Consider the following 67,151-nt stretch of genomic DNA (forward strand, 5'->3'; position numbering starts at 1 on the left):
TTTTCAGGCAAGTGTGCGTTTTGGCTGGTAGTTAAGCAAACTGGATGTCAGGTTTTTTCTGTTTTAACTTACCCACTGTCTTTCTGTGTGGCCTTGGAAGCTAGTCGTGACATGTTCTCTGTCTCTGTTTACTCACCTCTGAAATAAATAACACCTACTGGGCTGGGGAGTAATGAGGGATAATTAATTAATGCATGCAAGGAGTTCTGAGGTCCTTAACTAAGAGAAAGCCAAGGATCATTAGGTTAGTTAATTCTCTGCTTTGTTTTTCCTCCATTTCTTCTTGGTTTAGATCTCTCAGAATGTGAAGTTAAGTGTGTCAGGACTTTTTTCAGCCTGTTGCTTTAACTCCTGTTGATGTCACTTCTCCTTTCAAGCGGAACTTTAAAACCAATAAGGTAAATTACACATGATCCTAGAATGAGGAACTAACAAAAACATCTCTTTAATTTTTCATCCAGAAAATATTCTCGTTTTACACTCTGCTTCTCTTACTTAAAGGAACCATAAATCAGCGTGTTCCTTTGGTGTTTGCAGTCACAGGGAGAGATTTAGTGCTGCTGGCAGGCCTGGATCTGGAATGGGCAACTGTCGAGGGCAGAGAGCTGTACGGAGCCACATTCCATTCACACACACATTTGCTTTACTTGGCTGTCGTCCAGATGATTTTTGGAGTCACTCGTGAGCACAAGGGAAATTGTGTGGGCAGAGGGGAGCATTTTTCATCTCGTGGTCAGTCTGTCACCTCGACTGGCTTTTATTCACCTTTATTCTCCTGTAGGCAAAGACAAGAGAGAAACACATCTGGGCATTTCAGAGAGCAGTGGGCATTCCCAAACCCTCTTTCTCAGCAAATACGTTGGTGTGTCACAGCCAAGGACCTGCACCGCCCTGCTTGATGAGAGCAATTGTTCTGTCTCTTGACCATGCAGAGCAAAAAGGGAAAGCCAAAAAGCGTGAGTGTTGCCCAGGGTGCATGCGATTCTGTTCTTCACTCTGCTGCGGAGCGAGCTTAGCCTCTCTGCTATTTCCTCTCAAGTACGCATTCCCCAAGTCCTATGATAGCCGTGAGACGTAATTCACTGCTGTCCATGGGTGCTTTGGGGTGCACGTTGATACCCCTAGGTTGCCAAAGGGTCAGATCCCTTCTGCATACGTACACGAAGCTACTTCTGCCTCGTCCCAGTTAATACTTGCCGGCACTCCTGTCGCTGTCTCCCCAAGTCTCTTGTCACTGCACGAAGAATTCCAGCTGCAAGATAGGGTTGGGAATAGATTCACCTGCGGCCACTGAACTCTGATACCTGGCTGTTGATGCTAACAGCAGCTCTGTCCTTTGATAAGAGAAGCAGCAGGACTTGCTTGGCAAGCCTGATAGCTTTTGGGCTCTGTCAGCTGTGGTGCTGGTGTCCACCTTTCTGATTTCTGCTCATTTCAGGCAGATTCTGGACTCAAAATTGGACAGCGCCTGCAACCTAACAGGCGGTTGTTTCTTTCCTTAGCTATAGGGTATGAATTTCATCACTGGCTCTTGTACTTGAACTCTCTTGTCACCATCAGACTCCTTTGCATCAGTAGCTCCAGGTCTAGCATAGCTCTTCACCATATTTATTTATTCACGTTGGGATTCTAGTTCCTCTTGCAACTAGCTGACTCCTGCTGTTGAGTTTGCTGACTCTATTAAGGTCTGAACAGCCGCCAACACTAGTTGCTCCTTTGCTCCAGGATACCTAGTTCCTGGGAAAGGTAACGGATGGGCTGTCCTCCTGAGGAGCCCAGGCCAACCTTCGTGGGACTGCAGGGAGCCAGCTGACTGCTTGTGCATGCAGTTTGTCTGACTGCGCGGAGGCAAGCTCCAGATTGCCACTTACAGTTTGCTTTTTTTTTTTTTTTTTTATTTTCAAATGTACATGCAAAAAAACATCGGCACATCACAGCACTAGATCACAAGGAGGAAAGGGTGGGGTTCCAGTGGGTTGAAGCTGGCTCTGGTATTTGGGAGAAACATCAATTTGCACATAGTTCACTGTAACATTCTCTTAAAACTTCATCTAAACTGAGACCGTCTCTAGTGCAAGAGCCTCTAAAAGTAACATACAGCTTTAGGAGTTTTTCCGTTTCGTTTCTTAGGGGTGGATGACCGCACAACAAAGGTGGAAGTCACCCAACTGCAGCAGCTTGGTCTAGAACTTGTCTATCTGGGCAAACTTATGTCATAAATAGCTGTTTCTGCGAAAGGCTCCCCCTTCCCTCGTAAAAAGAAATGTCAAAGTGTCTGTAAACTATGTACACGACTGCCTTCTGGGGAGAGACATTGTCTGATACTGAGAGCAAAGGCAAGTCCAGCTATGGAACCTGGCACTGTAAACACAACGGGAAGTGACTGCACATCAGCACGTGTCACGTTCACACAGCTTTATTAAAGGTGAAGCAACGGTGGGTGATCTTTATAAGGGCTGGGGTTCTGTTACATGTCATTCTTTATGTCCGTTCTCTATAAGTAGTTGAGAAGGTGAAAAATTCCTGATAAAAAGCGAAATGCATCAGGACCGCATCTCCTTTCATCCCCCAAATCCAGGATTTTTTAGTTCCTGGGAATCTTCCTCCATAACTGCAGACAACAAAACCTAGCCATTTCTTTTCTTTTCTTTTTTGTTTTCTTTTTTGTTTTCATTTGAGAGGCTACACACCTTTAAAATCAGACTGATAAGCCTGTGGAGGCTTAGGAGTAAAACAGCACATACAGAAACATCAGTCAGCCAGGTTCTCGGGTTGCACTGTTAGACTCACAACTCTGGAGATCCAAGATTTAAAAATAAGTCATTATTTCCTTTTGAAGTTGTCTGCCAGTTGTTCAGTTCAAATAGATAAGGGGAGGTTAGTTCTGGAGGACCGTATTCCTTCAGCTGGCATGCTGTAAGCAGGCTCATGGGAAAACCTGACCTTCCCAGGAATACCGGCTACCCTTCACCTATATAAAGAACGAAATCCCAGACTTGGGTCCTAGGTAGGAGAATAAAGAATTTCCCTTTGGTAATAATTCAGACTTCCATTCTCTGCTCTCTCTTTCTTGCCCTTTTTGTGGGTACACACATTGGTGCCCACCTGCTTCTCCTAACTCGCCTGCCTCGTGGCATGATGATGGATGGAGAAAATGGATTATTCCTTTCGATCCACAGCAGAGACATGCTTTTCTCTTGGCCGAGTCCTGATGTCACCCCTGGGTTGCCCTCGAAGCGAAAATCAAACGTAGCTTCTTGGATTTAAGTGACTTGGCAGGGACACGTTATGGGATAATGCAATCCAGTGTCTTTCTCTCATCACTTGTTGGAGGGAAGCGAGGTGCTAGGATGCTTTGAGTGAACTGGGAGCACAGTCAGGGTGGGAAATCCCTCTGTGGACAGACCTGCAGAGGAAGGCCTTTCTAGCAGGAATATTTTTTTTTTCGCTTAGCTCTTTTAAAAAAGAAACAAACAGAAATTAGTGTGGCTGGCAGCTGTCATTTTGTGAGAATAAGTCTTTGTTCTGTCCATAAAGGGAGTAAAACTGCTCTTTTAGAGACAGGCAGCCATAAAGGCGATAGAGAACTCACTGTGTGCATGTTACACTTCTCTTGGCATCCTCGAACAAGACAGAGGATAAATATTCTGTTGTTTTTTGAAGCAGATACCCAAGTATAGCCGTTTCAAATCAGGGGCCAAACTACTGTGCATTTCTGCAATGTCAACCGTTAAAAAACTGTCCTGGGCCAACTGATCGACAACCACGTAGAAAATCTCTGAAGCAGCAATGGCATCCCTTAGAGATGCCTCAGGACCTTGGATTTTACCGTTCAAAATTAACCTTGTCCCATGAAGTCTGCATCTGGGTTGGGAAATGAGGCAAAACAGCACAGCGAGCAGCTCAGCTGCAACCAAGACTTAAATAAACTGAGTTCTTGTGGGAAGGGCACCTCCTACTTCGAGGGGCAGCTCTGGGTAGCTTGGCCAGTCTTTGTTTGCAGGACATAATGCTCAAAAGCTTAAACACTGGACAAACTGCTAAAGTTACAGCTAAACAACATCATACCATTGATCTACTCGTGGCTAGAAAAAAGGAGAGAGGCGATCCAAAGTCCTTCAGGCTGTGAAAGGTCTCCATGAATTAGTGCTTATATGTGTGGCGGACCTAGTTGCCTCCTCCGTTGTGCAGTGCTCAAGGAATGTCTCTGAAGGTCTCAGTCTTGTTTCTTCTCCCTCACCCTCATTCTAAATTTGAAGCAGCATCCATCCGAGATACTCGTGAAGAGTTGGGAGCTTTTCTATGGTCAGGATGTGAAGTAGGAGCTCTGCATGGAGTAGAGTCGGTCAATGGGGTTGCCCACGCGGGCTTGGAGGAGGTTGGCTTCAGCCGTTGACAGCAGGCAGTCTCCGAGGTGGCTGATGCTGTCACTGTCCATATCGTGAAAAACTCCTTCTGAGTCTAGAAGAGGAAGGAAAAGGAAATGAGTGTGAAGGTGGCACGAGCGTGTCTCGTGGGGAGCTGCAGCACAGAAAAAGGGTGACAGCAAGGCTGAACCCCACACACAAGACCAGCTTTAGGCGTAACTCTTTCCTCCCTCACCCAAATATTTCACATTGGATGGAGGGAAGACCCCAGCCTCGCTCCCTGGCCCCTAGCAGAGCTCACTCTGAAGCTTTGGCCTCACCAAACTTCTGAGAAAGGCTCAGCACAAAGTCCAAGTCCCGTGGAGCGCTCACTGCTGCTGCCTTCGTCAGCAGTCACAGCGGAGTTGGCTTTTCATGACTTGGACTGCTACGCGCAGCTTTGATGCAGAGACAGGACAATCTCCCCACCACTCTCCTACCGTAGGGGTGCAGATGGTCTCCTGGGAGCTGGGGCGGCGTCAGCCCTTGTCTGTACAAGTCCGTGCTGTAGCCGTTCTGATCCAGGGGCAGCAGCTGCTGCTGGGGGATCCTGGGGTAGGGGACCATGAGCCCATCCAGGCCGTGAACGCTTGCGCCGTCTAAAGACACAACCGGTGGGATGGGTTGAAGCAAAGGGTGCACAGCGCGCAGTGGGGCAGAGCACTGTCACGATAACGTTACTCGTGTTGCTGCAGCAGTATTTGGTGGGCGAACTTTGGACCAGCACCACACGGTACTAGGCTTTGTGCCTACGTGCAACAGAAAAAACCCCGTCGTCTTCTCAAAAGAGGAGACACGTGCTGCGTCACGAGTACCCACGAGTCTTGCTCGACATTACCTAGTTACTCCAGCTTGTACGTACCAATTCAGTTACAACCTGCATGCTTTTTGCTAATCCCTTCCTGCGCACATTCTCTCTCAAAGCCATCCAAGTCAATCCCCTCCAGCCCAGCCTGCAGCCCCCAGAGCTGTCACCGTGCGCAGCGGCTCCTCACCTTCGCTGTCATCGTTGCTCTGCCTGCTGTTGCGACCGGTCCCTCTCCCGGTCCCTAAGCGAGGGTTGCCCAGCTGGTCTTGCTCCTGCTGTTGCTGCTGCTGCTGTTGTTGCCTGCGAGCAATCTTCTTCATCTGCAAGGAGATGGAGACCCGGATTTGAGGTTCTGACTGAGAGAGGAGGGGAGTAAGTTGCGTTTAACACAGCCGCCTGCCTTTCACAGAGACGGAGCACTGCCGTGATATAACCCTGCTCAGACTCCTCTGGGTGACTCTGCTGCAGTCAATGTTCTCTGCAGTCGTCCCTGCGTGAGAAACGGGGCTGACAGAAGAGGCTGTATGATCTTTGTGGGAGATGCCATTTGCAGTTTAAAAAACAAAGGACTTTGTTTTACTACAAAGTGAGGTTTTCAAAGCCACATATTTTCTGTTTGCACCCTTTAAATTCTGCAAAATTAGAAATGTTTCAACTTCTAGAAGAAAGAAGTGGGAGATCCTTCTAGTCTTTCTATAGTGAGGGGGAAAAAGCAAGTAGAAAAAGAGTACTCAAAAAAACCCCCAACGTGAAAAATGTTAAGCCCTGCAAACATCTATAATTCATAGATTTTTGTATTTCTTTTTAAGCTTTTGCTACTACTAGATACATGTTGTAGGACTAGGTGGACCTGTGGTTTGGTCCTGCATAGCTGTTCTTCTATTCTTCTAACCGTTTTTTCTTTTTCTAACCTATTCGACGTTTCCTTTTAATTGAACGAGCGTGTGTGATATCCCACAGGTATGCAGAACCCAGCTCTGGCACGGGAACCGTCACTCACCTTGGCTCTTTGGTTCTGGAACCAGACCTGTACCACCCGCACAGTCAAGCCCGTCTCAGCTGCCAGGGTCTCTCTCACCTGTCCCCAAAACGCAGAGAGCTGAATCAGAACTTAAGTTGCACTTAAACGGATCCAAGCCAGCAGTTGTACTGAGCGGCCTCCTTATACCTTTCTGCAAGGTTTTGAGGAAACCTCGAACGAGGCCTTGAACGCCCGACGCTGCTGGGTGGTAAGGATGGTGCGCGGGCGCTTGGAGCGCTTGTGGTCTTTGCTCTCCTCGCTGCCTTTGCCGTGCGAGTGGCTGCCGTCTTCGTCCTCGCTTTTCACTGCAACGGAAGATCAGTAGCGGTGATTCAGCAGAAAGTGGCCTTTCTGGGCCACCTCCCAGGGCAAGGATTCAGAGAAACTTGTCAGGAGTTTTGCTCCTTCCAAGGTGCAGAAGAAAGCCAGGAAAGCTCCTGGACTGAGCTGTGGCTCAGGGGAACACTGTCAGCTCGGAGACAGCGCTGATGGGCCAGCCTGGCCCTGTATCATCCATTCTGCAACGTCTCAGATCAGCCCATCCAAACCTCTCCACATCGGCCGAGTAGATCTCGGCAGCCTGGTACCCCCTTGGCTGCCTATCACCAAGGGGAAAAGATGCTACAACCTCCACCTACCTACACCTCCTCCCTCTGAAGCCTTCCCTGTAGTTAATGAGGGACCAGGCGGTACCTGCCCTCTACAAGGTTCACCCTGGTTCCCCACCCTCGGCACCGCTCCAGCCCCGGCCCCTCACCGGACTCAGTGGGTGCCGGGCTGATAGCGCTCAGCATCTCCTTCTCCTTCTCGTAGTCGCTGCGGCACAGCAGCTGTCCCTCTTTGAGCACAAACTCGTCTCCCCGCTGCAGGCGCCGCTCACACTCGCAGCAGTAGAAGCAATGAACGTGGTAGACGTTCTCCAGCACCCGCATGATGAGCTCGGAAGGGGCGATCGCCTTCAGGCAGCTGCTGCACTTGGTCTGGAACAGCCTGCAAAGAAGGTCCCGGCGGTTAGACACTTGGGCAGGGAAGCTCAGCCCTGGGTCGAGGCTCAGGAAGCCAAGGGAAGAAGGGGGCTGGATGTTTGGAGCTGTGCTAGCACATCCCAGCAAGAAGCGGACGTCCCAGCTGGGCTTTGGGGCTTGCTGACCTTCCGTAGCCCCAGGGAGGAACACGAACTTGCCTGGCCCAACACGACAGAGCTCTGTGTCCTCTCTGCCTCTCCAGGGCTGTTCACTGCCTGGCTTTGTTAGGTTGCTCCTAGTGAGAGGGCTTTATGGACCCCTCCAGCACTGTCCCCAGGGCCTGGAGGAGCCTTACGCAGGGAGTCCCATGGGGGAGGCTGTTTGTGCCCCACACCGTGTCCAGAGAGAGAAATAAACAACTGCCGAGCGCCCCACGTACAGAGCAGATGGTTCTGATGAAGTAATTTGGGATCTAAACAAATGTGAGCGGTGGTGGCTGCCGGCTGACAGCTTCTATTTAGCCACTTGACAAGAGAAAGTAATAAAATAGGGATTAATTAGGCTGTTGTTTAAACACACAGGATCTTCCCCACCAGCAGGGAACTCATAAACTGGGATTGAGAACAAGACTGGGTTAATCCTCCTGGCAAACTCTGTGGAGCAGGATGAAGAGGCTTACAGGGGTGGGCTCATCCCTTCCAAATACCACCATGGATTTGTGCTGTGCGGTGGCTTTCGGCTGAAGTGTCTGGGACATTCCAACTGGAATGGTGTGGGATTTCTCTCTCCTTTGTGCGAGTGTGTTTGCATGCATGTTCCTCTCTCCCTCCCTGTCTCTCTTTCTCTCCCCTCTTCCTCTTTGTCTTCCTGTAATTCACACTTGAAAAATAATAATCGAATTTGAGTTGAAAAAGCTGGCAGTAAAGAGCAGCCTTTTAACCACAACCTCTCACTGTCTTAACGAAGGAGCAAACTGGGACCGTGTTCCAGGCACAATCCCAGTCCGAATCTGGGCTGAGTCCAAATCCGTCCCTTTCCTAACACCAACATCCTTCTGTTACAGCAGAAGTGAAATAGTAAAAAGAATAAAAAAGACCCAACAATAGAGCCAGTCCGCGATCACGGCTATCTGGGATCAGTCAGGAACTTGTGACATATTACATTAAGTTATTAATGTTCCTGGACTTTAGGCCCAGACGGCAGATAGCGGTGATGTAGTCTGACCCTGCGTTCATTGCAACCCAGAGAATCTCGCCCAGGGATTCCCACCTCAAGCCTGTTGGCTGGTGGTGGACGTACAGCGAAGGCCAGCCAGTCGCAGTCCAGAGGCTCCACGTGAAGGAGGATCTGTCCGTATCCATTTGGAAGAGGTTCCAGAGGCTACCTAGCTCCTCATTCCTTATTTCCAATTTGAATCTTACTTTATTCCATGCCCAGCAACTAGACTTTGTCATGTCTTTATCTTCTTGAGAACGACTTATAAGTAGTTATGCCAATTGAGGTAATCAAACTATTCTTCTTTCCAGGTTTCTGTCGCTTATCCTTCAAACAACCGGTTTAAAAGCGAGTACTGACTTTTCTTTGCATCTGGGCTGGGAGAATTGCTGTCCCCAGAGAAAGATCTGCCTGGCTTCGCTATATGCTGTCGTGTAGCTGAATCTAGTGACGCAAATATAAGTTGACTTTGAGACAAGCTAGCCCCAAGCTCCCATCTGGTCTTACCATATCTTTCAGAGACAGGTTTACTCCTCTAACACACCCAGGCCAAGCTGGTTCCGCCCCAGAGCCCCAAATCCAGGGACAGACACATTAAGAACGTAGACCTGACAAACAGAAGCTTTACTTCAATATCCCGACCTGACTCCAAGTAAGGAACGGGATAGTTTAGGAAAACACTGATGGAAAACTCCCTGTCTTGTTTCACACTTGTGTTTTCTTAATTATTTTTATCCATATAGATACTGGAGCATTCCCTGGGTCCTTTTATATTTCTAGCCTCAGTGGTATCACTGGTTGCTTGAGGAAAACGTCCAGAATATTGCTTAGCCAAGGCAGGTAGAGGAAGGCTTTGAGCGTGATGTGCTTCTAACTGCGGGCAGGCTGATAGCGAGAGGGATGGAGCAGAACAAGGAAATGCGGAAACAGATGTCAGAGCTGGGAAAGGAGACCTGTTCACCTGCAAGGCACCGAGCCGATTCCTCCCGCTGCTGTTGGGACGAGGCAGTTAGCAAGCCTTATTTAAAGATGCTGTCATGTGCCAGATTTCCATGAAAAGGGCTTTTTTGCAGCTATCAGGTGAGGGAAGCGCCGTTACTGCAGCGTAACTCAATAATGCTTTTGGCATCGCGAGGCCCGCACCCTCCCATCTCCCAGCTAAGCCCCGAAAACAAATCCGCTCTGCTTTGTACTAATTGAAGAAAACATTCAGCAAGCAGCTCATAAACACGGTGTCAGCTCGCATTACACGAAATTAAAATTCTCAGCCCCTCCAACACCAGGAATTCCTAAAGAGGCTGGTTTTAATATTGCCTGAATCCGTTTAAGTCAAGGTAATATTGTTTGGGTTGCCATAGGAACAAAATACATCTCCGTTGCTGGCAGTGGGTTACAAGGAGGCTTGGGAGGCTGTGCCGCGGATGCGGCTACACGATGTCTAGAAGCGGCTGCCTGCAGAAACTGCGCTGAGGGACAGTCCGAAAAATAAGCGGGTTCCCAGGTTCATAATGAAAAGTGCATTTAGGAACAGCAGTGACACGAGCGAGATCTCTGCATGCTCCCAGAGGAGAGAAGAGCCTCAGCGGCAGCAGGACCGCTTCTGAGTGCCTGTAACTCACGACAGCTATATCCCACGTCTTTCGGAAGGACCCTTATGTCGCCTGAGCCTCATAGTCCATGTGCCTCCACTTGTATGTTGACCAAGTCTCCCCATGTCCTTACTTAACACCCTTGGTTCCTCCAAATCCCAGCTGAGTTGGATTTCTTTTTAAGATTTCCTTATGGGAGGTGTGTGAAGGCTATCAACTTTTTTTCCTGAGAATGTTCAGAAACCATCCAGAGGCAGGTGCGTTCACGCAGGTACATATCCCACGTCCTTCTTACCAGCTTGCCTCAAATTAATTACCTTTGCAAATGACAGAGGTTGATTTTCCTGCCAGGGGAGGGCTCGCCTTGATGGAAAAAGTGTCACTAGCAGGAAGGCAGATGGGCTTGTAAGTGGGAACGTCTTTGGGAATTGCAAAGGCGGCGGCTCTGGAGCAAGCGGAATGGTTACTCACAAGTCGGCATCATGAGAGAGGCTTGGGGCTACAGGGAGAGTTTTTGGCAGCCGGTTCTTCACACTGATGGACACTCGAGGCAAGAGAACCGGCGTTGCGGGCAGAAGAGCAGCCTGGCAGCTGCCCGATAGAGGGGAAGCACATCTGTACCGTTTGCCAACTCGGAGACAGCACGTGTCACCCAAGCAAGGATGAGGATACACGGTATCTTAAGAGAGCTTTGATGCTGGGCTGGAGGCCAAATTCTCTGGCTGCCCACACTTCTCCTGCCGGGAGGGATTTGAGGCCAGCTCTGGGGCCACACGGCTGGCCCATCTGCCGAAAAGGCTGAGCGCTGCCTGCCCGCAGGAGCACGGGCAGCAATGCCCCAAAAGTCCCAACGCTATTTCTCTATTTCTTTTTTACGCCTGGACACTACGGCAATGCCCAACATCGTCTTGAAGCTTGCTGAAATCTTGGTCCCAACAGCATCCTGTAGCAAGGAGTTACATCCTCCGTGAAAAACAATTCCTTTATTTGATACCCTCACCCTACCTACAGTTTCACTGTCTCTTTTTTACCATTAACAATTCACTTTTAATAACAAAACAGTTGGGGAGGGCCCAGCATGTAATTAATTTCCCGCCGAGAAGTTCAGTAAAGTTTCAAAGCGTGGAGCAGCGGGAAGGGGAATCGCAGCAAAGCGGCCACATGCATCTGTCCGGCTTTTGCGCGCAACTGAGGAGCTCTGAGATCTTTCTACATCTTTTCAGACATTTCATGGACTTCATTGATCAGACTTTAGCCCTGGTAAAACACCCCAACGCCTAACTCTCCCTTAATCCTTGCAGAGCACCCCTGTCGCAGCTCAGGGCACCGCTCTTGCCGCCGATGGCTCTGGAGGAGAAGCGGCAGCCCAGCTCCCAGCTCTCCAGATGGGGATGAGCTGAGCAGCAAGTTATTTGAGAACCTCTCTGACCTGCCGTGGCACAGAGAAGACGCTGACCCAGGCCTGGGAAGGGTAATTTGGGGCGCATACGATTGTCTCGATGGGATTAAAAGGTGTTAATGAAGCAAGGAATAAGCTGGGAGGCCTGTGCTTCATGAAACTAGCTTATTTAGTTAGGGTTTAGTCAAAATGAAGCAGTCCAGGCTTAAGCAAGGTCTGTTTACTTAACATTGAGCTGCAAAATCCATTGTAGCCGTCTGAAATATTGAAGTGGAACTTGCAAAGCCGCTTTCCAGATTTCGGGCTGGGGGCTAGGGGCGTGATGGGGAAGGGGACACACAAGGGAAACGAGGAGGCAGCGGCAGCACAATACGCTCTTTCATTTCCTACCGCAACAGCCATTTCCCCCAATTCAGCGATACGGAGTGGCACCAGGGGATTAAGGGGAAAAAATTTCCTTCTGCTTAATTTCTGACTTCTTCCAGCAAAGTCTGGGTCAGAGAGAGAAGGAGTCATGTGGGGGCAACAGTTACCTTTCCTCTCCCTTCCCTCCAAAGCTTTTTGTGGGTTACATGAATAGATTTACCCCCAGAAAGGAACTTTGTAATTGTGCAATTATGTAATGGTGCCTCTTGTCAGAAATGGCCAAGACTCAAACGTACTCAGACCTCCTCTAATGTGAGCACGTACACCAGAAAAGAAGTCTGTGGAAGTCAAAGCTTACCAAAGCCAAACTGCCTGCTGCATGCAAAGTTCTCCCCTGAGGAGCGGAAAAAACAAATTTAAAATAACAAGTGTTAGTCATCTCACTTAAATGTTTCACTGCAAGGCAGAAGGACGGGGTAGGAGTCCCAGAGCCACCCTTGTACTATTGCCGTTGCATCTTCAGTCGCACAGAGGGAATGACCCGACCTTCTCTATCCTGGAAGATAAGGATATCACTATCTATATCGCTGGAAATATAAGGATGAGGGCAGCACCACAGTTGGGTAGAACAGAAGGATTTTGGGACAGAGCATGCAGCAGAGAGATCTCCCCAGAGTTTTGCATCGAGCACCACGAGCAGCATTTAATGTAATTGCGCTTGGTTGTAAAAAGTAACCAAAAAACCTGCATCTCCGAAGTGTGGTCCTGCTTGACTGGGCCCTGTAAATGCCCTTGGCATCCGCCCAGAAGGTACGAGGTGTTACAAGCTCTGCTCCCAGGGCTTGATTCTGTTCGTGCCAGCGATGAAAACTGATGCTGAAAAAAACCCCCAACCGCTACCGCTGCCGAAAACCTAAACCACAAGCAAAACAGAAAAGCAAAACAACACCAAAGAGGTTCCCAAAGCCAGAGAGATTCATAAATATTAAAGTGACACGAGTGAAATGCTACTGAAAGATTTAATACTGTGCCGCTGCTCTGTCCCTCAAGGGGTTAAACCCCCCACTGCGAGGATATTACTGCCAGCACGGTGGCACTGAGCCATCACCATATAATCTGATGAACTCTTTTATTAAATTTCACAGGCCTGTCTTCTTTATTAAAATCTCCCAGAATTCATAGGGCGCCTGTCATATCACTGCTGAATGCTAACAAAAAATGTGGGTTGGTTGGGGTTTTTTTTTATTTCCCCCCCCCTCCACTTTTTTTCCCCGAGTACTACCAGGGAGGGATTGTGTTGCGGTGAGTGTCTCCGTCAGGTGAAGGAGAGGTGGGAGAGACGGTGCTACTGGCTCAAGTACAGTGGGAAAAGGGGGCTGTGTGCTTTTGCAAGCACGTCCCCCTCCCCGAACCCGTCCCCCTCCCCGAACCCGTCCCCCTCCGCACCCCACAGCTATTCCCTGCAGACAGAGCTCAGTGGCGGGGAAAACGGGTCCCCAAAATGAGTTTTACCTCTCTCTGTACCCGCAGGTGCTTTCTTTTCCGCAGAGGCGGCTCGCAGCGTGCAGCCCTTCCCAAACCCTGCTGTCCCCCGGGCAGGGGGCTTCTGCAATGATGGAAAGAGCACGGCAGGACCACACTTGCCAGGTATCGTGGCTCTTGACAGGAGCCAACATTAACCGCTGCTTCCGAGGAGGAAAATGAGCAGACTCCTTCCAAACACATCCAGAACAGAGGGATGACAGCAGTACGTGTACCTTGAGCGGTTCCCTCCTGCCCTTCACTTTGAGCTGCTAACACCCCATTTAACATCCAAGCTGCCTTGCACTCGCAGCCCTGCGAGAGCTCTCCTAAGCTGAAAATACTCTCTGTCGCTGGGGCAGTGCGGTGGAGGGGAATTCAACTCCTGCAATCACCCTCACCTCTGCAGAGCAGAGGCAAAAATGTTCCTGCTCTGCTTTAATCCCACATTAGGCTGTCTCTGAGCTGTAGGAAGGTGGGATTCAGCTGTTGAATCTCTACAGACCGGCACTGGGCTGGAACTAGGCTGCAGCTTTGGTTTTATGCTCTTTAGAGTATACTCTAAATGCTTTTTTTAATATTTCCAACAGGAGGCTGTGGGAGTCCTACCCTGAGCTGAGCGGGGACGGGCACAGCAGCCTGCGGGACGCGCAGAGCTACCGTGAGCAGGTGCAGCATTTATTTCTCTGCAGCCCGTGCAAAGTTCCCGCTGTCGTTCAGAAGCTCTTGTGGGGTCCTGCACTTGGTGCTTTTTAAATTATATTCTGCAAGCTGTCAGGAACAAGAGAGCAAAGCCTCTTGCTAGTGCAGGATGGAGGAGGTGGGTCCTGCCCCAAGCCAGCCACCTTGGCCTGCCTGCCCAGAGAACGGCATTGCCCTCTTCTTTTTGAAATGATTTTCTCTTCCGAGTGCAGGGAGCTGGTGTAGTGCCTTGGCAAGCTGCCCCACTTTCGGACTCAAGCTGGCTCTTAGTCTGCACTGAGCTCTTAGGAAGCTCCAATCTCTCGTTTGAAAAAAAAATGGGAACTGCATCTCCGTGGGGATTCCACCTCTTGGGAAGAGACAAAGTTTCTGGTCCTGTATCACCGAGACAGCACCTTTCCGCTGTCCCCTGAGAAGGGAACCATCAGCTCCTTTCTCTCTCCTCTTGTTTTCCCCCTCTCCGCTCAACAAGGCGCAAACCAAAAACTCGCTCCGGGTCCACGAGTTTAAAGTTAGGAGTTATCAATTCATATTGATTTTGTCCTGCCTTATTGCAGGGCTCCGGGAAGCCTCCGCATCTCCATTAGTATGCCTGGCAGGAGAAGGGTTCCTTCGCTTAGTAGCTAGGGGTGATATTACCGATCCAGATAGTATCCAAACTCAATATCCTGTTTCTCCTTTTCTCATTTCCTGTTTGCAGGTCTGAATGCTGGCGTTGTCACAGCGAGAGGGGGGAAGGCAGGGAAAAAGAGAGACAGCAGGACAGTGTGTGCACGGGAGAGGGAGGGCTGGCGGTGGGGGTATTAATGGGGGAAGCGAGGGGGAGGGAGGTAGAAGGGCTGCAGACACTTTTATTACAGATTTAATAATGACAAAAGAACATCATTAAACATTCATTAGAATTATTTAATTAAATTTTACTTTGGAGGGGGGAAAAAAAAAAGAGATTAGATATGATGTAAAAAGCAATATTGATTGAGAAAAGAACAAGCTTGGGAGATGTGATTTAAATTAAACTCTGCGCTCTCTCCCTCTTCTCTCCGCTTTAAAACGAGGAAGGGGGCGTGTGGTGGCACAGGGGACGATTCAGCAGCACGCAGCAGTAACAGGGCACCGTGGCTGGGCAGGGCTGCCGCCTGCCACCAGGAGTGACATTTAGCTCCATCCCGTCCTAACCTGACGACTGGAGCCAACTTTCCTGGCAAAATGCCTCCGGTACCCTCCGAAGGGTTTCAGAGCTCTGCGCCCTGGGGCTGAGTTGGGCAGGTGACAAGCTGGAGAGAGACATTTGGCAATGAGAAACTGTAGTCCCTGTCCGTGCCCTGCTAGACTTTCTGGATAGCTCTGGGCACATCCTCTCTGTGCCGTGGTTCCCGTTGTGGATTAGGAATAACAGAGCATCCTCACTGCAAGGGCTGAGAGTAAGTTCTCCTTTAAAGTCCTTTAAAGCAGGACTCATTTTAGAAAGAATTAAAATGCTCGTACAAAATAGCCGTGGCGCAAGAGATGGCCAGGACAATATTTCAGCAAAAAAACTAAGCCTGTGTTAAGGATTGAGAAGAGAAAAGGTACGCTTCTGCTAACAGCGACCTTACGGAAAAAAATTGAATGTAAAGTTGCCTTAATGGGTGATCTGCTACAGAGAGCCCGCCAAGCTAACGCAGTCAGCTTCTGAATCCCTCTGTGTGGATGCTCTTAAGGCAGATACCAGTTAAACATAACCCGGATTTCAAAAACCTAAAGAGATTTTTTAAACGGCGAAAGCTGTTAAGCTGTCACTTAATGGGAACCCACCTGTTTAACTCAAGAAACTGGCTGACTTCACAGTGCGGGAGATCTCCATGTACAGACCAGCCTGACTGGTGATGGAGGAGGTGGGAATAAAGAGAAGGGAAGTTAAAAGTTGTGAGAAGAAAGAAAAGAAGGGAAGAAAAAAGCAAGCCAAAGCCTCAGGGACCAGGTCACAAACTGCAGCGTAGACTCTCCTAGTCCACAAAGCCACTGGCACGTTGTACGCCAGCGGACTGTGATCCAAAAGTAGCGTGGTAGCTTTACCGCGCTTCCCGGACTAACTGGGATTATTGGTTTAAGCCCGAGTCTAGATTAACGAGGCAGCTTCCATTTTGGCAGTGGCCTAGCAAAGGCTGCATGGTCGTGCACAAGCTCGTTAAACGGGTGCAGTGCTGCGTGGCTCCTCATTTCTCTGCTTAAACTGTGGCCCTAAATTTACCGTAGCACTGACGGTGAATTACACTGCTTTTTGGGATTAATGTAACCAATTGAAAAGCATATTGTTAATTTAACTTGTGCATCTTTTTTTTTACAGGCCGAGCTTCTTTCTAGCTTCACCTTTCTCCTGGCACCAGCAAAACCACATCCAGGAATCAGGAAGGGGATTTGGGACGCTGCTTCTCCGCGCAAGGCTGACCGGCTCCGATATTACCGTGGCTGTATCGGCAAGACCCCAATAATGGAAAAAAACTGCGTGAGCAGTCAAAGATGTGTGAAGCTGCCACCAAGATAGTTAGGATAAACTGTAATTAACCACATTTAAGCTTAATTGCATTAAGGGGGAGGGGGAAGTGAAAGCTGAAAGCAGATTATGGATCTGGCTTATAATTCAATTTGTGCAACAGCTAGGAAAGAAGGGACCGCATTCTCCAGCAGCGTGTTAGCAACGCAGGAGGCGTGGAGCTACTAGGACTCTAGAGACGATCGGTGAGCAGAAAGAGCAGAGGGAAAGAGAGGGAGGATTGGGAAGCAGAAGGTAGGAAAATACCTTGGGAGAAACAAGGGAGAAAGAGCAACTTAAGCCCTCGCAGACGACTGGGAGGACAGGTTGGAGGAGCTCATTTTCTGGGTACTGTGTGACACCAACACCGCTCGTTCGACATTGCCAGCTGTCACCCTTGTTTCTTTAGCGTCTGGTTTCACACAGAGTTCTCAAAGAAGGAAATAGAGGATGAAGAAACCGAGTGATGGATTTTAAGTGCTCCACTTGCAGTGTTAGACAAGTTTCGAAATAAAAGAAATGTGATAATACAGGGATGGTAGCACCTCTGTGTTTCATAAATCACTTTCCCTTAAATCCTTGCAATCAGTCAGTCACACCAGCCATGGGCTCTCCACGTTAGTGCAAACTCTTTGCTGAGACCGAGTGCCTGTAAATACTTTCTAGTGGATCCTCTCTAAACCACTGCTGATTCTAAGAGGGAAGAACAGGGTCTGGGCTCCCCTTGCCATGCTCCAGCAATCTCCTAGTCTGGGAGAAAACCGGCTCCTTAAAGCATTAACAGTTCAGGGCTCCCCTTTGCCTGTCAGGATGCTCGTGCTGCATGGGAACAGCTCCTGCCCACCTGCCTGCCTGCCTGCCTGCTGTTTCCAGCGCTGCAGCCCCTGGCACTGCTGGAAGCTGGCTCTCAGGAGTTTATTTCTGGCACCTTTGCCTTCGCGGCTGCCCTCTGGTGGTCCCTGGTTCTGGACTGAGAGAGATGCTGCGTCCAGAAGCAGGAGCATGGTACAGCCTCCAACCTTTCAGCGCCTTCAAAACCATAAGTCTGCGTCCCAGAGCGCTTCCTGGTGTGCTGCTTTAGATGCTGGCGCTGGGAAAGTCGACGGAGCGGCGCGTCGGCTTTCCTGCAAACGAGCTGCAGTGCTCGGTGCCTGCAGGTAACATCCAGACCCCGCTGCTGCAAGGGGCAAGCGGTACTCCAGGCACTGAGAGGGAAACGGAGGTGCTGGGATGCGAATAGCATCAGCACCCAGAGCTCTAACCCTGCTCCTTGCCTGCCAGCCCAGCCTCGCAGCAATCACTGCTCCTCGCCCAGACACCAGTTCTCTCAGGGTAGGAACCCACAAGCCCAGCTGGAGTTGTGCTGGGTCTAAACCAAATTAATCTTGGGGAAATACTGCCAGCCACGCTGTCAGAACACAGCCAGGTACTATGTCCAGTGCAAACCCTCGCCCTTACAGCCACCGCTGCCCTGAGCGAAACTTCCCTCCTCCTTCCCCAGCCCAGCGAACCGTGCCCAGCCCTAGAGCTAGCCCGGGGAGCTCTGCAAGCAAGACCGCACGGGCAGGTAGAGCTGTCGCACGTCTATCAGCGCCCCGTTAATAAGCTCAGCCCCGAAGAGCAGGCTGTCGAACCCTGTGCCGCTCTGAGACTGCTCGCCCGCCGGACCACGTCCACCTCCCCGAGCCCAGCTGCCAGGTGGGAGCATCCCCGATAGCCGCTTCGTGCCCGTAAAGTCACCTGCAGCCTGAAAGGGATAAGAAACGTCTTTCACTGGAAGCGCCGAGGATCCAAAACATTTACAACCACTCGATTGTTAAGGTACATCTGTGTCCTCTGGCTGGGGGGAGACACTACCTGGAATTACGGTGGTTTACTTCGATATCTCAGGCTTTTGGGGTTCATATTTTCCTTTTCCTCATCAGAAGAGAAAACAAATTATTTCTACAGGCAGGCGTAGCTGATATTAGACTACGGTCACAAGGCTCCAGGAGCTGGGTGGTTAAGAAAACTCTGCCCAGTAATAGTCCGAAAGTTGGTGACATGGGCTCCAGGAGAGACTCAAAGCCATGGGACACAAAACATGGAAGGAAAAAAACAGCCCAAAAGAAAAAGAGTTATCTATCAAAGTAAATTACATTTAATTAAACTAGGAAAATAATGTGCCGCGCACAAAAAAAAGTTCTTCCTCCTCCCTGTATTCCCCCCGTTAGAAAAACAATCCAACAGCGATGGGGAACAGACAGCACGTGGTGGCTGGTTTCTTAATCGCGCTCAAGGCGCATCTGCATATTTCTTTCATTTCGCAGTGATTATAGAGTTAGTGTTTAATTTCCTGGGCCCTGTGAACAAACCAATGCAAGGGAACAGTGAGAACTGGGATAGGAATAGCTTTGTGTAATTAACGTCATTAATCATCAGACGGGCTTCGCTCTCAGTGGGAGACGGGGCTCAACCGCCCACCCGACGAGGAAGGAGGAAATATTTGGGATGGAGAAAAAGGCACGAGGTTTTGCGACTGGGTTGTTCGCCGAAGCTTTGGGCAACGGGTCCTGCTCCACGGCAGCGGTCACGCCGTGTCCGACAGAGATGTAAAGCTGCAAACACACCGGGGCTGTCCTAAAAACGGGACACCGGGCTCCTGCCCAGGTTCAAGCCGCCCCAATTTCTGCGCTACTGAAGTCCCACTGGTCCTCACCAGTGGAGCAGTGATGGCTGCAGTGACCTCCCCAGTTTGGAGGAGCAAAGTATCTCAAGATACCAGCTGCGGATGCTCCTCGGAGGACCAGCAATAAGCACAACTCGCCCTGCTCATGGCTGCTATCAAAAGGCATCCGGACTCGGTCCCGTCACCCAGCCCAGAGGAGCTGGAAGGAGTTGCAGTTCCTTCCCACCTCCTTCGTCCCCTCGTCTCCCGTTGTGCTACTTGTGGAGGTACCCGCAGGGTCTGTTAGCTGGGCACGCGGGCTCCATTCATCACTGCCTTGTCAAGGGTGCTCATTATCTCATTTATTTGCTCACTTCTCAGAGCGCTGTCACTTTTCATTACCTCCCTCCAGCCTGATGGAGAGGGAGGGCCAGGAGAAGACATGACTTGGGGGGGGGAACCCCATTGCTCAGCAAACGGAGAAGCTGCCCGTGGCCGAGCGGGGCAGGAGGGACGGATCCCTGCCTGCTGCCCTCAGAGCAAGAGGACTGGGATGCCCGGCGCAGTCAGGAGCAGCGGCGCTTGGTAAAGCAAGGCTGGACGGGCAACAGAAAGCCCCCTTTTAAGAGCAGTAGCTATCATCAGCTCTTGCAATCCGTCACGTTTTGGCACTGTTTTGTCCTCGAGTCCCTGTTTTGGGGTTATAAATACATCTCGAGCACCATTTTTTAATGTCCTCATGCCTAGGAAGCGCTGTGATAATTTCTGAGCTGACTATAACTAAAAGTCCCAAGTGCAGCAAGGGGGAAGGAGAAGCTTTTATACATAAAAGCCCCCCAAAATCCCACCATGAGAAAAAAAAACCAACAAATCCTTCTGGTTTCAACACCAGTTTCATCATTTGTAGGGCCTGACTCCTGCTCCTGGAATGCAAAGGGGTTTGCACACAGCGCCTGGGCTCGCTCTTGTCCAACTCCTGTCCCGGCTTCTCCTACCCAGGAGATCTTTGCTCGGAGGGGAGCCTTCCCACATGCTTTTAAACATTAACCAGCTCGCTCAGAAGAGTTGCCAAGGTGCTCGGTCTGGGTCAGTCCCCGATATTGAGGCAGGGAGGGTCACTGCCTCGCTCCCTGCCTCTTCGGCGGGGAGGAGCAGGGCTGCTGGCTACTCCTTGGCTGCACCGCGCTGCTTCTCTGGATGCACAAGAGACTTTCGGTCCCCTCTACCCTCCCTCCACATCCCAGCCGTCGCCTGAGCCCACGTCTTTAACCTGCTTACTCCACCCGATGAAAAAAGTCAGCTCCTATTTCCCATTTCTCAGGTGACTCCGTTTGTACCACAGCGCTCGCCTCTCTGCTGGGCTTTTCCTCATCTGCACAGCCCAGAAAAATTGGCCAAAGCGGTTAAAGGCCCCAAAAGGATGACGCTGGATGTCACTCCAGGGTACCAAAATACCAATTTGGCAGCCGTGCACCAAACACTCTGGTCTCGGAGCCCAAGTTTCCCATCTCTGCTCTCTGAACATCCCTGCTCGACACGCAGGGGTAGCTGAGGTTATCTGTGGTGGGTTTCGAAAGGCAAATAAGCTGCTCTCGGTTCCGAACGATCTCCCTAAACCTTGGCCACCCTTTCAGGGGCTTTCAAAACCCTCATGGCTAGGCACATTATCTCGACTTCAAGTGCAGCGCCAGGTTCGGCACACCTCACCCGGCAAGGATGAGAATAGCTCCGAGAGGACCCCAAAATGGACGCAGGCAGAGCCGATGGCTGAGATGTGCTGGTCAACCCTTCCTCAACCCTCTCGCCTCTACAACCGGATGGAGAAACCACAGCGATTCAGGCAAAGACCGGAGGAGACCGTGAGGGCACTCGGAGGACTCGGGCTGTGCTCAGCTGTGCCGGTCACGTGCCGGCAGCCGCTCGGCAATGGAGAAGCTGCAAGTCAGGTTCGAGCCGAGTTCACCCCGTATCTCTACAGAGGACGAGCAAATCATCTCCACATGGGCAAAAGGAGAGTGTGGAGGAGAGGGGGAAGGCTGCCAGTGCAAGGCTGCGGTTCAGATCCCTCTTGACAGCTCCCCGGCAGCCCCCACATCGCCTGTCATTCCACAAAACAAACTTCAAAGTAAACAAGGCGCCCAGGACCCGGCCGTTGCAGCCACTCTATCATCGTTCAGGAGTATTTTTCCTTCCTCCCCCCGCCCCCCCTCCCCTTTCTCCTGAGCCATCGCATTTACACGAGCTGCCCGGAGCTGGATTTACAGGGCAGGTGCCTGAGCAAAGCGCAGGAGAGCTGGCTGGGCCCCAGGCAAAAGGGGAAGAGGAGAGTTTCACAAAAGCCTTCAGATTGTGGTTTTATATGATAGGGACTGCAGAACAACATCCATCTTCAGGCTTAACATTTCATCTCTAGATCAACAGTCCGTTCCTTCCCCCACGTTCAGCTGCAGCTGCTGGCTTATCTCTCCATTAAAGCATTTTCCTCTTATTGCGCAGTTTCACATGAGAAGGAATAAATGCCAGATGGGTCTCCCCTCCAGGTCACCACACTGCAAGCCCCGGTCCACGCCGCAGCCCAGGGCGACACTGGATTCTGCAGTCTGGGATTCATCGCTGGCCAAAAACAAGAACTTTGGAAAGTCAAGGCCAAGAATGAATACTCTGGGGGACGAGATTTCCAAACAGGAGGACTGAGAGTTGGCCTCCCTGGAAATTCCCATGCTGGAAGCACAAAGGTGCTGAGCGGAGACGCCTTCAAAAGTGCCTGAAGCACCAACTTTCAAAAGCATTTAAGGAGCTGGAGAGCCTAAGGGGTGTTTTTGAAACCGGCTGAGATACTTTGGAGCACAGAAGCGGGATGGAGCAGACGGTGCCAGGGGTCTGCAGCCCTGCAGCTGCAGCTGGATGCAGCACGGTGCTAGGAAAAACAGCGTGGCCACGCTATCCTGCCCAAAAATCAAGAGCAAAAAAGCCATGTTGGAGGCTGAGGTCTCTCCACGTGGAAATGCCATCACTGGCCTCGGGTCAGGGACCCAACTGCCTGGAGGAGGAGACGACGCTCCTTACAGACCCCTTTTCCAAACGCGTTTTTATCTGGTTACCCTTAACCACAGTGGTCAAACCCACTCCAGCGCCTGCCTCCTGTCTACCTGCACTGCAGCCAAAGCCAAGACCTTACGGAGGTCCAGCTCCTTCGCTTCAAAGCATCCCGGGACCCTCACCCTTTGCCGGGACAGCGTGGGTGCCGCCGTGCTCGCGTCCTTTCTTTCCACGTCAAGCTGTGGCTCTGCCTGCCCAGCTCCTTGTCCCTGCCTCTCCCAGCCACTCTGGGGAAGCGGGCAAGCCCTGGTATTTTTATTACCGTTCCCATCGCTGCCAAGCGCTTGCGTCAGTGGCCAGGAGGAGGCTGCGCTCTCCTTTATGAAGCGCAGGGAAGATAAGATTGGACCGTTAAGTCTTTAGAGGACGCTGCCAAACTTCAGGGAATTGATGGAGCGTCTTCCCGGCGTCCTTGGATGTCTGTGTGTCACCAGCTCTTCCCAGCGGCACCAGCCGCCGGAGGGCACAACCAGACACGGGCTTGGAGGTCACAACCAGACACGGGCTTGGAGGTCACAACCAGACACGGGTTTTCCAGGCAGCAGCACTGTCCGTCCCCCCCTAATATTTCAGTGGAAGTCTTGGGACGGGAGAGATGAGCTGGGAGGGAGCGTGTGGAAGCAGTTTGTGTTGCACCCACAGAAGATGCTTATTCGGCAGAGGAGGAGAACCGAGGAAGCATCACTGTCAGCACGAGCCACCAACTGAGCCCGGTCCATCTCCTCGGTGCCTGGTGCCGCGGCATTCACGGCACTGCCAGCAGCTGTGGTGACAAGGAGCGATGTCAGGGAGCTGCTGAGCTCTGAGGAGCTCCCTGTCCCAGGGAGGGAGAAGCTCACAGCGTTTTCCGATGTATCTGAAGTTTGCCGGAGTGTCACCGTGGTTATTTAGCTCTCTTGCCAGAGAGAAAAGGCAAGGCAGCAGCCTTCGAGCCATCCCCTGCCTTCGAGCCATCCCCTGCCTTCGAGCCATCCCCTGCCTTTGAGCCGTCCCCTGCCTTCGAGCCGTCCCCTGCCTTCGAGCCATCCCTGCCTTCGAGCCATCCCCTGCCTTCGAGCCATCCCCTGCCTTCGAACCATCCCCTGCCTTCGAACCATCCCCTGCCTTCGAGCCGTCCCCTGCCTTCGAACCATCCCCTGCCTTCGAGCCATCCCCTGCCCTGCTGCAAGGCGGATGGAGCCAGCAGCCAGCATGGAAGCGCCTCCGTTTTTTACAGCCATGATCAAAATGCTCCGTGATAACCTCCGGCAGGATCGACCCTGCCCTGGCTCCGTGGAGCGGTGCCCCTTGGTTGGTGCATCCAGACAGGAGGCTGCGCTGCTGGCTCATCGTTCAAAGTCCTGCTCGGAGGAGCAGATCCTGCACTCCCTTCAGGCTCTTCCAGCTTATCTCTTGTTCCGGAGATGCTGAAGGAAAGGGGGTGGCCAGCGGCCGGGCTCTCCCCGCTCCGCCTCAGAGCTGTCAGGGTCAGGGATCAGCCTTAGGGGAAACGAGTGGCTGCTTGTGCCACATCACCCCCCCCCCCCCCCCCCCCAAAAAAATGCCGTCTGGGGCTCGCGGTGGCTGCCAGGGGAAGGCAGAATTGGGGACACGAGGCTGTCCTTAGAGGGCAGCCCCTTTCCCTGTCCTCCCGGACTCATTTCCAGCGGCTGCTCTGCTGCAAAATGCTTCCAGGCTGCAAAAACGGGGGTGCACAAAGAGGCTCCCTGGGCTTCCCGCTGCCCCTTGGAAAAGGACCTCACCAGCGTTCGAAGGAAAGCAAAGGGTGAAGGCTCCAGTTTTCAACTGGAGGGGGTCAGAGTGAAGGGGAAGGGATTCGCCTGTGGCCGCAGAGCCAGCCAGTGGCAGAGGGAGGAGATTTTCCATCCCGCGTTCACCTCCCGACGGTGTGAGAAATGCTAACAGAAGCACCTGAGCTGCTTTGTTAATAAAAGTGCTTTTATGACCACTAAAGGCAAAAAAGCCTTCACTGCTTTAGTGCCGGCGCAGGGTGCGACCACGCCGGCAGCTAAGGTGCTGCCGAAATTCAGGGATGCGTCTCCAGCACTGCGGGAGATGCTGCTCTTTGAGGTTTGCAGGCAAGGCTGAGTTTGGGATAAATCTAAAAACCTGATTTTTCCGAGGATTTCACCCACAGCAACGGCTATATTTTATCAAATCACGCAGCCCAGAGCAGAGCCCAGCGACACGCAGGGCGCCTGCTTCCCCAGCTGTCCTACGGCCCCTCCAGGTACCTGCCACGCTTTCATTTTAGGGATGTCGCCTTCCATCTCGCACCACCACAACCCGGCTTTCCACTTACAAAATGCCTTCAGCCCCTCCAGCTCCGCGGCCCACTTCCCTCCGCTCAGCTCTGCCTGGATTCACTAATGCTCAAACACCTCATCCTCTGATCCACAATTAAAATTATACAGCAAGCAGAGGAGCGTGACAGCCCTGTCTTCTCCTGGAAGCCCTAGCAAGGTGTTCAAAAGCAAATGAAGTTGGACTAGATGATCATTGTAGGTCCCTTCCAACAGAAATTATTCTATTCTATTCTATTCTATTCTATTCTATTCTTTTTATATTTTTCTTTTCTATTCTATTTCTATTCTATTTTTATTCTATCCTTTTTCTATTTCTTTTCTTTTCTGTTCTGTTCTATTTCTCTTCTCTCCTCCTCTCCTCTCCTCTCCTCTCCTCTCCTCTCCTCTCCTCTCCTCTCCTCTCCTCTCCTCTCCTCTCCTCTCCTCTCCTCTCCCCTCTCCTCTCCTCTCTTCCCTTCCCTTCCCTTCCCTTCCCTTCCCTTCCTTCCCTTCCCTTCCCTTCCCTTCCTTCCCTTCCCTTCCCTTCCCTTCCCTTCCCTTCCCTTCCCTTCCCTTCTCTTCTCTTCTCTTCCCTTCCCTTCCCTTCCCTTCCCTTCCCTTCTCTCTTCTCTTCTCTTCTCTTCTCTTCTCTTCTCTTCTCTTCTCTTCTCTTCTCTTCTCTTCTCTTCTCTTCTCTTCTCTTCTCTTCTCTTCTCTTCTCTTCTCTTCTCTTCTCTTCTCTTCTCTTCTCTTCTCTTCCTTCCCTTCCCTTCCCTTCCCTTCCCTTCCCTTCCCTTCCCTTCCCTTCCCTTCCCTTCTCTCTTCTCCTCTCTTCTCTTCTCTTCTCTTCTCTTCTCTTCTCTTTCTCTTCTCTTCTCTTCTCTCTCTCTTCTCTTCTCTTCTCTTCTCTTCTCTTCTCTTCTCTTCTCTTCTCTTCTCTTCTCTTCTCTTCCCTTCCCTTCCCTTCCCTTCCCTTCCCTTCCCTTCCCTTCCTTCCCTTCCCTTCCCTTCCCTTCCCTTCCCTTCCCTTCCCTTCCCTTCCCTCCTCTCCTCTCCTCTCCTCTCCTCTCCTCTCCTCTCCTCTCCTCTCCTCTCCTCTCCTCTCCTCTCCTCTCTTCCATTCCATTCCATTCCATTCCATTCCATTCCATTCCATTCTAAATATTCGGTGGTGTCGACCCTCCCGAAGGCACAGGATTGCCACCACGAGCAGAGCAGAGCCCAGCACCCCGGCCACCGCGAAGACAGGCACAGCCACGTGGCGTAACCGCTGCGGTGGGCTCCCTCGCACCGGAGAGGGGACGCCCCGCTGCGAGAGCACGCAGGGCTTGCCAGCAGCTCCCAGCGTCACCGTTCGGGGACGGCGGGCCCGCTCCTGTCCTCCTCTGATCGGTTCTTTGCCCCATGAGCAGGACCTTCGCTGCAAAAGCAAAGCTCCTCGGGTTCAATCTGCTGGCCCGTGTGTCCCAGAAGGACAAGGCGTGGAGTGCTGTCATCTCCTGGGCAGCCTTGGACATCCCGCATTTCTTGAAAAAGCATCCCAACAGCCAAGAGCTCATCCCTTCTGCCCCTTCAGCCAACAGCTCATCCCTTCTGCCTCTTCATCCCGGCCACGTCACCACGTTAAATCAAAGCTAAACACTTCTGTTTAAACACTTTGGACAGCACCCCTTTGCAGGACGCCTCTGTGGTCCTCATCATCTCACCCCGTCCTCGCCAGCCTACGTGACACCGACACCACGATGCCCTTTCCCAACCCACCCTTCCGGAACCCCACCTCCCGACTGAACCCACCCTGCCTCCAACACAGTCACAACCGAACCGAGAGGGAAGGAAAAATGGGAGAAAACGGGAGAGCACTTACTTCTCGTAGTCGTGTTTGCAGTAGAGCTGCCGGTTGCGACAGTAGCAGGTCCCGGAGAGCGGCTGCAGGCAGACGGCGCATTTCACGCAGCCTTCGTGCCAGGAGCGCTCGTTGACTCGCAGGAGGAACCGGTCGGAGATGGGGGTGTCGCAGCCGGCGCACACCTCCCGCATCTTGGAGTCTGAACCTGGGCAGCAGGGAAAAGACGGCGTGAGAAGGAGTTTTCCTTTGCTGGGGGCGGGGGGGGGATCATGTCCTGCAGTAATAGTGTCTGCCTTTTGGGGGGGGGGGATGCTTAGCCTCACGTAACTCCTTGCAATCATCTACTGTTGGGTTTTGCTTTGTTTTTTTTTTTTAAAGCCACATGGCGTTAGTGCAGGAGAGGGAGAAGGGCGGCTCGGCCTGGCGTTTTTTGTCACAACCTCGAAAATAAATGTCAAAGTCGGCTTTGCGAAAGCAGCAGGTTCTGGGTTTCTCTGCAGGTGGTAAATTCCTGGCGAACCCCAAGCCCACGGCTCTGGCACTGTATAAATGGCAGAGGACGTGGCGAACACACGGTTGGGAACCAGAGAGCAAATATATATGTGCGTCTCAACAGGAGGCTGTGGGTGCTGAGCTTGTTGGAAACCTTTGTCCAGGTCAGAGGACAGACCTGTGTCTGAATTTCGTCCAGTTTCACCCCAGATTTGGTGCTAAGAGCTGCTTAAAGAGGCTCCGGAGCTTTGGGATTTTTTTTTTTTCCCTCCTCAGTGTTATCAACATGTAAATCTATGGCTGCTCTTCAAAGGCTTCGTCACGATAACTTCAAGGTAAAGGAGTTGAGTAATAAATACACTATATCTGGTGCGCTGGGTCTGGGTTGCAGGCTGAGCCAGGCAGCAGCACCCTCTCCGATGGCCACAACCTCCACCCTGCCAAGCTCCTTGGCTTTTACGAGCACTTATCTCTGTCCTCTCCAGCTTCTTCACGCTTTTCTCCTCCTGTAAGCTGGTAGATCCTGGGCTAACGCCTGCTCAAGCCTCCTCGAAGGCTTGGAGGGATGATGGCATCCCATGGATGAAGCTTATGGCTGTTTTAAAAGGCAGGGAGCTTCCAAGGGCAAGCAAGGTCTTCTGCTGCACCTTGGAGGAACAAGGGGTTGAGGGACTCGGATGCTTGGAGAACACTAAGCCCAGCTCTAATTTGGGCACCGTCCCAGGGCAAGGAGTCAAAGCCAACAAGTAGCGGTGGCAAATGGCAGGAGACACGTGCCGGTGGAGAGAGCCGTGCGCCTCTGCGCAAGGCTGGGAGACACAGAGGAGCCCTGACCCAGCAGCATCTCCAGCAAAAGGGGATTTTCTGCTTCTCCAGGAACACGCAGAGACCTTCCCAGCCCTGCCGATCTTCTCTCCCAGGCTCTGGGAAGCGACCTGACCACACTCCTCCGCCGATCATCCCGGCCAGGACCCTGACTCAAGCCCATCAGCAACTTGCTTTCTGGCTCCTTGGACTCAGCAGGCTCAAATTGGTGGTAGGAGGATGGATGAGTGGAGCACGGAGCAGGCAGGACTGCCACGGTGGAGGCAAAATGCAGGCAGTCAGAAAGTATCCGCGAGCAGGAAGCTTTCTGAACACTTTTTCTGTCCAATTTTAGCTACAGACGCTTTCCCAAAGTCCTGACATCGTTTGAAACCACGGCAAACGCTCTCTGCCTTGAAGGGCGCCGCTATCGTTACAACCGACGCAGGAGGGGCTGAGTGCGGGGAGCAAATTTGGCTAATTTGGGCTTTCTATGCACCCGAAAATGGGGGTGTCTGGTGCGAACGCAGCTTCTGCCCCACTTCATTGCGGTGCTTGGGGTTGGGTCCTGCATCTCCAGCATCCCAGCCGGCATCGGAGCCAGCTGAGCCTGCAGACACGTGCCCGGGCAATGCCGGACGTTGCGGCAAGCCGAGTCCTTTGCAGCTCCCAGGCTCGGCACGGGTCGTTATTTAATTGCTGGGACCTGGAAATGGGGTGGCAGCATCAGCCGGAGGGGACCAGACCCTGAGAGCCCTCCTGCAGATCGGGATCCAGCAGGTCAGGAGTGGAAATGAGGATTTCAGCCCAAGAAGAGGTAAAATGAACGTCTGCCATGCTGCTGGTGGTGCCGGAGCAGCAGCACAAGAGCTGTGACGGTGCGGCTCTGTAATGCCAGGAGGGCAGCGTGGACGGCCAAGGCAACAAGCAACCACGTCCCAGGGGCTGCGGGCACGTGCAGAGGTTCTCCGTGGATATTTATCCCACGTCGAGCCTCCGCTTCTCACTTTTTCCTCCGTTATTAACTTCCAGAGTCAAATATTTTCACCCTTCTTGACTTTGACCCCACAGGCTGCGTGTCACCACGGGACCAGCCAAACCTCCGGTGGGTTAGAGGCATCTGGGACTAAAAATCCCCAACTCCTCTTTAATTTAGGGGGAAAAAGCAGGGAATAATCTGATAGCAAATTAGTCTGAGAGCAGATAGTTAAATCGCCAGGGAGCTCCGGGAATGTGGGATCAGTCTAAAAGGGAGAGACACAAAACTTCAGCCCCGGGGATGTCTGTCCCTCCCTCTCACTCGGTGAGCAGGCAGGAGGATGCCAGGGATTCGGGGTGGTGGGAGGCAGCAGAATCCTGCCTGCTGCCTGCCCGTGTCGTGGCTCGGGATGCACGGGCAGGGCCCGGAGCAGAGGTTACGGCCCGGCAATAAGTCACACTTGAGTCTCGCTCAGCACAAGGCCACGACCACGGTGATGCCGTAACACAACGGGAGACGAGCGAGCAATCCCGAGCTCCAGGGAGAGGAGGGGATGTGAAAAATCCTGGGAAAACTGTCGGCTTGCCTGAATCCCCCCTGCAGCCAGCCCAGGAGAAAGAGGCAAAACTGAAAGTAAAGCAGATTCTGCCTTACGCTGCCCTGAAAACATCAGGCTTATAAAAACGCAACAGTTTGGACCCGCAAATACGTTAACGAAGAGCGATCCCGACCCACCATGTTGTGGCTGGCTGAGAAAGGGAAAAGGGACAACGAGGGGGACGCGACCCGGCGAGCCCAGCATCACACGGAGGGGAGGCAGCTCGGGCGCCTCATCCCAGTTATTATCCCAAATTAACCCCCCCGTATCCAGGCCCTCCCACGGCACGCAAACTCCCCACCGGGTCTCGGGGGCAGATATCCTCGCTGTGCTTTAAAATTCGGGTCAGCGAAGCCAGCTATCGCCCGCGGCTGGGATGGTCGAGGGCCACGCGATCGCAGCCTGGCCCTGCACGGGATGCTCCCTAAAATCAGCGAAGGACGGGGATAAACTGAGGCTCCGAAGGGGTTTGTCTTCTCCAGGAGGTTGGGACAGGCAAGGGATGGATGCTTGCGGTGTCCCTGTCCCTTCCGGGCTCCGTGCCTTGTGCCTTGCTACATGCCGGTGCTGTCTGCCGTTAAGGACAACCTCAGCCCACGGAGCCGCGGCTGCTTTGGGGTTGCAAGATGGCATTTTGCAGCGTGCCAACATCTCGCCGTGGCTTTCGCTGCCTCAAAATCAGCAAAGGCTGAGCGAGGGGGGTGCTCCCTCTCCCCCGGTCACCCCGACAATCTGGGGGGGGAAGGAATTTCCTTCCCGAGCGGGGAATAAACGCCGCAGAGAAGCGGGGAAATGCCGCTGACGGCAGATGGGATCATACGGTTGGGGGAAAACGGGCAGCGCAGGCAGGGCCGGCTGGTCCCGCTGCAACTTGCGGACACGCCAAGACCCCCGCAGCGGCCCGGGGAGGATGAGGATGGGGCAGGCAGGCACGGATGCTGCCTGAGCAGCCCGGGCTGGGGCGGGGGGGGCTGAGGGTCTCCCCGGTCCCCGGTCCCTGGTCGGTGGCACCCGCTTTCGGTCTCTCCGGCACTCACCGAAGCCCAGGACCGGCGTTGCCTGCTGCAGGCAGGACGGAGCCTCTTCCGTCTTCATGCCGGCGGCCAGCGCGGGGTCTGCGGGCGGAGAGGAACGGTAAGGACCGGGACCGGTCACCCCCCCGCTGGCTCGGGGCTGCTCGGTGCCTCCCGGTCGTTTTCCGCGTCCCGAAGCTCCGGTTAACGAACGGCAACGAAATCACGGCAACGTCGGTGTCCACCCGCCCCGCTCCCCCCGGTCCCGTTGGGGCTAAGACCGACCTTACCCCCGGCATCCCCGGAGCCCAGACCGGGGGCTGCGCCGGGGGCTGCGGCCACGGTGCTTCCCGGCCCCCCCCCGCTCCCACCCTTGTCCCCTCCTGTCGGGACACGGCGGCCCGACGGGGCCCCGCGCTGCCGGTGCCGGTGCCGGTGCCGGTGCCGGTGCCGAGCTCTCCGCTCCCGGACGGGGCGCACACCCGTGTCGCCCCTCGTACGGTACATCCCCACCGGTTAATCACCGGTACCGCATCCCCCGCCCGCCCCGTCCACGCGTGGCTACTTACCGGCACAACGATACCGGCAGCGGTACCGGCAGCGGTACCGGCAGGGAGGGGAAGGGAAAGGAACGGAGCGGGGCGCGACTGTGCGTGGGGCAGAGCGCGCAGCCCCCGCCCGTGTCCGCGCCCGCGCCCGTGAGCGCCGCCGCCCCCCGCCTCCCCCGGGAGCGCGCCTGAGCCGGGAGCGCGCCGGGGGCCCCATCAAGGCGGGGACCCCCCCCCCACCCCCACCCCCGCCCCGGTCCGGACCCCCGTTCCCCCCGGGGGGATTGATGCCGGTAGAGCCCCGGTGCGCCCAAGAGGCGATAACGACGGCGCCCCTCGGCAGCGGGTGTCGTGACAGAGGCAGCGCTCCTCACGACAGGGGCTGTCGCAGGCACGGGGGAGAGGCTCCGCGGGGTCCGGACCGTCGCGGCGGGGCGGGGGGTTGTGTGTGTGGGGGGGGAGGCTCCGCGCCGCCGGTTTCGTTAATCCCCCGCCGCTTCGTCGCTCACCGCGGGGCTGCCGGGCTCTGTCACGACAGCCGTGTCGCCGACAGAGCAGGCGGAGGAGCGTCTTCCCGCCGTCGGGGCCGCCGTGGTTCGGTGCGGGGGGCGGCGGGGGGCCGGGGGGGCTCGGCCGGGTCGATGTCCGCGTCCCTCCCGCCGCTCCTCGAACGAATCCGCCGCGGACATCGCCCGGGGAACCGGGGGGAACCGGGCCCGGGGGCTGCCCGCTGCCAACCGGCACCGAGCGGCGGGGCCGGAGCTCCGGGCCGGCCCCGGGCCCCGGGCCCCGGGCAGGACCTCGGGGCTGCAGCCGGGTGGGTGTCCCCGGGGGGGCGAGTGCGCTGGGTGCCGCTCCCCCCCCGGGTCCCGGCCCCGAGGTGCCCTCGGGTGGGGGGGGGGGCCCCGGCCGGGCACCCCCGGTACCGGGTGAGAGAGAGCGGCTCCCACCCGCTCCCTGCAGCACACACACGCACACCTTGCGGTGTGCACGCACACGCGTGGGCACACCCGCTCCCTGCAGCGGTCACACGCACCTTGCAGTGTGCACACACGCACCCTGCAGTGTGCATGCACACCTGTGTGCACACCCATTCCCTGCAGCGCACACACACACCTTGCAGCATGCACACACGCACCTTGCAGCGTGCACACACACCTGTGTGCACACCCATTCCCTGCAGCAGACGCACGCACCTTGCAGTGTGCACGCACGCACCTTGCAGCATGCACACACGCACCTTGCAGCGTGCACACACACCTGTGTGCACACCCATTCCCTGCAGCACACACACGCACCTTGTAGTGTGCACGCACACGCATGGGCACACCCACTCCCTGCAGCGCACACCCATGTGCACACACCTGCTCCCTGCAGCGCACACGCACTCGCATGCGTCACATGCACACCTTGCAGTGTGCACGCACACCCATGTGCACACACCCGCTCCCTGCAGCATGCACACACTCACATGCATCACATGCACACCTGGCAGTGTGCACGCACACCCATGTGCACACACCTGCTCCCTGCAGAGCACACGTGCACCTTGCAGCGTGCACGCACACGCGTGGGCACACCTGCTCCCTGCAGCACACGCACGCACCTTGCAGTGTGCACATACACACGTGCGCACACACACACGTGCGCACACCCGCTCTCTGCAGCGCACGCACACACCTTGCAGTGCGCACACACACACACGTGCGCACACCCGCTCCCTGCAGCGCACGCTCACCCGCACACATCACCCACACACCTCACGGTGCACACCCACGTGCACACGCACCCGCTGACACCGTGCAAGAACGGGGTGCCGTCAGCGGCACGGGGAGGGGTGAGCGGTGTGAGCCGGCTCCCGCCTGAACCCAGGGCGGGAGCTCCAGGTTTCCCAGTCTGGCCCCAAATGAGCTTTTTTCGTGGAAGGACGGAAAAAGTGGGAAGGAGCCCGATCCCTGCGGGGTCCTGGAGCCCAAGGACCCCGTCGGTGACCGAAGGGACGCAGAGCGGAACCACGATCGAGTTTCGTGTGCTAACAAACCAGTACCGGGCCATTTTGTCACGTGGAATCCAAACTGCAACAACAACAAAAAGGAAAAGTTATGAAAATGATGGGTTTTTTCCCTCGGTAGGGAAAGCGAACCTCATTTCCACCTCTGAAACCGTGTTTACTGGTGTCCCACGGCTGCTTGACTGGGATCGTCTGCTCAGCGGCGGGGACTCAAGCCAGCAGGAGTGGGTACAGGCAGCCCTGACTGCAGGCAGGTGCCAGCAGGCAGCGGGGCTGCTCCGGGAGACGCAGAGCTGTCGGTAGCACCAAACCCCTTCAGGAGCAGGAAGGCTCCCGGCGGAGGCACCAAATCCTCTCGGACGCGGCTCAGCTCTGCTATAGTCCATCCAAACCTCCCCTCCCTGACTGCTACCGCGGGAGATGCCCCCGTCCCGCTCCCGGGATGCTGTGTTGGGCAGCAAATCCCAAATTCTGTCCCATTTATCCCCAGCCTGCTCCCGGCATTGCTGCTGACCTGCACGACGTCCGTCTGCGGCCCCAGCTCACCTCACCCCTTCACACGCACACCCAGAAACAGAGAAGCTTCGTTAACCAGAGCAATAATCGTCCTTTATTAGGCTGAGCTCCCCACGGAGAACCCGGATTCCGGCGTATATTGCTTAGGACCATCAAAACCCATCCCTGCTCTTCCTCGGGACAGCGCGGTGGAGAGGAAGAGCGGGGAGCGGGCGCTCGGATAGTATAAATTAAGAAGAAAAAGGAACATTTGCAGCGCCGGAGCATCGGACGTTGCCTCCGCAACGCGTGGCTTTGCTCAGTTGGGCAGCGGCTTTTCGCAGACGTAGTAGCACTCATAGGTGCAGTAGACGTCGTTCCACTTCCCGGAGATCCAGACGTGGGCACAATCTTCGTTGTGGTGGCTGTTGTTGGGCTCTCCCTCCTTCCAAAATCTGGGCAGAGAAGGATTAAACTGAGCGAGGGCAGCAGGGGCAGGCAGCTGAGCGGAGCAGCTTTCCCAGGGGCTGGGAGAAGGGCAGGGACTAGCTAAACCTGTCTGATTTTAGATGGTTTTAGATGGTTTTAGATGCTAATTCTTGCCTCTGCTGCTGTGTTACACCTCGTGTGAGTGCCCGTCCCAGGGCAGGGTGAAGAAAGCCGGTCTGCTGGCTGAAACAGGGGCGTGCAGGCAGAGAAGCTGCCTGCTATTTTGGGGTGACGGGCGTGAAAACGCAGGGCAGGCCGGCACTCACGTGAACGTGGTTTTATAGTCGGTCCCGTCGATCCATTCCCATTCCCCTTCCGAATTCTCATCCGTGAGCCCGATCCAGAAACGCTCATTCCTTGTCCTGAACATGATAAAATTCTGCAGCGGGGAGAGGGATCAGGAGGGAAAAGCACCAGCAAATGGCTCCTCGAGCCGGCAGGCTCGGGGCAACCTCAGCTCCGCGTTTGCACCGTGGAGGAGCCGGCGAGGTACAACTCCGCGCTTGGCTCTTTATTTACAAGGTGGAGATGCAGGATAGGTGCCGGCGCTGTGTCTAAGCATCACAAGAGAAACCTTGGATGCAGGCAGCCGGCAGGCAGAGCAGGATCTGCCTGCTCTCTGCTGGCTGATACAAAGGATAACAGCACCAGCTCTCAGCTGCCCAGCCGAGGTCGGGGCGTGCAGGATGGCAGCAGGGAGCCGGGGAGGTACCGGGGGGGGCTCTGCAGAAGGCCGGGGCTGCGGGCAGGATTACGGGCAAGCCTGGACTTCCCTGCCTAGAGCTGGGGTCTTTACCTGCTTGGCGTAGCTGTTAATGATAGCCAGCCGCGAGTGCATCTCTTCGCACTGAGCCTTCGCCTTGTACCAGCTCATTCTGGTTAGGGAGAAGTAGTAACATTTTCCATCAAAGTATTCCCATTCCCTGGAGCTGGGTCCGCAGGGAAACACTGGCGAAAGAAGGATGGGGGGGGGAAGTCAGGGGGGATCACGAGCAGTCGAGCTGGTCCTCGCCGGGTTTGTCCCAGCGAGAGGGTTTTCCCAGCAGCGCTCCGGTGCCAAACTGGTACAGACGCAACGGCACAGCCCCGCAGCTTGCTGTATATCGGATTGCCACGAAGGCGGCAACGAGCACCCAAAAAGGCTTCTATTACAAGGAAAAATTGGTTCTTTCTAAAATATAAAAGTGTTTGCTGCTGGCAGAGCAGCAAACCCAGAAGGGGATGGGTGCCCTGCACCGCCTTACAGCGAAGCAATCCAGAGCAGGAACACTTTGGGGACGGTTTAGGAAAACTTCAGAGGGGAAGCAAAGCTGGGGGGTTTGGGCAGCAGCCAGGACTTACAGAGAAAATCCCTGCCAGAAAAGTTCTGTTTCCGTTCCGGGTGCACCTCGTTGAGTTTAGAAGAAACGGCTGAAACTGTGAGAGAGAGAGAGACGGAGAGATGTTGGGTTATCAGTTCTGTTGCTACCCGCGAGCCGACCGCCCGCAAGCACCTCACCCCGGCAAGGCTAAAGACATCTTTTATTTTTCCAGCAGCCTACGGGGCAAAGAAATCCCAGGAAATTTAAAATACTGGCTTATAGCTTGGATTAGCCAGAGATAGCGGCGTGGACGCCAGCGGTCACTGCACGGGACGGGCTGGGAGCTCCTCTGGTCGCTCTGTCCCGTGGAATTAGGAACTATAGAGTCCTCTAAGCGCAGGAGCGTGCACTTAGACCTCACGTGTCTCTTCCTCCTCCCTGCCTAATTCATTAATTCAAAGATGTCCCGGTACCTCTGGAGAGCGACACAGCAAACAGGGTGATGATCAGCAAAAAGGAGAGGGCCAGGAGCAAGTACACCGTGAAAAAGGATCTCAGCTTCTGCTGGAAGAAGTTTCTGTCTTTAAAACAAAACAAAAGAGAGGTGAAAATATTCCCCGCGGATCACCGGGATTTTTTTCATAGCTCTTCTGGTTCCATTTATAGAAGGGTTAATAAATAACCCGGAATAGTTAACTATTTGCTACGGAAGCCAAAATTTGGATGATAAATCCTGCTCAGACCCGCCCGGGGGGCTGAGAGCACCCCGAACCAGACGGCTGTCGCACAGTGCGTTGTGTTAGCACTGGAGAGGCCTCGCTAAAGGGCAGGGCAGGTGATCTCAGGTACCACATAAGCAAAATAAAAAGAAATGATAAGCTTACACCGTGTATTCCGGGCTGTGACATGTTTCTAAACCCTCCCGGCTGTCTAGTAACCCTTTTCAAAAGGGAAACGGTTCCCTAAGTGACGGTCCGGGGTCTGGAGGGCTCTTTGCTGTCCCTCGCTGGCATCAGGTCCCCTTCTCGGAGGGGCTGAACCTTGGAAATACCCATGGGTTCCAAGGTTTGACCTTGGGAGGTTTGCAAGGGTGTTGGGCTACTCGGTTTGAGGAGCTCGACTTGGGAAAGCTCCAGGAAAAGCCTAATTCTGCTCCGGTCCGGGACACTTCCAATGCTAAACGCACTCGGGTGGTTTGGCACCACCGGCTTCGCACCACCACCAGCCCTTCATCGCGGTGACGGACGGCCCTTTCCGTCATCTTCCCTCTGAGCCTCAACCCCAGGGACAAGCTCATCAGGGTGAGGGTTCCCCATCCCACCCAGTCAACCCCGTTAGAGCTGATCAGCCAAGCTGCCTAAGCAGAGGAGGAAGGAGAGCACGGACCTTCCTCTCCCTCAGAAACCCAGCACGGTGGTGGAGGAAGACCACGCTACAAGATACAGTCGCGTTCCCCTCTCTGCTCCTGCCCGTCTCCTCGAGGTGGTCGGGTTGAAGGGCTGGCGTGCCTGAAGTTTACCTTTAAAAACGCGCAGGTCGTCGTGAAGATGTTCCTCATCCATCCTGGTACGCTGTGGCTGGGAGGGGAGGATGAAGCTTAGGATCAAGTAAGGAGAAGCTTTTTCACCGGGATCTCCGGACTAGAGAACCTGCGAGACCTCTAGGGATGTTCAGTGCAACGGTTATAATTTAACCAGCAGTTTTTCAGGCTGTCTCCTCCTGGTTTGTCCTCTCAAAATAGCAGCTTGGATTGTGTCCACTTCCAATAATCCAGCTGTCTGGAGGTTTTCCCTCCAGCCAAGCGGCGTGCCCTTTTTATTTGTAACTCTCTCCGTCCCTTCGGAGTAAAAAAAAAAAAACCTCTCAAGTTTCTGAAGGGGTTTCCTCCAAGTTGAAGGGAAACGACCAGACCGCTTTGGAAATGAGTTGAGTCTGGAAAACGGGGAATGGTCTTTGGTTTGGAAACCAAAGCCGAAGGCGCGAGCGTTGCCCCAACGGACGCGCTCGCCCAAGAAAATAAAATGGGTCTGGGTCTGATAAAGCACCCGTATGAACGCTCCGTATAAACCTACGTGTGACGGAGGCGGAGGAGCAGCTTGCTGAGGAAGGGTCGCTCCCCGCAGTGACGGATAACCCGGAAAGGTTAGGGCCTCGCCGAGTTTTCTTTTCCCTTCGGTGGCTACGAACTTCTGCTCCTCTCAGCCCCGAGAGCCGTTTCATGCGCTGGCTTCGCCGAGGGTTTAGCTGGCTCTCTGTCAGGCTTTTATTCTGTATTTTTAAGGAAGTTGGGCTTTGGCATCATGATGTGCGTATAGACAGCCCTAAGGTGGGGCTGGGGGAAGAACGGCTCAAGTTCAAGGTTGGCAAAAGAAGAAATGGAGAAAAACAGAGTAGAAACCCCCTGAATTTGGAAATTGGAGGCAATAAGGGTCTAGCACGGCCCTCCGAGAGCTTCAGTAGATGCGTGAGGAGGGTGAGCTGCTGTCCTACCGGGGCAGAAACAGAACTGATGATTCAAGAAGACCCTTTCAGTCTTTTATTCCTATAATTTGCCCGGGGTCATCCGATATTTACAGCTCCCCTCCTGCTTCCCAGCCTGAAAAGCCCTCTTTGCGCCGTATAAGCTTGTAATTGCTGTTCCGTGCTATTCCGCGTTTAGCAATCACGCGCTCTGCGGAGATGATGGAAAACTGGCAAGTTGGGACTGTCGGATATTAAATTACGTTGTTCGGAGCGCTGCGCCGTCAGGCTCGCCAACGTCCCACGGCAAACATTGAGAGAACATCGAGGTTCCCGCCGCATCGAGCCGCGCCTTGACTGACTGACGGATTGTTCCCGTCTTTAATTTTCCCTTTTGCCGTTTTGCCTTCACTCCCCGAGCCCAGAGAGTGCTGGGACAGATGGTGCTCGAAGTTTTAATAACGCTAATTACTCCAGCGTAAATCTCTGGCTCTGTGATAAACACGGAGCGGTAGTTATTAAGCCAGCAGCCTTGGGATGCTTTCCAAAGCGGAGCTGGGGCATTTCGCTGTTGTTTATTTGCCCCAAAGCTATCACTGAGATTGTGCGTAGGAACAGAAAGGAGGCCAGGGCACAAAGACCGGTTGTTAACGGCGCGGCGACGAGGATTTCATCACGGGGGGGGGGGGGGAACGGGGGGTCACTGCCATCCAGGTCTGCCTGAAAGCGAACGGCTTCTTGCGTAAGCTGGAGGGCAGGGGGTGCGTGGGGTGAAAACGATCCCAGAAAAGGCTCAGCGGAGACATCAATCCTCCTAGGAGAACGCTCTTGTCCGAAGGGAGGTAAAAAAAACCAAATCAGTGAGCAACTGCGGGAAGCAGCAGTTCACATCCCCGTCGGCCCGGAGCAGGGAGGACGCGAACAAGGGAGGAGAACCTCTCGGGGAGGGGATCGGGGCGTTAAGAGGATCCAGGACTCGGGCGTTTGTTTGAGCTCTTTATAATTCCACGCGTTTCCCTGTCGTAAGGGAAAAAGCTTTGCTAGGAGCGAAGGGTTGACTAAATCGGGAGACAAATCGATGGGTCTCCCCGAGGGACTCGCGTGCCAAGCTCTGGCTGGCCGCAGCCTGGCCGATGCGCCGACGCGGTGTCCCCGCTTGGACCTTCATCCCGGGACAGCAGCTCTCCAGCTGTTAACACCCGAGGAGGCCGCTCGGTGCCGAAAGCTGCCCGACTTTATTTTAACAAAGACGAGTTAAAACATTACAGCGTGCGAAAACAGAAATCAAAAGCATTTTTATTTAATAAAGACGGCATTTGATTTAAAAACATCCTCGGCCGACTCAACGACCCAAGAATAGGAACGCCACACCGCTCAGGGTCAGTTATCCGGTGTTACGACATTGCGGGGAGGACAATAAAAGGTGATGAGGAAACGTGGCTGCTCCCAGCAGAACCCAGAGGTTAAGGGCAGCCCCCGGCGATGCCCGAGAGCACGTGCCAGCCCGTTCGCTGCGCAAATGAGACGCGTGGCTCCGGGGACCAGGCGTTCCGGAAGCCCCGCGACCAAAACCTTGCTGAGGAGTAACTTGAAGAACTGAATTTGAAGGAAAGTAGAAGGAAGACGACATCCTGGACTGAAAACGCTCGCTGTCTGGGTAGCTCGCCTGAGCTCTTCCAAGAAAACAGCAGCTCTGGCACGTCTCGCTGAGGTATTTCTTCCCTGGCAGAGTTTGGAGCGTACGTGCAGGGCGGTTAAGCAATCGGAGTTAGATATTAACTGGAAGCCCGAGGTCTGGGCTGCCAGATCTTTTTTTGTCAGCGGCAGGAGGGCGCCTCACTTCGCTCCTTCAATTCTGCGCTCATTAAGCTGCTGCCTGATGTCTAGCGGTGGGGGAAGAGGAGCAGAGAGAGGTTAAACTCAGAAGCTCAGCCAGTCTTTGGTCAGCTCATCAGTGGGGTTCCCAAAAGCTGGGTGCTCCCCGGCTTTCCTGTTCCCCCCATCCACGGAAAAAGGGGGGTGGGGGGAAGGAATCCTACCAAGAACAAGTTCCTGACAAACCATTTTCCACGACACCCTTGCCGTTTTAGCCCCAACGGAAATTCTGTCCCAAAAATACGCACAGCAGCTCCCCGGCAAACAGGCTTCACCCAAAAAGCAGCACTTCAGGCGCAGTAACGAACGGCCAAAGCCCTGCTGCTTCAGGCTGCGTGTCAAGGAGCATGTGAAAAGCTACAGTGGGGCAAACTCGCCTGAATTTTATCGATCACTTCATTTTCCAAGCGAGCCCCGCCTAACTTGAGGTTCCTCAGCTGGGGCAGCGCTCGGCACAAAGCAATAACGGCACCGGGGGAAATGGTATCGCAGAGATCGAGGCACAGCGTCTCCAGGCGCCGCAGGGTTGCTAAACAAGCCAGACCCGCGTTCGTCAGGGAGTAAGCGTCGCCGATCTCCAGGAACCGGAGGCGTTTCATGTGGCGCCCGATGAAGCCCACGGCGGAGTCGCCGATGACGCAGTGGCGCAGCGCCAGGCGTTCCAGCTCTTCCAGGCGCGGAGCCGCTCTCTGAATCCCCGTATCCGTTACGCGGTAGGTGCCAGAAAGGCTCAGCGTCTTCAGGTGGCTCTGGGAGGAGACGTTCAGCAAATGGCGATCGGAAAAGGCAGGGACGTTGCGGACGACGAGGTGCTGCAGCTGGGGCAGGGCCCTCGCGGCGGAGCCGCAGAACCAGGCGGCGGGGATTTCGCAGCGGGTCAGCTCCAGCGCCGTGAGGGAAGGAGGGATGGTGTCGTAAGGGACGGGGCGGAGGTCCGTCTCTGCCAGGGACAGCCGGCAGAGGTGGGGACACCGCTTCCCGAGGGCGGTCAGCAGCGCCGGGGAGAGGAGCCGCTGCTTGCCGCCGGAGCGGAGTGTGCCCCGCACCCGCAGCGTCCGCAGGCTGTCGCAGAGCCGCCGCCGCACTAGGTGCCACAGGGTCCGGGAGCTGATCTGGGGGGGAGAGGGGGGAAAGGAAAAGGGTCTGTTCCCGGGGGGTGGGCAGGGGGGCACCAGCCCTGCCGGCAGTGAGGTGATTCCCCCCCCTCCCTCAGCCCCCTGCCTGCACTGGGGTGACTCCCCCAATCTCAGCCCCCTGCCTGCACTGGGGTGACCCCCCCGATCTCAGCCCCCTGCCCGCAGTGGCGTGACCCCCCCCATCTCAGCCCCCTGCCCGCACTGGGGTGACTCCCCCCATCTCAGCCCCTTGCCTGCACTGGGGTGACCCCCTCCCCATCTCAGCCCCTTGCCCGCAGTGGGGTGACTCCCCCCCATCGCAGCCCCCTGCCCGCAGTGGGGTGACCCCCCCGATCTCAGCCCCTTGCCTGCACTGGGGTGACCCCCCCCGATCTCAGCCCCCTGCCCGCACTGGGGTGACCCCCTCCCCATCTCAGCCCCCTGCCTGCAGTGGGGTGACCCCCCCGATCTCAGCCCCCTGCCCGCACTGGGGCGATTCCCTCCGCCGCCGCCCGGTACGGGAAGGCGGCTAGGCGGCCGGTACCCGGTGCGGGCTCAGATCCACATGTCTCCAGACCATCCGGTCCAGCGCCAGCCGTTGCCATCGCCGGCAAACCCTACGGGGAAGCGGGAGGCGATCAACACCGGGGCCCGGGCGGGGAGGCGGCGGGGCCCGGTGCCGGTCGGGGGGCGGGGGGTGTCCCACCTGGCCGCCCGCAGCCGGTCCCGCAGCGGCAGCAGCGCCAGGACTTGTAGTAGCACCGAGTCAGGCAGAACCGGCAACTCCACACCGTCCGCTTCCGCCATCTTGGCCGCTTAGCCCGACAATGAGGCGGGCGTTGCGCGCGTCACTTCCGCTTCCGGCTCAGCTCCCGGTAGCTTCCGGTTCGGACGCCGTAGCGGCTGTGGTGGAGTGACGCAGAGTTCGGTGAGTACCGGGGGGGCTCCGGTGGGATCAAGACCTCCCTGTTTAATCCCCCCGGACCTCATTCTGTACCAACAACTCTCCCCGGTGTTTCTTTCCCCTTCCCGGTGCTTCTTCACTCCTCCCCGTTAACCCCCGGTATCCCGTCCCCCAACCCCTCTCATCCCTCAGGCAACGATGATCGAAGTCGTCTGCAACGACCGTCTGGGCAAGAAAGTGCGGGTAAAATGCAAGTATCCCGGAGAACTGGGGGCAATGGGGGGGGTCCGGGGTGGGGGGGCTCCTCCCGGTTCTCCCCCCGGTTTTCCTTAACGGCCCCGCCAGTACCGAGGATTCCATCCGCGATTTGAAGAAGCTGATCGCGGCACAGACAGGGACCCGCTGGGACAAAATCGTCCTCAAGAAGTGGTGAGTGGAACCGGGGGATAGAGGCAGCTCCGGATCGGCGGGGGGGGGGGGGGGAGCCCCGACGGCCCGGAGGGCCGTCGGGGCTCCCCCCCCCGCCCCCGCCGATCCCGGGATGCTGGAAACGGTACCGGCCACCTGATAGCTGTGTTTTCCATCCCCGCAGGTACACCATCTTCAAGGATCACGTCACACTGGGCGACTGTATCCTTCTCCGGGCGGGTATTTTACGGTGTTAACGGGAAGGGGGGGGTCTGGGGGGGGGGTGGGGTGTCCGCGGCTCCCCCTTCCCCCGCCATCAATCTCCACCCTTCTCCTTAACTCCATCCTCCAGATGAGATCCACGATGGCATGAACCTGGAGCTCTACTACCAGTAGCGGCTGCCATCCCTTCCCGGTTTCCCCCCCCCGGTGCTCTCCTTTTTTTTTTTTCCCGTGGGATCCCCCGCCTAATCCCGGTTCCCCCCTCCTCCCCTCCCCGGTATGGCTGAGCTGGAGCCATGTTGAAGCTCTAAACGTGCTGTAGTTACCCTGGAGTGTTTAAGTGGTTTATAATAAACGTGTCTCTCGAGTCTCTGGTTGCTGTGGAGCTCCGGGGGCGGCGGGGACGGGGCACCGGGAGCCGCCGAACCGGGAGGGAACGACGCGCTGCGCGCTCCTACTTCTTTTGTCCACGCACGGCCACCGTCCGGCCCCGCGTCACGTGCCCAGGGCCGCTTCCGGCTTCAATGCGGCCTCCCGCCCGCAGCCAATGAGCGCCAGAAGGGCGGGCGCTTCCACCAACGGCAACGCGGGGAGGTTGGGCGTTGCCTTCCCTTCGGGCCAATGGAGGCAGGGAAGGGGCGGGTTTGCCCCGCCTCCTCCCCGCGCCAATGGGGCCGGGCTCGGGCGCGGGCGGTGCGGGAGGTGCAGCCGAGGGAAGATGGCGGAGGAGGAGAAGCTGCCCGCGGGCTGGGAGAAGCGCATGAGCCGCAGCTCCGGTACGGGTAGCGGCGCCGGGAGCGGAGCGGCTGGGGGGTGCCTCTTTCCGTGGGCGGCGGGTTGGGCCTCTCGGGGCATCGGAGGCCCGGCTTCTACCCCGGCGGGGGTGCGGCCCGGTGGGCCCGGCCTGGGCCTCGGTGGGGTCTGAGGGACCGTGAGTGGGACCTGGGGGCGGCGGGGTGTGGAGAGCTGGGCTTCGGACGGGCCTGAGAGCCACGGTGGGGATCTGCGCGGTGCTTGGCTCCGGGGCTGCCGTGCCCGAGGGGCGCCGTGCCCCTGGGGGGGTCGGGGGGGGGCAAGCGGCTCCCGGGACGGTGGTCTGCCAGGGGAGCGATGCTTGGGGCGTGAGGATGTATGGGGCTGGGGTGGGGGGGGGTTTGCTCCTTCTGAGGGAAGCGGGGCAGGGTGGCAGAGCCGAGGGAAGGCTCTTTATAAAAGGCCGGGTTAGAGCGCGGCAGGGCGCTTGGCCCTCGGTGGGGCTGCGGTGGCTCGGGGAGGGAAGCTGTGGGTCAGGACGGTGCTTTCGGCGGGGTTTTGTCCTTTGCGGCGAGAGCTTTCCACGCTTAGCGGCTCACAAGTCGTTCCTAGGAGGTCGCATTCTTCAGCTTGGCTGCTCGGCTCGTTTGTTTGAGGTGGAGGCGATGAGGCTGAGAGAGAAGAGGGGCCCGTGTGAGAGAGAAGAGGGGCCCGTGTGAGAGAGAAGAGGGGCCCGTGTGAGAGAGAAGAGGGGCCCGTGTGAGCCCTTCGTTGCCAGAACTACCGCGGTTGAAGCATCCTGGAGGGAGGGAGCTTCGTGGCTGGCTAGAATTAGGTCTAGGCTGTTGGTTGGGATTGCAACCGGGAACTTGGGCTCTTTGCTACTAGGTCGTAGCTTCCCGCTGCACAGCTCTGCTGCTGCAGTCCCTCACCTTGGTTTGCTTGGCTTTTCTCTTGAGTCTGGTCTGCTCCCAGCTTCAGTGGAGAGCTTTGGGGTGAATGATTCGGTAGAAGAAAGCAGAAATCACCTCGGTCGATGCTGTGAGTTATCGCAGGTAAATGTGTGTGTGGCTCTGAGCGCTGGAAGGCCTTCGAGCAGCAGAATTACCTGGCTCTAATGCTGAATGTGTTGAGAGGTGACTTCACAGGAGCTTCATTTTCTGCTACCTGGGGAAACCATGGATGTCTTGTGCAGGAAGGTCTGATTTCCTGGTAGAAAAAAGGTGATTTTCAGAGGGAAAGGTCTGTGCAATACAAAGATGTGATCTTCGCTAACAGTAACTCACCGCGTTTGCTGCGGGATGTGCTTAACTGAGCGACTTTACGCTGCTTCACCCTCGTAAACAGGGCTAGAGCAAAACGCAGTCTTATTCCCAGGCCAGAAACCCGTCACCGTCTGCCTTCCCGGCAGCGGCAGGGTGTTGCCTGGGGGTGTTTGTGGTTCCGACTGTGTCGGTGGGTGTTCTGTCGCTGATCTGTGCCAGCGTCGTGAATTGCAAAGGCAGCTGGAGCCTGCTTCTGCGCGGGGTTGTTGCTTTGACTAAAGGCGCTTCCCGACGGAAACGCTTGCGTAGGAAATGATGTGGAGTTGTAAAGCCTTGTTTCCTACCTCGTGTGTTGGAGCTGATCGCGTGGATGTGGCCAAGCACTCGGAGAAATCCAGTCTTCTGTGCCTTTGGGGTCAAGAACCCGATTCCTGGGGTCAAGAACCCGATTCCTGGGGTCAGAAACTGATTCTTGGGGTCAAGAAGCTGATTCTCAGGGTCTGCCAGGAGCTTTTTTTAACCCCAGCCCCCTCTCTCTGTCCACAGGCCGTGTGTATTACTTCAACCACATCACAAATGCCAGCCAGTGGGAACGGCCCAGCGGCAGCGGGAAGAACGGCCAAGGGGAGCCTAGCAAAGTGCGATGTTCACATCTCTTGGTGAAACACAACCAGTCCAGAAGACCCTCGTCGTGGAGGCAGGAAAAGATCACGCGGACCAAAGATGAGGCACTGGAGCTTATAAATGGCAAGTAAATGCAGGAGAGAGAGAGAGAATATGATGCTGTTGAAGGGGAAAAGTCATTTTAAGGCTAGAATTGGACCCCGAGATGAGTGGTTCAGTGTGTCCTGAACTTGCTAAAGCAAAGGTTTTTTTTTAAGCCAAGCGGTTTGAACATGGACTTTCGTGTGGCTCAGCCACTCGGAGAAACAAATTTGCTGTATGATTAAATGACGTAAAGATAGGTCCCAGCCCGTGTGTCTTCCCCTTTGTGTTTTTTTTGTAATGTTATTTCAGAGGTTTGTTTGTATTTTCTTTGTAAATGTGTATTTTTATATTAAAAATAAAATCATTTAAAGCTAAAACAAACGCTCTTTAAACATTTCTTTTTATTTAATGTCACTTGACTCCTTGCCCTAGTAGCAACTTAGAGTAAGTTCTAATTAACCTCTGCTTGAAATCAAGTTGCTTGTAGGAGGCAGTCAACCTTGCACGAGGCTGTACGGATGACCTGATCGGCCCGGGCTTTTCCCAAAGTGTTCTGGCTTGTGATCTGGTCTAGGAGCGAGGGCGCTGCATGTCTTCCGCAATAGGGGATGTTAATCTTTGCAGCCTAGATTTTTTTTCCTTGCAACTCTGGCAGTAGAATTGAATTGATGTCATGTTTCTTCAGCATTGAGGTTTTGATCTTATGGAAGCAAGTTCGAAGTCCAGCTGTTACGACTGGCTTTTACCTCTTAGGATAAGGAATTTGGGGGCTTGGGGTGAGGTTTAAATCGGTCCTGCTGATTAATTGATGAAACTGAGACCACGCTCTTTAGCAGGCAGCTTTGTCTTTTCTGGCAGTGAGGTTGCAAAGGCTAGCTGACACGCTCTGGGCTGTGAACGCGCAGATATGAGCCGCAGTACTGGGCCTGTCTTATCTTTTATGGCTTCAGCAACGAGGGAGGGAAGATAGGGAGGGTGTTTTGGCTATTGCCTTGGTCCCCAGCAACAATAAATTTAAGGCCTTTCTTGTTCGAAAGCCCTGGGAGGGGAAATTTCTGTGCTAAATAATTTGAAGCAGCGAGGCGGTGACCAGCAGGTGGTATCTGCTCACCGCCTTTTGGAAGGAGGAGGTTAAATTAACTGGCACAGATGGGAATTTTTTTTAGGGAATTGTCCCCTTCAAGTTAGGGTGGCTGAGAAAGTGTGACCGGAGGTGATAAAGCGGGATGCACGCTGAGTGTGGAGATCTGTGCCAAGGGAGTTGAGACTGTTGCAAAGATAAATAGATTGAAATATTTCAGCCGAGCTGCAAATTCTCTCTCTGTCGCTTCTCTTCTCTTCTCTGTCTTTTTTTTAAAAGAATAAAACTGTTCTAGAGCCATCTCTTGGAGTGATACTCACCAAAAGGCCAGCGCAGAGCTTTCTACAGATCAGAGGTTAAATGATGCATGGTGCTGGCGTGTTTTAAGCAGGCATTGATGAACTTGGATCTTTGTAAGAGGGAATCACTTACATTTTAGAAGGGAAAGTTGTCTCATTATCTCTAAAGAGGTATTTCAGGAGCTTGTGACCAGGTAGGCTTTTTGATACGTAGCTGTTCTGTAAACTAGTTATCTTTAGAAGCCTGAATAACGTTATTTGGACTCAACAATTGACATCATTCTTACTTTGTTTGGGTGTTTTTCTTTGAGATGCCGTAGTTCTCTGCTACCTGATAAGGTGATGGAAAGAAACAGCTTAAACTTTCCTTGGCTTGAAAGAATGAGATTAAGCTTGACAGCTTCAGAGCCTTCTCACTATCAAATAACTCTTTCATAATCTCTCTGTGGTGTCTGAAGAGGAAAGAGTTGTGGTTAAAACTTGCTTCATGTAAATGCCCTGCTTGTGTTCTTGGTAAAGGCCGTTAGGGAATTAATTCCTATGATGGGAATACCATTGTCAAAAAAAAACCCCAACCACCTCTCGGTCCGCATTTGTCCCCGATAAACGCTATTCCTGGGAAGGTCATAGGGAACATCAGCTTCTGATTAATTATTCTGTGGTGGCTTCTTGAAAATTACTGTAAGTTAAGTTGCTGGAACAGCTGAAACTTATGGGGAGGATGCACGGCTTAGCTCCGCTACGGCTCCTGACAGTCGGGCGTCAATGAACTTTTCTGAACAGATGTACTGTACCTGGTGAATGTAATTATAGCATAGAATTGTCTAAGTAGGTCTCTGGGGAGGAATTTGTTTGACAGGCACAGTACCACACATTTTCATGTTTTGTTTGGAGATCGGTTATGTCTGAGAGATCTCCCTCCGAATGTAGCGCTGATGTTAATGCTTTATGCAATAAAAATCCGCGAAAGAAATTTGATTAGGGAGTTCTGTGCTCCCACAGGAGAGGGGACGATACTGAAGATAAATGTTTTTGGTAGGTGAACTTGACTGATATCAAATATTCCATTTGATGGCTTTTCTCTGATAATAAGGGAGGAGAGTCGAGAGAGCTGGCGGGGTGCGTCACCCGTGAATGATTTTTAATCCATTAAGAAAGTTGCAGTGGAGGATTAAATGTAGGTTAGCTCTCCCGTTGTGTTACAGCAGGAGTTGGAGGACTTGGCTCACCTGGTGCTTTTCTGATAGGTGATAACACGGCAGGGAATGTGGGACTAGAAAGAAATGTCAGATTTGAGCCTGACCCTGATATTAAAGGTAGCGAAACCTCTTAGTCCCCTCTGGAAGCTTTATCAAGCGCTGTTTAAGAGGCAGTTAGGGTTCTGGCTGAATTTGCTGTGAAGGTTATTTCGGACCACCTCTGCTCTGATGCGTAGAAACCCGGTTTCCAGCTAAATACTGCTTATGATGAGTTTCTACCCGGTGTTTTTTGCATTAGTGTTGTTTAATTACTTAATTAAATTTAATTTCTTCCTGATGTTGACCTCTCAGTGGATTTAGAGAGCCCTGCTCTTTACCAGCCTGTTTTTGCACGCTGAGCCAACCAGGCTTTTAGTTGCTGGTGATGTAGGTCATCCCTTCTGCTGTTTCTACTCTTAGCCCTCCTTTGCACTTCAGTTTCGATTAATCTTTCTTGAGCGTGGGTTCATTGTGGTCTGCAATATTCCGGAGTAGCTCTCGGCTGTGCCTTCTACTGTGGCATTTACTACTGCCCTTCTCTCTGCTGAGGATACCATGACTTCAGTGCTGTGTTTCTGGCTTTTAAAGTCGTACTGCCTGTTTTGGAGTTATTTGTAATTCCGCATTGACGTCCTCCTCTTTCTGATCGAGCTCTCTGCCTACAGCAGATCTTTTTGTTGTTGTTGTTGCGTTTCTAAACGGGTGTGCGAGTTCGCTTGGTGTCATTGGGTCTGGCTTGGTCATTCAGGTCACGTTTAATGTTCTGATCCTCCTTTCTGCTGACAGTGCTTCCCCACCCTCCAGCTTGTTATTTGCGTGTTTCGTTAGCTTACCCCTCTTTCTTTTTGCACAATCAGCTAGGATTCATCCCAAAGTTCAGTCCCCGAAAGCTTCTCTTCCCCAATACTCCCCATTTCAGCACAATCCACTGCCATTCTTTGTGCTCTTTTTGCACTAATCTCCCATTATTCAATTTCACTTACGCCTGGAGATTTTTAAGGGTAGTTTGTTAAAACCTGGACAGTACCTAATCTGCGTAATTTGTTCTAAATGGCTGAGATCATTTGGGGAAACGGTTCATTAATCCCACTTCACGGAGCCAAAGTTTAGACACGAGGTGCCGGTGTCTTGTTCCGGTAGAGCTGGCTTGAAACAACTACCTCAGCCTTAGGCTTTATCCAGGAAAACCCTCATCTAGTTGACAGGCAGATTTTGCTCTCAGGCTGGTCACCGGCATAAAATTAGGAGGTTTTAATAACTAAATTCTGTTTCAATGTGTAGTTGACTGGTTTGCTCTGCACGCTTATGAAACTCTTCACCACTAGGAAGCTGCTGATGTGACCAAGGCAGACAGTTCAGGATATCAATGTAAACACTCTGATCCTTAATTTGGATACTTTATTACGTTAACATCAGCGTATATCTTAAAGCTGTAATTCCTGACACTTCTGGATGTGGTGTGTGACGGGTATTTGCTGGGGATTGGCAGCTATAGGCAATTAGATACGTATTTATGGTGGTGCCGATAGGTATTTTTAGGATAAGCTCTGTTTTGTCAGCAAGTAGACTGTTTATGCTCAAGCAGCTTGGTTTAATAGGATGAACCAGTATCAGTTTCTTTCCTAAAATGTATGAATGCTGTGAGCTGTCTTCCGCCCAGATAAATAATCCTTTTTCTCTTTTTTAATACAGGATAAATAGCTGTTGTCTTAAGTTCTGTAGAGTTTCAGACTTTCATGTTAGGCTTTCTCCACCTGTACGTGTGCACTCTGAGCAGCAGGTAGGATAAATGGGTATGATCTCACGTAGGTAACGAGCGCTGGCGTTTTCTGTTAAAGCAGGTTATGCACTTTAGGAATTAAGATAACTTTCTATGGCTTTTGAACTATATTCAGGACGCCTGTTTAATAAAACTGAAATTCTAGAACCGGAGGTAATCAATCTCCTATTCCCATTTTTTTTTTTTGGTAGCTTTTCCTCGTGGCCTGTCCAGCTGGAAAAGCAAACCTAGCTGTCCTGAACGCCTTGCTGAATGCCAGAGATTTAGGCTAGTGGCAGCTGATTTAAAGGGACGACTGAATTGGGGAGGAAAAATGAGCTGTAGGGTAGAAGACTAATCTGAAGACTTAAAATCCCTTTGTTTTGGTCTCGCTAGCATTAAACTGCAATAAAAGTGTTCATTCAAAAATTGATAGCCTGCTTTTGCAGTTGCTGCCGGATATGTCAACTCCTAAGAGGCAACCTCCATTCTCTCATTAAGGAATGTTTTCTTACCTGCCCCCAGCCCTCACAGATGTTTCCTCAGGTGTGTACGAGTAAATAGCATTAAAACAAGCTGGAAAATACTTATTTCCTCATCCTTTTGCATCAGAAACTGCCTTCTTTTGTCAGAGCATCCCTCCAAATAATAAAGCCTAGCTCTTGAATTACGTGCATGACCCTTTTTCAGGTAGGCATCTTCCACTGCTTGCGGCTGGAATAAACTATGCTCAGCCCAATTTTATTTTTTAATTTTTTTTTTAGAGGTTTATCTAGCAAAGTGCAGAGTCTTTGTACATGCAAGCTACAGGGCTTAAATGGGAGTGACCTGAATTAGGAAGTTTGGTTATCGAAACCAGGAGCCTTAATAGCTTCGAGGGGAGGGAAACAACATTTCTTTTCTCTTGATTTTTCTGTTAAAGAAAATCAGCTGCTTCTCAGTGTTTCTTTTTGAAGGTGGAAGACTGCTTAGGTCTAAAATGGAAGACAGTCAGGCTTTGCCAATTCTTTCAAAAGCTGACAGGAGATTTCTGGAAGGAGGGATTTAAAAATTAAACAAATCTCTAGCGAGAAACCAGTTTTCTCCTGGTACGGAGAGTGGCTTTGGGTTGGAAGCTGGAGCACCGGTTTGGGGCTGTTCATGTGTGCTTCGGGACATGTGTGGATGGATTCCTCTGGGAGATGCTCCCTTGCTTAAAATACATGGACGAATGATTTTTGCAATGTAATTTAGTCTTCATTTATCACTTGTGGTCCAAAGCGCGGAAGGCAAGCCCCTGCGGCAGGAGCAGGCTGCGTTGGGGAGGTGGAGGGTTAGCTGGCAGCCAGACCTACAGCAGATAGAGCTTCTGTTCGCAGGCTTCCAGCCCAGCTTACACGACTGTTCCTCATGCAGAAACATTGCTTGCAACTGGTACTAAATTGCGTTTTGGTGGGGGGAGGCTGCAAGTTGGACCGGGGATGGCTTGGGATTTTGATCAGTGGTTACGCTCCTTTTAATGAAGGAGCTGAAGGTGGTTGAGCTGCATGAAACTGCGCAGGATTTTCTTCTTGTCTCGAGAATCCATGAAAAGCTGCCTGATGCGGTGTTAAGGGACGTGTCAGTGGCACTTGTGCTTTGCTCATCTCTGAGAGCAGTCGGTATCTGTAATTAGTGGCTCCGCAATCATGTTATCAAGCTGTTGACTGGAAAATATGATCTGTCTCCTAGGTTTTCTTGTTATGAGCTAGCAGGGGGGGTTTTCCGCTGGGCCGGAAAGATTCAGAACAGTGAGGCAGAGCTCTCGGTTAAGAATACTACAAATATTTCTTAACTGACCTTTTAAAAAGCTGTCTTGACAAATAATTCAGTCCTCGGAGATTCTTCATGCTCGGTCTTCTACCGAGGTGAGCCCTTCTGAAATCAAAAGCTCATCTATTTTCAAGCCCAGTAATAAATTCCCATGCTTCAGGGGTAGTAGTAGGCGGAATCAACTTTTTTTTATTTAATAGAAGCTTAAATAGAAATGGACCACAGTGCAAAGATGGAAACGTGCTTGGAAAAAAAAAAAACCTGAGACAAGTGCTTTTGGGGTGTTATGAAAGTTTAGTTCTGGCTCTGTCTTCCTTCGGGAGCTTTGAAAGCCTCGCTTCACCTGCGTGGTGTGCGTACGTGGCTGTTTGGGCCCTTCTTGCTGTGGGATGTAAAGCTTAAGGTGAGGTTTTGGGGGGGGTTCTTTTTTCCCCATTTTTTCCTTCCCCTGACTGAGTTATGCCTTGTATTTACAGGCTACATCCAGAAGATAAAATCGGGAGAAGAGGATTTTGAATCTCTCGCTTCTCAGTTTAGCGACTGCAGCTCGGCAAAAGCGGGAGGCGACCTGGGTGCGTTTGGAAGAGGTAAGTCGAGCTCAGCCTGGCAACGCGAACGGCAGATCAAGATGACAGGGTTGATGCTGATGTTCTTGGCAGGGGGTGGGGTTTAATAATGCACCCCGCTGCTGGCGGAATGAACGTGAAAATGGATTTATATGCTAGGCGGCCTGCTGTGCAGGAAATGTAGTTTGATGCCTAGAAGTTAAACCAATTAGGAATGCAACCATAATATTATTCTAGGCAGAGAGGAGATGATGTGCAAACGCCCTTCGTGAAATTGGCTTTTCCCTCTGGAAAAGGATTTTCCAGCTACGCTGAATGGAAATCCGGTTGCACAGCGTAATGAGCCATGAGTAAGGAAGTGGATAAGTCTTGCTAACGGCACGCCAGATAAATGATTTGGCATTCTAGTCTTCAATGAGAAAGCTATTAACAAATTGTGGAAATAAAAACAATTCACAGCCCACCGAAATAATGGTGCTGGTGAGAGGTTTTGTTGCAGGATTATCGATCAGTGCGGTGAGGGAGCGACAACAAAAAGCTCATGGATGCTTCCTCGTTAATGAGATTTGCCAGTGGGAGGGGAAGAATCTTTGGGGTGGGAAAGTGTAGCAGTGAAACCTCTTTTGCTTTATCTTACGAATGCTTTTTGCAGTAGTTTCCACTAGGAGGAAAATATAAAGCAATGATGTCATGAGTACAGCTACAATATGCAAAGAACAAACCAAAATCTTTTTATAGTGAGGGTGTCCATGCATATTTTATTTGAAGAGGGTCAAGAAAGGTTCTTGCCAGGGAGAGAGAATGCTATATTTATTGTTATAATCTGTGCCCCAAAGTCACAGGCCCTTGCAGCGATCCCAGAGGAAGATCTGTAGTAAGAGCAGCCCACGTCTGGAATGGCGAGCAGCACTCCGGCGTGTCATTTTAATGGAAGTTTTTTTCCTAAGCTCACGCTCGGGCTTTGTGGACTGAAGCATTCAGAAGCTCGTCTCGGGCTCGTACCCTGCAGCAAGTATAGAGACTTTGCAGGAGGTTTTGCACGGCTGCCTCGCCATGCCAGGCTGTCACCCCACTTAGCCTGTCCTGGCAATATTGAAAACACCAGTGGGCTCGCTGCTGCTGCAGACGTAACCGTGGAAGGGGCTCCTGAGTCACTCTTTCAGCCCCTGCTAGCTGAAGCCCACCCGACTTTGGCAGGTGAAACTGTATTCAGGAATGTAGTTTGGGGTTTTTTTTTTCCCCCACCAAAATGTTTTAATAGTTTAATAGTTTTAATCACTATTCCTTTTTAGGGTGCAGTGTTGCTACAGTTCAGCAACGGTTGCTTCCTCAAATAGATCCTTTCAGTCAGGGCTAAACAGTGATACTGTATGGATTCGTATCTAATGAAGCATTGATGCTAGGGTGCTGTGTCTGCTCTTTTGGGTTCAGTGGAAACTCAGCTCGTTGTGCTCTTTGGAGATGTACGGAAAGAGATTTATATTTTTTTTTTTTTTTTTTCCCTGGCTGCACCAAAATATAAAGAAATGTTGCAAGAGCCAGTTTCCACTAGATGGCATTGGAACCATGCGTGGTGGCCAAACCCCTGAGCTGTCACTCCATCCCCCTCTCTCCCTCTTTTTTTTTTTTTTTTTTTTTTTTTTTACTGAGCTGAAAATGTCATTTGTTAGAACTTGGAGCACTGGTTGCTTTGGAGGTGAAGTTATTAAAACATTTCAATTTGTCTTCCTGAAACCCTTCAAAATAAGTCATGTTTCTGCTGGAGGAAGACCGCTGTGGTGTAGCAGGGAGGCTGTTACCTCGTCTGAAGTAAAGATTTCAGGTCCTAGTGGAAAATAACCAAAAAAATGCAGGTGACAAGGCGGGTCTGCCTGACAGTGAATGACACTGGCTTTGTAACTGGAGCTTGTGAGCCCGGCAAGCTGCTTGCCTCTCCTAGCAATTAATCTCCATGCTGAAATGAGAGAAGTGAAACTCTGGAAAGTCATATGCATCAGGTCACTTCGGTGATAAAACCCTTTTTTTGGAAGGGGAAAATACCAAGCTGAAGCTATTGCTAATCCTGAAAGGGAGGAATTGAGCATCTTTTGTGGCATCTACCTGCCTTGCTAGAGAAAGAGGGTACGGCTGGATGGAGGTTCTGAAATAAAACATCAATCCTGGAGATGCTGCTGGGCTAGATGCTATGCGTTTGGGATGTGTGGCCTTTGAAGGGGTCGGGAAGGTTTCGTTTGCAAAGAGATTGGTATATCGCTGCAACGTCTGCTGATGAGCCAGCTGTCAGGCTGCCTAGAAGCTTTCTGCAGCCCTCTCCTAATGTGCTGCGGAGTCCAAAGCTCCAGCACCGCCTTGAAGCTTGGAGACGAGGGTCATAAACTTACAGGAGATTTATGTTGCGTTTTTGGCAAGACGCTGGTCTGTACATCTCCTCAGGCATCTCGAGGCAAGCTCTGCGAGCGTGGTCAGTGCTAAGAGCAGAGAGTAAAGGTTCCCTCTGCGCCTGGGGGACTGTCACCTCCTGGCTTTCCCTCGCAGGCATCCTGTCCTTCTGCTGAAGCTTTTGCTGAGAGTCCCGCGGTGAGACTCTGACCTGTTGGTAACAGTAAAACCTCATTATTTCGGCTGGGGTGGGCAGTTTATCTGCTTTAACTTCTGTCACAGGGAACCGGGCAAAAATACTGGCCCCCTTGAGCCCCCCTGTAGCAGGCTGGTGTCTCTCTTCTTGGCTTGAATTATTCTGGCTGAGCCCTTGTGCTGCTTATTCCTTCTCCCCCCGTGCAGAGCTGCGGTAGTTCCGCTCGTGAATCCCCGTGCGGGGTCCTTCCTCTGAGCACCTCTGGCTCTCCTGAGCCTGGATTACTAAACCTCCTGCAACCCAGTGCCTTGGAGACTGGAGCCTTAAGAGCAGTTCTTATCTAGGTCATGACATTATCCACGTGTGCCTTGTAAATTATTTAGCGCAGCTTGTAATTCACACCGCATCCATTCCCCCTGCGTACCTGGAGGGCACATGAGACTGGAAGACGAACATCCACTTGTGCCAGTGAGTCTGCAGAACAGGTTTCCTCTGCCTTTTGGGTCCGCGGCTCTCCGAGTATCTTTCCTTGCTGCAGCGATGTCTGTAGGATCTGAACAAAACCCCCTGTTTAAAAAAGAAAAAGTCTGTGTACATGCATGTGTGAATGAGTTGTTTTGAATCATCTTCTGGGAGCAGATGAAAACAAACACCCCCCTGCAAGTTATTAATTGGTGACTTTGTTGTTTGCCTGGAAGCTGTCTTCATTTGAGGCTTGCTTGCTCAGAAAGCTCTTCCACTCGTTGCTGAGCTTAATTGAACTTTCTGGTGTCTGCTCTCTGCAGGTCAGATGCAGAAACCTTTTGAAGATGCCTCATTTGCGCTGAGGGCTGGCGAGATGAGCGGACCAGTTTTCACAGAATCAGGGATCCACATCATCCTACGCACAGAGTGAAGTGCCTTGGTGACATGTAGAAAGGAAAGGGCGAGGGGAAGAAAGGAAAAAAAAAACAAAACCTACTCCAACCCTGCACTCTCCCAAATGAACTTCATATCCAGTTTAAAAAAAAAAAAAAAAAAAGCTCATTTCATATCTCAATATCTTCTGTGGCACCTGACACAATGTTTTTCACCTGCAGAGATGCATGGTTAGCCAAGGGTGAGAACACAATCAAAATAAGACAGTAGCATCTTTCATAAGCAGAGAGAATGTTAAAAACAACATTGCTGGCATGCCACAGCTGCTTGAGTTAGATTGACATGTCTCCTAAGCCGAGGAGTTGTCAATGCTAAAGGTCACACTTCAGTGCTTCCCACATCCACCCTGTTAGAGACGCAGAGTATTTATTGCAGCGCAGCACTGATGATGGCGAAGCTGACTTGTGAACTCTGGTGCTATGACGGAATGAACTCCCCAACCCTTTGCATGTTCCTTTAAACGCATTTGAACCAGAATGGACGGTATTTGCTCTGCAGTCCGGTCTCTTGGTTTGTAGAACTGATTGACTAAAGCCATTCATAAATTGACCGTAAGATACCAAACGATGAGCCCGCTTAGCATGGGGCACCCATCCCTCGGTGTCCGTCCGTAGCTTCCCTTAATGCGGCTGTCTCGGCGAGGATCGTCCCTCTGTCCCGTCGCGCAGTGGCACCGGGAGCTCTCTCCGCTCCTGCCGTTGCTTTGACTCTAAAACTTGAAGATGCCTTTTGGTTCCGATTACAAACGAGAGAGGCTAACGGCCAGTAGTTCCCAGTGCAGGAAGATCAGTAGCCAGCCTGAGCTGTGTAGCGGTACGTAGGATGCTGTGTGCTTCCCGTTCCAGCCTGAAGTCACTCCATTATTTAGACACGACAGTGCCATTCTGTAGGGCGGACTGTATTGTGGATTTTCAGTTTTAGCTAGAAGGCTGTTTTTGGTTTTTTTTTTTTCCTCAAGCTCCTCTCGATCCACTTGTGGTTTAAACACTGTAAGTCATTGTTTTCCAGTTACACTGCATTGCTTATGTTTAGCGAAATAAAAACGGAAAAAAAAAAAAAAATCCCAGCTTTGGTCCAATGCAAACCAGCTGTATAGTTCCAGTTCTCTTAAGCAGAAAATAAAGCCCTCTCCAATGAAACATTTCAAGAGCTCTGGTATTGATTATTTCTCCTCCTTTGCCTGTAGAGATCTTGTTGCTTCTATTAGAACAAACAAAAACCTCTGCAATATGTGCTGAGTTGGCTCTTGCTGTTTGGGGTTTTTTTTGGGGGGTTGTTTTTTTTTTTTAATCCTAAAATGGAAATGTGGCTTGCGCGCTATTAAGAAAAACTTCTCCAAATTTGTCTTAAGCTATAAGCTAATGTTCTTTATTCTCTTTTGTCGTTGGGTTCTCCTGCTTTGCGTCGAGTCGATGTCTTATTTCCTAAGAGCTGTTTAAATCCTGGCGCAAGGTGTTACTTCAGATAAGGTAAACCCAGTACTTCTAGTGCCATTTAATAACTAATTCCTACCTCTCCTCAGTTCTGCAAATGTAGGTGTTCCATTTGCGGTATGAAATCAGCCGTTACGGAGAGTGGCTTCTCGGTGTGTTGCGTTTTTTTTTCTAAAAACACCCATCTTAGAGCTGGGGAAAGGCAACATCTCCTACGTACTCTCTCCAATTACTGTGATCACCAAAACCAAACATCTGAATACCGCTTGCAGTTCTGCTTTTACCCTTGCTGGTGATGCTGGGGAGATGGAAGGCTCTTGCGCATCGGATAAAAGTTGGTTTCCATAGCTACGCATCGATTTTTTTTTTTTTTTTCTAAAAAAGAAAAAGAAAAATATCTAGCTCAGGGTGACAAGCAGGTGAGAACTTTGAAAAGAAAAATTACCTCAAATAACTGTGCGGTATCACGAAAGCGGGATCAAAGGTAAATAAAGGCAAGCAGAGATGTCGTCTCTGTCTGGCAATGTGGTAATACAATAAAAGCAGCGGCAGCCAAGTGTCTCTCTGTGGCTGCAGCGGTTTTGCTTCCCCGCTGTCGTTCCTGCTGCTGCGGGGCGAGCCCGGTACCGGGTTCAGATCTTCAGCAGAAGGTGGGAAGCAGGGTGGGGATCCCCTCTGTCCCCAAGCGTAACGGTTGATGAGATGGCCGTGAGAGAAAGAGAAGGCGGAGAATTTTGAGGTGGGGGTTAAGATGCTGCCAGGGGTTTTCTTTTGCTGTCACAGGCAGCGGGTTTGTAATGGGTGAAGACCTCGCAGCAGCAAGCTGGGGGGCTGCGTCAGAAGGCGCTGGCTTCTAAAAAGTGCTTGTTGATGGTTGGGGACGTTGTTTAGGATAAAGCATAACACTTCTGGGGCTCTGCGCTGTACGTTGGGGTCCAAGCAACCACCCAGGGAAGAATAAATCCCCTTAGGACAGCCTGCCGGTGTTGCTCAAGGTGGAAACTGCGTAGTAAGAAGGTTTAGTGGCCCTCAGGTCTCGGCACTGTTGTGAATTGGCCGTATCCAGCCCTGCGTCGTGCTGAGGAGAGCTAGTCTGTGGTGCTGGGCAGCGGCGTATCGTTAGCTGGCGCTTCGTCCAGCGATGCTGTTTTGGCTTGGCCTTTCCATTTCCCGGCAGCAAGACCTTGCTGAAACACTGGGCAGAGCAAGCGCCTGCGCGGGGAGGACGGGATCTTCTCCCCAGGCTCTGCTTGCCGCTTCGGTGATGCTCGCCCCGGGATTTGGGTTCAGCTCCGCTCAGAAACCAGCGCGCCGTCCTGGGTCCTGTTTCTCTCTTTGCAGAGGTCATAAACTGTGAGCTGCTTTGGTCTCCTGCGCTTTCCCCGGGGAACGGGCGCTTGTTGCTGCGCTCAGCGAGCGTCTGTGATATAGTAACCTGATTTGGCGTGCCGTCACGGCCTGGATTCGGGTCCCTTCCCGGGTGAAATACGGAGCGGCACGGCTCGGTCTAGCCCTGTTCCTGCAGGAGACCCTGGCTCGGTACTCCAAGCGAGTGTCAGCCCTTGGACTCCATCACTGGAGCGGTGACACTAACAGTAACCGCTTCTGACTGGGTCGTGTTTGAAGCCTTCACTTCTCCAGAAGGATCATTTAAGGGATTTCTTCTGGTTTCTCTCCAGGACCTGAGGAAGAGGCTGTCACATCCCAGGAGCTCAGGAGCCGGGTTGGAGGCAGGTCTGGGGCTGTCGCAGGAGAGGGATGCTTTTCTCCAGCTCTCTCAGCCCGGAGTTGTGCGGCATCGAGGAGGCTGAAGGCAAGAGGCAGGCAGGCAGGCAGGGAAGGGGTAGCCCCCCTGCCCGTGCTCCTACCCCAAGACCAGGCTCAGGACTTATTTTCTGCCTGCCAAATCTGCGGTGCTTTATGCACGCCCGCGGAGAGGGCAGCCTGTGCTGGCTGGCTATCGCCGTGCTGCAGGAGGTTGTATCCATCTCTGTCAAGCGCCGTTATTAAAGCAGGGCTGCGAGACTCCGGACTCCTGTCCTCAGGCTGGTGATGCAGCAGCTCCCCGCTTCCAGCCCCGGAAAGGAGCTTGGAGAGGGAATTGGAGCCATGTCAGTGTCCCATTAAAAACGTACCTCTCTCACCTACGGAGAGGGATATGCTGGTGTGCGTGGATGTAGGGGAGACAGGGAAGCTCGTATGCACAGCCTGCTCTTTAGAGGTGAAGGTGCTGGGGCCCCACGTGGAAAGATGAGCAGTTCTCCTGCTGCTCAGAAGGACACAGAGGATGCTCACGGTTGGCATGTCTGCCCCAGAAGAAATCATATGATTTTTTTAGGGGGGGGGGGGGGAAAAAGCTTCCTGGGTGCACTGTGGAGTGGGGAGCGATATTCTGGTTAATAGACCAAAGTCCTGATGTGATTGAATCGAACGGTCAAGTTGGGAGGGGGTTCTGGCGGTGTTAGTGTGAAGGGAGGGGAGGTTGAAGTGGTGTTTGTTGGGTGTTGATTGAACCGAGTGGCTCGATCCCGACACGTTAGTTTTTACAAAGGCTTTGCAGAAATTGCGTTCTCTGGAAAATACAATAGAAATGATCCCCAGTCTGCTCAAGGAAGTATCCTTCTGAGACCCAGAGGGGGGGCGGATGGAGAAGCAGCAGTTGCGAGGCTGAGGGTCCGTCCCTGCTCCTGGGAAAAGCGGGGTCTCCATGGACCGAAGCAGCAGCACCCAAGTCAGGGCCCCTGGGTCCCATCCACGCCCTGGGGGCTTTGCGGTGGTCTTTTCCCCTTCGGTCCGGATGAATCGCTGCCAATCCCTTGCCCATGGACGTGCTCTGGGGATTGCTTTGGTGTCTCCGTGCCAAACGGCAGCCAGCCAGCACCATCCTGGGAGCATCCGTCAGTTTTCTCTTCCACGGCCGAGCTACGCTGCCGTTTGCTTGCAGGCGCAGCCTCTCCGCCTTCCACAGGATATGTGACAGTTCTCCTCCAGGCATTAGGAACTGGGATCCAGGAGGGCACATGGACACACCGGAGTGGGTTTATTTAACGTTCCCGTTTCTACCTGTCAAAAAGCAAGGGAGCACTCGGTGGCTCTGCTGGGGAACGCAATTATTTTTTGGGGGCTCCATCTAGGCCCTTTTACTGAATTTCTTGATCCTTCAGATCCTTCTCCCCAGGGAAGTCACAACTGCAGCAAAATCCCATTTGCGCAGCCCTATCTTTGCATCCGTGGAAGCCCGCTCCGCCCCTCTGTCACGCCACCCCGATGTCACTTGGCATTCAATTAACATTCATGCTAAGTTTCCTAACTAATCCCTTATTTTAAGGTTGCCGCTTACTCTCTCCTGGCATCAAACGCTTTTATCGCTTACCCTGACGGAGGCGATGGCACAGAAGGACTTTTGGGGTTGGCTCGGAGAGCCCAGCTGAGGCTGGAGCCTGCATCTCCGGGACCTGCTCATGCTTGGGCTGAGGCGGTCGCTGGTGGGACAGACCCCTGCGTGAAAAGGCGTCTCTATGCTTTTCCATGAGCCGTAGCTGTCCCAGATGAAGGAGCACGTTGCTCAGACCGCAAATATTGCGGGAAGGAGCGATATCCCTCGTTAAGACGTTTGCAGTTGTCAGCTTGGAGGGTGCCTGGACCTCTAGATGTAGCTCTTGAGCTGTTGTACAAAGATGAAACTAGACGCATCTCCCCAACCCCCCCCCCGCGCTCCCTGCAGGGCCATTTTGTGCGAGCTGCCTCTCAGCGTGGCATCTGCCCAGGGACTGCCTTTTGCGTCCAATAGTTCTGCAAACATAACCTTAATTGGATCATCAACTGGATCTAATTTGCCGAGTTTCCCCCCCCCCCCCCCCTCCCCGCCCCGTGTTTCATTACGGGTCTGGGCAAGCGAGCGGCGTGCACGCCACTGCCAGCTGCGGGAGAGCTGCTGGCAGCTTCCAAGGACGACGCTGGAGCATTTAGCTCTGCTGTAATGAACTTTCCTGCTAATTATTTTTAGGCACCCCCAGCTTAAATAAGAGCTGTCGTTCCCTGCCGTGGCCTGGCTGGAAGGGGCTGGGCTGCTGCCTCTCTGCGGTGCGGGACTGAGCTTGCCTCGGTGCAGCCTGGAGGGTTCGGGGAGGGAGGCGATGGTTTGTGTGAGGTTCTTCCTCGGAGAGGGGAGGGAGAGAACAGGGATGGATTTCCTCCCCCCCTATATTTTAGCACAAAGTCCTTCTGCTGAGCCTGGATGGGCTTGGAGGGTGCTACTGTGTTTGCAAACTCCTGCTGCAAGGTCAGGAGCCGTGCTTGCAAGGCAAGGGTGCCGCTGGAAAGCCCCACGCACAGCAAGAGGCGTTAGGGTGCTGGAGCCTGGTGTTTGCGGGCTCCCGGGTTTGCTTTGAACCCACCCAAGCTCTTTGCGGGCGTTGCACCCATGAAGGCACGAGCCCAGCGGCACCTTACAGCTCCCCTCCGCTGCAGCACCCAGCGGCGTGGCAACCCCGGGAGGCTTTCCATCCACGAGGCAAGCTCAGGAGGAATTGGACCGGTTTACTCTCCTGAGATGGCTCTGAAAGGCGGATTGACCTCGTGGTCGGGGTCCCAGGACACCGAGGGTCCCTTCCCAGCGGCGCTCGTGACTCCACTTCTCTTTTTTTCCTCAGTTCTCCGCTGCTTTCAGCGGGATACCTCAGTGAGCTGCCCCGTATCTCGGGGATGTTTGTCTCGGGGATGTTTGTCTCGGGGATGTTTGTCTCGATGCTGCAGCTTTACCCCCGTAACAAATCATCCGCGGTGAGGCCGGGGTGTGCTGGGTGCTTTCCGTTCTTTTGCTGATGGTGAATTATTAGAGAGCAAGCAAGTCGTAGGAGCTGCCGTGTGCTTGGAGACCAAAGCAGGGAAGAGAAATTTTGGCTTGGCGATACAGCTGAGGCTGAATTCCTCCGGGCGTCTGCCACCTCTGATCTTTGCCCACGTGAGCAGCGGGGAGGGCACCTGAGCAGGGACCCTGGGGTGCTGCGTGCCTCCTGGCTGCTCTATAATAGATGGGGGAGCATGATTTATTCATGTTCACCAGCACCGGCTAGTATTTAGGTCGTTATTTCCATGAAAGGTCTCAAAGAACATTTCAATGTGACAAAGATTCCGATGGCCTTCGCTTCAGCTGAGCGAGGTCTCCCGGTCCCTCCGTCGCTGCTCCTGCCTTTCCCTCTTCATTCAGAAACTCGGGCATGTCCGACGTGTGGATTGGCAGTCCTTGTCCTGACAGCAGCCCCCATGGGTGATTATAAAGTGCCTTTTGTTCTTGCTAGGTCACAAAACTTGCCAACTTTGCTTTTAAATGTTTTTTTTATTATTTATTGTTGTTATTATTATTATTATTTTAAAGCAGCTGCTTTTCTGTCCTGAATGCATCATAGCCGCCTTCCTGCATGTAGTTCTGCTTCCAACGGGACATGAGCAGGGAAATACTGGTGGGTAATCGTTACCCTAATTCTTCTGATCCAGCCTCCTGCCTCCACCCCAGTTGCTTTAATGGTGGAAAAAGGAAGGGCAGCGGGCGTACGCCTTCCACGGGCTCTGTGCTGCTCCCAGCCAGGCTTGAATCTCGCCTGGTGGGAATGGCTTCCATCGCCAGCCCTTCTCCTGCCATCAAGCCCCGACTCCATGCCGGTGCAGGCTGTTACCGAAGGGGAGAGATGCTGGGAGAGGTCTGTCCGGCTGCGGTGATGGTAAATCCCATGGCAGTGCCGAGGTAAAGCCTGCTGCCGCCGGGCAGCTCTGGCTGCCCATCCAAGAGGGTTTCCTTTCCCAGGCATTGGAAATTAGGCTCCGAGGTATGGCAGGACCCGGTGCTTGTGCTGGGATGGAGGGCGGAAGGCACTGGGATGGAGGGCGGAAGGCAGTGGGATGGAGGGCGGAAGGCAGTGGGATGGAGGGCGGAAGGCAGTGGGATGGAGAGGGGAGGCAGTGGGATGGAGAGGGGAGACAGTGGGATGGAGGGGGAAGGCAGTGGGATGGAGAGGGGAGGCAGTGGGATGGAGGGGGAAGGCAGTGGGATGGAGGGGGAAGGCAGTGGGATGGAGAGGGGAGGCAGTGGGATGGAGGGGAAGGCAGCGGGATGGAGGAGGAAGGTACTGGGATGCAGGGGGAAGGTACTGGGATGGAGGGGGAAGGCACTGGGGTGGAGGGGAGGCCAGGAAAGCTGCTTACGTTGGTTCGGTGTAGAAGGGCAAGTGCTGCCTGGCTCCCGCTCCCAGGTTCCTGCGGAGCAGACCCAGCGCTCCAGGCTGCTCCCGCCAGAGTGAAGGAAGGGCTCGAATACCTGAATTAAAGCTGCTTCTTTGAAAAGGTGGACGGTGTCCTGAAGGTTTGGCTTCCGTACGGTTCGGGCACAGGCACCAGCTGGGCTCTGCTGGTCCCTGTCCCTGTGTCCTGTCCCTGACGGGAGCTGCTCCGAGTTCCCTCCTGGAAGCGAGCCAGCCGTGGCAGGCGAAGCATCAGCGGGGAAACAGCCCTCGGATGCAGGACCAGCTTGGAGGTGTCCAGGAAAGGAGCTGCCTGCTGCTCTTCCCCTCTGCACCACGGAATGATACAGCCCTCTTCACGACGGAGAAGTTATAAATTTTTCCAGACTCCAGCAGATTTTTCCTGGTGGGTTGTTTGCTTATTTTTCCTTACTCTTAAAGCACTGACTGTAATGATTAATCACCGCTTGCTCTGCACATTATATTTCCTCATCAGCCCCAGCGAGTCGACAAGAGTGGTGGGAGCTGCGGAACGTCCAGAGTCGGAGTTCAGCCCGTTTCGCTTTTCACTGAGCCAATTAGTGCCTGGTTTTATGGTTTTCAGTTGGCCCATTAAACCTGCTACCTTCAAACGAGTATTTCAAAATCTACAGCAATGAAAAAACACTGGGAAGGATCGTTCTCTTTTTTGGGAGGGTTGGAAACTTCTCCCTCTCTGCCTGGTGTGAAATGTGAGGGGTCCCCACCTCTCTGAGTCCAGGAGAGAAAGGCCAGCGTGAGATGCAAGGACTGGAAGCTTAAACAAGAGAAACGCGAGGTAGAGATGGTTTGCATGGGGGGCTGGACCAGTTAATAAGGGATGTGCCCCAGTCTGGTGTTCGACAAACTGAGACCAGAATTAAGGGGTGAATATTTTTTATTTTTTAATTTCTTTTTTTAAATCGTAGGAGTAAGGAACCATAGAAACAGCTGACCAAAGGGCAAGGTGGGTCTTCCGTGCCTTAGCCAGCTACATTTTTCCTTCTCAAATACCCGTCCTAGCTCAGCCGGCGGCTGTTGCTGAGACTGGCTGGGTGATTAAGCTGGGACTGTGCTGGAGCAGGGAGATGCGATCGCATCCGCTAGCTTTGAAGTCCGTGAAACCGCCCGGAGGCTTGCACCCTGCTGACCCTCAGGGAGATAAATGAGGAGCCGCTCTACAAGGAGCCGTTTAAACCCTCTGCTTCTCGTCCCTTAGAGGCGAGCAGCGGGAACTTTCCCTCAGCTGCTTTTGCTCCAGAAAACCTGGCGCGGTGGGCTGGGTTTTTCCTTGCTTGGATTAATAGCGCCTGGATGATGGACGGGGCTGTTGGAGCAGGGCTTTCTGCCTAGCTGTGCTTCGTCGCTCTCAGATGCAGGCGTCGTCCGGGGTTGTTTGCATCCACTGCTGCTTCTCTGGTTGGAAATCCGTTTCTCCCCTGTTTTCATCCCCAAAATGAACTGCAAGCGATGCTTTAGCTAGCTCAGAGTTGCGTCGGTGCTGTTGGGTCGGGTTGATCCGCTGGGTGTATCTGACACGTGGGAGATGCTCAGCTGCTCGGGATCTTTGGGTCGTGTTGCCGGTCCCCGGCCCCGGCCCCACGCCACCCCACGTCTCTGTGGATGTTCAGCCCTGCCCTCCCGCTGCTCTCTCAGCTCCTTCCCTTCTGTCCTGACACCAGAGCCGTCTTGCCATCATTTACTTACGTGCCTTAGTCACTGAGACCTCGTTTGCCTCCGCTCAGCCCGTAGAGCTTGAAAATCCTATTACTCCTTGCCGTGTGCGTGTGTCCCCGTCCTCCCCCTGCCCCGCTGTGGGTGTCTGCCCTATGGGTGCCCTCCTGGGGCTCGTAATCCGGGCTGGTACCATCAGCATTTTCCTGGTGTCCTGGCACAGCTTCCCAGCGATGCGGAGATGTTATTAATACACAAATCCTGCAAAATTTTCAGCGTTTCAGCCCCCTTAACAAGCAAGGAGTAAATAAACCCGGTGGGTGAGGGCAGGCGAGGAGGGGAATGGCTTTTCCCCGGCTGACCGGGAGCAAAGGTGCCAGGCTCCCTCTTGAGCAGAGGGACACAGCCCTCCGAGCCCCGTTACCACCCAACCCAGCCTGGCAGGGAGCTGCCTACACCTGCCTGCACCGTCCCGCCCCGGTTGTAGCCCTCGCTGATGCTCAGCTGCATCCCAAGGCTCCGAGGTTTCCATAGCAACTCCCCGAGCATCCACGCTGCCGCTGCGGAGAGCTGTGGGGCCCTGCGCAGCGTTGCCTCCTCCGCCTGCCCTGCCTGTGCTCGAGGAGGGCTCAGCAGCTTGTCAACATACCCAAACCTTTGGGCATTATTTCTATATATTTGATATTTATTCTATTTATATATATATTTATATATATATTTATATGTTTTTATACCTATATATATTTTTTATATATTCTGTGCAACTCAGGAGAGCCCTCTAGGAAGGTGGATGGCGGGGATTTTGGTTGCAGTGCTTGGGCGTCACGAGGATGCGATGCTCAAGGGTATCCAAAGGTCCACAGCCGGCGGCTCCAGGGACCAGGGCTTCGACGTGGCGCGGTCCCGTGCCTTTTGCGTTAGTTGGCCCAGGTACTTGTGCCCATTCGAGGGCGCGAGGATGCGCGCCTGGCTCCGGCAAACCCTGCGTGGGGTGATTTTGTGCACGTCTCGTTCCTCCCTGCAACTCGGATCTCTAAACCCCGCTGGTCCTGTTCGGATGCTTGGCCCACCTCTGCTTCCTACCGGCTCTTCCGCCCCTCATTGGAGACGGTAAATAAAAAAGAGCCGGCAATTAGCTCGCAGCGAGCCTGCAGCGAGGCGCCCGAGCCCTTTTATTCGGGGCTGCGGGTGCGAACGAGACGCCGGCTGGCGCAAAAACGTGAAACCAGCCACCTGGCTTCGCAGGCAGAGCCGAGCCCCTCTCCCGCTGAATGGCACTCAAAGGCAGATGATGACCATTATCCCGATCCATAGCAGCAAATGATGCATTTCCAGCCCTCCAAGTGCAGCCGCAATTAATCAGAGTCTATTTATGGCAGGCAATTCATCAAAAGGGAAGAAATCATCAACATTGTAATGGGAGGCTTTAATGTCCACGCATTCAGAAGCAAATCTCAGCAAGCTGCTTCCAATCTGCGCAAACATCTCGCTGCCGTGGAGCGGGAATACATTTCCATATTAATGACCTGAGGGGCTTTTATTACTTCCAGGGAATGTGCTGCTAATGCAGAAAGAGCGTGCTCGCTCCGTCAGGATGAGGCCCCGGGTGGGCAAAAGCAGCGTGGCTCTGAATTTGGGCAGGTGTCTTTGCCTGTCCCCGTGTCCCCTGCTCTTGCGTGACTTTCAGGACTTTTCGGCGAAGCCGGAGGCACGTTTTCAACTTGGGCCGTGGGTCTGGTTCACGATCTGATTACATCGGCAACCGCGAACGCATAGATGGGGTTAAAAAAGTCATGAGCTTCCTTCTCCGTCAATCCAGCGGCTGCCTGGGTTGAGTTGGTAGATGGATTTGGGCCGGAGTAACGCTGCTTATGAGGCTTCTGCTTCCTCGCGTCTCCTCCTGGGAGGGAGGGCTGTTGTGCAAGGAGGTGTTTTATCTTAGAATCGTAGAACAGTTTGGGTTGGAAGGGACCTTTAAAGGTCATCTAGTCCAACCCCCTCCCTGCAATGAGCAGGGACATCTTTAACCAGATCAGGCTGCTCTTGGTGGTTTGCTTGTAGGTACTGAGGCTCGAGAGGCAGGGCTGGAGAGCCGTGTTGCTTTCGGAGGAGAAGGCGGCAGGTTTTGTGATCCATCCCCGGTAATGGTGCGTTCCTCCCTGCCCAGCATCTCTAGCGGGTTATTTGGTAGGGAATCCCCTTCCCTCCTTGCTTTCTGCTGTTCAGCGGAGGCATCCGAGTCTCCGTAGTTTTCAACTGAATGAAGGAGGTAAAAATCCTCCGCTTCTTTCTGCTTATTTCTTATGCAAAGTGCTGAAAGAGCCAGAGCAGAAGGAAGGGGCCCCTCGTGCACGGATGACAAAATTGCCCAGACATCAAGGCTTCCCACCGGGAACACTTGCCGGCAAAAAAAGCAATTTTTTTTTTTTTAATCCTTCTCCAGCAGTTGTAAATTTGCAAAGCAGGCGCCAGGTTGTGGCCCTCAGGGAAATCTTAATTTGAACAAAGCAGCTCTGATGATTTCTGGGGATGGACAGGGAAACCTGGGAATTACTTGGAAGCTTCGGGGCCAGGGGGGGTTTTACATCTTCTGTGAAACACAAGGCTAAAAACTGCACGTGCAGTGCAGAAAGGAGGGTTGGGCAGTGCTAGTGTCGTGATCGTTGGGGTGATCTAGTTCCCTCCTCTTCCTCTCCAACTTCGTCTCTTCTGGAGCATCCTTGCTGCTGGGAGGTCTTTCCT

At 53.2% G+C, this 67,151-nt stretch overlaps 5 protein-coding genes and 1 long non-coding RNA gene across 6 annotated transcripts; 3 read left to right on the plus strand and 3 right to left on the minus strand.

Moving 5' to 3' along the window:
• Window positions 1–4,122: 4,122 nt before the first annotated feature.
• LOC127028722 (LIM homeobox transcription factor 1-alpha-like) lies at window positions 4,123–30,349 on the minus strand. The gene is made up of 8 exons (XM_050914423.1): window positions 30,292–30,349; window positions 26,400–26,586; window positions 6,993–7,225; window positions 6,383–6,540; window positions 6,215–6,292; window positions 5,402–5,534; window positions 4,847–5,005; window positions 4,123–4,461 (listed from the first exon to the last, which is right to left on the minus strand). Exons 1-8 carry the CDS (start codon window positions 30,347–30,349, stop codon window positions 4,307–4,309), a joined length of 1,161 nt encoding a protein of 386 aa, XP_050770380.1. The 3' UTR covers window positions 4,123–4,306.
• Window positions 11,167–16,723, plus strand: LOC127028723 (uncharacterized). The gene is made up of 4 exons (XR_007768047.1): window positions 11,167–11,475; window positions 13,300–13,416; window positions 13,881–13,959; window positions 16,319–16,723. It is a non-coding gene; the product is annotated as an uncharacterized LOC127028723 (long non-coding RNA).
• A 3,291-nt stretch (window positions 30,350–33,640) lies between the features above and the next one.
• On the minus strand, window positions 33,641–36,673 carry LOC127028706 (hepatic lectin-like). The gene is made up of 6 exons (XM_050914405.1): window positions 36,620–36,673; window positions 35,585–35,675; window positions 35,152–35,226; window positions 34,607–34,758; window positions 34,077–34,189; window positions 33,641–33,776 (listed from the first exon to the last, which is right to left on the minus strand). The coding sequence occupies exons 1-6, from the start codon at window positions 36,671–36,673 to the stop codon at window positions 33,641–33,643; spliced, it is 621 nt and encodes a 206-aa protein (XP_050770362.1).
• A 2,171-nt stretch (window positions 36,674–38,844) lies between these two features.
• Window positions 38,845–41,368, minus strand: FBXL12 (F-box and leucine rich repeat protein 12). Its single transcript, XM_050914435.1, has 3 exons — window positions 41,268–41,368; window positions 41,106–41,178; window positions 38,845–40,558 (listed from the first exon to the last, which is right to left on the minus strand). Exons 1-3 carry the CDS (start codon window positions 41,366–41,368, stop codon window positions 39,785–39,787), a joined length of 948 nt encoding a protein of 315 aa, XP_050770392.1. The 3' UTR covers window positions 38,845–39,784.
• Window positions 41,369–41,447: 79 nt separating this feature from the next.
• UBL5 (ubiquitin like 5) lies at window positions 41,448–42,462 on the plus strand. The gene is made up of 5 exons (XM_050914440.1): window positions 41,448–41,489; window positions 41,658–41,719; window positions 41,811–41,894; window positions 42,058–42,095; window positions 42,226–42,462. Exons 2-5 carry the CDS (start codon window positions 41,664–41,666, stop codon window positions 42,267–42,269), a joined length of 222 nt encoding a protein of 73 aa, XP_050770397.1. The 5' UTR covers window positions 41,448–41,489; window positions 41,658–41,663; the 3' UTR covers window positions 42,270–42,462.
• Window positions 42,463–42,813: 351 nt separating this feature from the next.
• PIN1 (peptidylprolyl cis/trans isomerase, NIMA-interacting 1) lies at window positions 42,814–56,197 on the plus strand. The gene is made up of 4 exons (XM_050914424.1): window positions 42,814–42,871; window positions 44,660–44,860; window positions 51,466–51,576; window positions 54,916–56,197. Exons 1-4 carry the CDS (start codon window positions 42,814–42,816, stop codon window positions 55,023–55,025), a joined length of 480 nt encoding a protein of 159 aa, XP_050770381.1. The 3' UTR covers window positions 55,026–56,197.
• The last annotated feature ends 10,954 nt before the right edge of the window (window positions 56,198–67,151 follow it).

Source organism: Gymnogyps californianus, unplaced genomic scaffold (assembly GCF_018139145.2).
Source record: "Gymnogyps californianus isolate 813 unplaced genomic scaffold, ASM1813914v2 HiC_scaffold_40, whole genome shotgun sequence".
NCBI classification, from domain to species: domain Eukaryota; kingdom Metazoa; phylum Chordata; class Aves; order Accipitriformes; family Cathartidae; genus Gymnogyps; species Gymnogyps californianus.

Coding starts and splice junctions, on each gene's coding strand:
- LOC127028722 (XM_050914423.1), bottom strand. CDS start 30,349: ATGAAGACGGAAGAGGCTCCGTCCTGCCTGCAGCAGGCAACGCCGGTC. Junction 7,226..26,399: donor TGCAAACACGACTACGAGAA/GTAAGTGCTCTC, acceptor CCTTCTTTGCAG/GCTGTTCCAGACCAAGTGCA. Junction 5,535..6,214: donor TCCAGAACCAAAGAGCCAAG/GTGAGTGACGGT, acceptor ATCTCCTTGCAG/ATGAAGAAGATTGCTCGCAG.
- LOC127028706 (XM_050914405.1), bottom strand. CDS start 36,673: ATGGATGAGGAACATCTTCACGACGACCTGCGCGTTTTTAAAGGTAAA. Junction 35,676..36,619: donor TTTTTAAAGGTAAACTTCAG/GCACGCCAGCCC, acceptor AACTTCTTCCAG/CAGAAGCTGAGATCCTTTTT. Junction 34,190..34,606: donor TTAACAGCTACGCCAAGCAG/GTAAAGACCCCA, acceptor TCCCCGCTGCAG/AATTTTATCATGTTCAGGAC.
- FBXL12 (XM_050914435.1), bottom strand. CDS start 41,368: ATGGCGGAAGCGGACGGTGTGGAGTTGCCGGTTCTGCCTGACTCGGTG. Junction 41,179..41,267: donor GACCGGCTGCGGGCGGCCAG/GTGGGACACCCC, acceptor GCTTCCCCGTAG/GGTTTGCCGGCGATGGCAAC. Junction 40,559..41,105: donor TGGATCTGAGCCCGCACCGG/GTACCGGCCGCC, acceptor TCTCCCCCCCAG/ATCAGCTCCCGGACCCTGTG.
- UBL5 (XM_050914440.1), top strand. CDS start 41,664: ATGATCGAAGTCGTCTGCAACGACCGTCTGGGCAAGAAAGTGCGGGTA. Junction 41,720..41,810: donor AAAGTGCGGGTAAAATGCAA/GTATCCCGGAGA, acceptor CGGCCCCGCCAG/TACCGAGGATTCCATCCGCG. Junction 41,895..42,057: donor AAAATCGTCCTCAAGAAGTG/GTGAGTGGAACC, acceptor CCATCCCCGCAG/GTACACCATCTTCAAGGATC.
- PIN1 (XM_050914424.1), top strand. CDS start 42,814: ATGGCGGAGGAGGAGAAGCTGCCCGCGGGCTGGGAGAAGCGCATGAGC. Junction 42,872..44,659: donor GCGCATGAGCCGCAGCTCCG/GTACGGGTAGCG, acceptor CTCTGTCCACAG/GCCGTGTGTATTACTTCAAC. Junction 44,861..51,465: donor GGCACTGGAGCTTATAAATG/GCAAGTAAATGC, acceptor TTGTATTTACAG/GCTACATCCAGAAGATAAAA.